Source organism: Poromitra crassiceps (assembly GCF_964638095.1).
Source record: "Poromitra crassiceps genome assembly, contig: HAP1_SCAFFOLD_290, whole genome shotgun sequence".
In the NCBI taxonomy this organism is placed as follows: domain Eukaryota; kingdom Metazoa; phylum Chordata; class Actinopteri; order Beryciformes; family Melamphaidae; genus Poromitra; species Poromitra crassiceps.
In genome coordinates this window covers 191,611-255,556 of record NW_028152110.1, presented here as the reverse complement: position 1 = coordinate 255,556, position 63,946 = coordinate 191,611, and the positions used below count along the sequence as shown (strand labels likewise).

At 42.9% G+C, this 63,946-nt stretch overlaps 1 pseudogene across 1 annotated transcript; it reads left to right on the top strand.

The window, feature by feature from the left end:
* Positions 1–5,798: 5,798 nt before the first annotated feature.
* On the top strand, positions 5,799–53,458 carry LOC310770992 (Golgi phosphoprotein 3 pseudogene; annotated as a pseudogene). Its single transcript has 3 exons — positions 5,799–5,923; positions 43,713–43,827; positions 50,353–53,458. The product of its transcript is annotated as a Golgi phosphoprotein 3 pseudogene (transcript).
* The last annotated feature ends 10,488 nt before the right edge of the window (positions 53,459–63,946 follow it).

The following is a 63,946-nucleotide window of genomic DNA, read 5'->3' as shown; positions in this document are numbered from 1 at the left end:
CGAGCTCCCCCCCCTAGTCAGGACATCCGAATCTCTCCCCATCTTCCGCAATCGGTTAAAAACCCATCTCTTTTCCCTCCATTTCACCTCCCCCTAACCTTCCCTTTCCATCACCCTTAACATGCTGCCCACGTACCTTCAACTGTCTGTTTATTTGTTTGTTGGCTTTTATTGTATTTATCTTTTTCCCTTATCTCTGTTTCCACTATGTATGTTACATGATTTTATGGTTGTTATTTTCTGTATGTACGTCGCTTTGGAGAAAGGCGTCTGCCAAATGAAATAAAGTAAAATAAAGTAAAGTAAATATTGCATTGCACACGTGACATGTTATTTTACTAAAAATAATACATTTTACCATCATTTCAAGTAGAATGATACCACCCAAGTAAGAATATGTCAAGTGTTTCAAGTGCTTTACTGAAATATTTGGACCATATAATGATAATACAATTATCTCAACCTTAAAAGGTTACATATAGGTGCCAAAAAGCCATAAATTCACATCAAACAACAAAGAAAAACAACAATTATAATTCAAGTTTAAACAGTAAGTGTGCAGCTGCAGCATTTATTTAAAAAAAAAATCTTTATCCTGCATCCCTAAACACAAACAGGGAAAAAAGGTGGAAAATCAGATGACGGCTTATATGTGCTCTGTTGATTGTTAAAATGTGTATGGGTATACATGGGTGATCCCATGCACCGGCCGTATGCCAGGTTTCGACCTGGCCTTGTTTTACATTCAACAATACAGTTTACTCAGTGTGAGTGAGTGTGAATGTGTGTCTCTTTACATTACATTAGTGGAATCAACTGTGGAACATCATCTACACAGATACACCCTTGCAGCAGTAGAGTAACAACACACACACACACACACACACACACACACACACACACACACACTAACTAAAGCCCTTTTCCCACATGCGCTTTGTACCGCAAAATGACCGGAACGTGGTCAAATGCCTGCATGTGGGAAAAGCGCCGTGCCGGTATAAGCGCGACCCCGTCGTCGCGGCCATTTCACCAGTTTTGAGCAAGTCAGAAGAGCGGTATGATAGACAGACAGGTGAGAAAGGGGTCCAGTCCTTTTCCGCTATCAGTGGGCTGTGACTTCGGGGACCAGGTTGCACACAGTAGACAGTCCAACACGAAATACACAGCTGATTGTTCGATATTCCCCTGGTGTTGCGTACCACCAAAGGACTATTGCCAGTCGCAAACGCGCTTCCAGTGGTTTTCGCCACCGGGTGATCTTGCGTGCGGGTCGGACCAGACTCAGCACGTAGTCGAAAGTACACCAGGACATGCGAAAATGACGCTTCCATTCCACGTCGTCAAAATTGTTCAGAGCATCTTCCCAAAATAAATTCCCTCCTGGTCTCTCTCGCTTCCAGACGGCTCTAGTCTCACGCAGCAGCGCAAAGGTACATAACACTGTCATGATCTGTCCCCGGTTTAGTCTATCTTCATATTCTGCACGATGTTGAGCGGAGAAGACTGCGTGCGAACATGAATCTGTTTCTGTTCGCACGTATATCCCTTTCCATTTTCGCCTTAATTGGCGCTGTCTACGTTTGAGGAAAAAGCGCGTCAGCAATATTATCAAAAGAGTGGACGCCGGCTCCATGTTTGTTTGTTTTTTTTGACTGGCCTCAGTGGCCTGCAGCACAGACCCCAGGCCACTCTCCTCCGCCCCCCGCCCGCTCCGCCGCACCCCACCCCACCCCCCAACATACCGGCTATTTGACGACTTAGATTCTCACATGCGAACGCTGAGGTGTGAAGGGAAATTCAGGGAAATGTCCGATATTGACTTACAGGTAATTTTCCGGTACGCATGTGGGAAAAGGGCTACAGAGAGAGAGTTCTGTCCACAGCTGCTGCTGGATCGCACCTCCTTCCCAGGGAACACTATTGATCTCCCCACAAATTAGCATAGGAGGAGAACACCAAACTGGTCTGAGATCAGCGTCTAGCCTCCTCTGCCTCTGCATCGTTGGCAATGCATATATATCAACAACAAAATGTGTGGCGAGGCTGCCAAGCTTTACGGGCTTCCCGAACTACAATTTTGCGTGATCTGTGTTTGAAAGAGCCTATAGTCACTTTCAATGTAATCCTGGCGGGTCTTCGCACGGCGCAAATGCGCTCTGAAAAATGGCTCCTGTCTGTTGCTGTGTTTTCCTCGTTCTACTCCTCCTCCTCTCGTTCGGGCTGGGACACAGGAACGGGGTCCGGTTTGGGTTTGGGACCAGGCGCTGGAACCGGATCGATCATGTTGGTCACGGGTTTGACTACCGCGAACAACTTTGAGGCCAGGGACCTGATACCATGTCACAGGCTGGGGAAGTCTTTGAACTACGCTAAGCTCTAATAAAAACAAAAACACGTCAAACACGTATTTGGCTGGGAGGCACATTCCTGATAAGACGTTAAAGACGTATATGGCCAGGAATGAGTTAACAGGTTACCAGCGTGTGATCAATATTCACTGTGAAGAACTATAACAGGTGTGATCAATATCCACTGTGAAGCACTATAACAGGTGTGATCAATATTCACTGTGAAGCACTATAACAGGTGTGATCAATATTCACTGTGTTCCCTGAACTATAACAGGTTACCAGCATGTGATAATCTATACTGCCCCCTAGTGGGTAAAGTTTAAGTCTGATCAATATTCACTCTGTTCCCTGATTGAAAAACAGGTGCAAGGAAGACATTGATTGGAGCCCCGGCACTGGAACACGAACACCTAAATGGGTCCAGTCGCAGGGCTCTAATCAATGTCTTGCTTGCACCTGTTTTACTTCCTGCCTTTAGACACAAAATCATCTCTTGAGACTGTTTTACTTCCTGCCTTTAGACACTAAATCATCTCTCGAGACTGTTTTACTTCCTGCCTTTAGACACGAAATCATCTCTCGAGACTGTTTTACTTCCTGCCTTTAGACACAAAATCATCTCTCGAGACTGTTTTACTTCCTGCCTTTAGACACAAAATCATCTCTCGAGACTGTTTTACTTCCTGCCTTTAGACACAAAATCATCTCTCGAGACTTTTACTTCCTGCCTTTAGACACAAAATCATCTCTCGAGACTGTTTTACTTCCTGCCTTTAGACACTAAATCATCTCTCGAGACTGTTTTACTTCCTGCCTTTAGACACTAAATCATCTCTCGAGACTGTTTTACTTCCTGCCTTTAGACACAAAATCATCTCTCGAGACTGTTTTACTTCCTGCCTTTAGACACTAAATCATCTCTCGAGACTGTTTTACTTCCTGCCTTTAGACACAAAATCATCTCTCGAGACTTTTACTTCCTGCCTTTAGACACAAAATCATCTCTCGAGACTGTTTTACTTCCTGCCTTTAGACACTAAATCATCTCTCGAGACTGTTTTACTTCCTGCCTTTAGACACAAAATCATCTCTCGAGACTGTTTTACTTCCTGCCTTTAGACACTAAATCATCTCTCAAGACTGTTTTACTTCCTGCCTTTAGACACAAAATCATCTCTCGAGACTGTTTTACTTCCTGCCTTTAGACACTAAATCATCTCTCGAGACTGTTTTACTTCCTGCCTTTAGACACAAAATCATCTCTCGAGACTGTTTTACTTCCTGCCTTTAGACACAAAATCATCTTTCGAGAGAATCGAGACAGACTTTCGACTTGCATCGAAAATCTGTCTGCAAGCTCCATGAAAAGCTGCATAACAGAGCTCAAGTGGGCAGTCTCACATGCTGCACTTTACCCAATCAAAATGGAGTAGAAGTGACCAAGTCAAAGTAAAACTCATCATTTTCAGCATGTAGCAACGAGCTAGTGTTGTTGTTGCACAGCGGCGGAGGCATTATTTGAGATCAAGCGGAAAGAAAATCCATAAATGGTCAGAACCGGTGGGTCGGAGGCAATGACAGAGCTTGCAGGGAGCGGAAAGGGATTTTCTTCTGCTGCCGACTCTGGGGGAGCCCCTTTAGTTCCGGTTATTCAGGCATTCAAATGAGCCTGTCCCCAGGTTACAGAAGATATATATATTTGTAACCATTAACCAGAATGGTTGATTTGGGTGGCATGTGAAATAAGCTAATAGCATTGAAGATGGATGTAAGTTGCCAGTTTGCCCAATAGACCCATACGAGAACCATGAAGACTTACCTCTAATTTAGTGCTACACAAGTGAATATCATGCGGGTTATCAATGTCGAGCCACATTTTTCATTCTGGTTCTACTGTTGTGTTCAGTAGTAATTGTTATACTACATTATACCACAAGGCGGTGCTGTGGGCTAAGGCCCAATAAGGAAGAGTCAGGAAGTAGAGTAGAAGAAGTGTGTTGTTGTTGCCACTACCTGTCAGGCCATGATAGAGCCAATGCCTTGCTTCTCTTATTAAAATCCTTAACCATCCTACCAGATTCTGATTCCTTCTTCTACATTAACCCATTGATACCTGATGCAGCATTTGTGTGTGTATCCCTTTAAGGGATACGCACACAAATGAGGGATATACACGCAAATGCTGCATCAGGTATAAATGGGTTAAAACACTACATCTACAGACTGGAAAACAAGGAAATAACTGGGAAAATTCCAAAGCAGGAAGGAGATTTTGCTGTCCAATGTGTGTCACTCAGTTTAACAAATGATTTAATTATCTCTCTCTTTCTTTGGAAATGGCCTTGAAAAGCAAATGTGATGAAACATGTATTTTCGAAGGTAACGCCACTCCCTTAGGGTTAGGGTTAGGTAACGCCACTCCCTTGGCCCACGCATGTTGCAATGAGTCTGCAGCTATAAAGTACATGTTGTAACCTGTAGTCTATGCTTCAAGAACACAACAACCCCATCCCTCTCTTCCCTGTCTCTCTTCAACACCCCATACCCCCTCCCCCCACTTCTATCTTAAAATTGCCTTTATATTGTGTCCAATGGAACCCAAATGACGGAATATGCCAACAGAAAAAAAGAAACGAAAAAAGGCGTCTCTCGGATGAGACGACTTTCCAGCATTTACTGAACCAATTTACTGAACCAAAGTAGGTTTTCCGCTTTAGGGCATTCAAAATAAAAACCTTAACCTTAATATACATCTTTGAGTAATGATTTACAGCCACAGTTTCACTCCATATGTAATCTTAACATCACAAGTATTTTGCAACACAGTCTCACAGAAAATTGTAAAATAGCAACGGTTTGGACCAACGTTGCTATGTTACAATTTCGGCTCCAAAATTGTAAAATGGTAACGTTTTAGGTTTAGGGTTAGGGTCTGGGGAGAGGTTAGGTTTAGGGTTAGGGTCTGGGGAGAGGTTAGCTTTAGGTTTAGGGTTAGGGTCTGGGAGAGGTTAGAGGGGTCGGAGACCACCAATTTTTGGCCCCGGTGCGGTGATGCACCAGGGGCCCTAATAATGACTCACATTATGCACAACTCTATGCACGACAATGCTCAATGCTCCACACATGGTCACGTCTCAGTGGCGGCCGGCCACTAGAGGGCGCCGTCCCACCTACCCACATGAGGGAGGGGGCTTCCACCAGTGCTGCAGCCAGGATCTGTGCACATGCGCTGTTCACTCTCAAAACAAAGGGATTTGGGAGGGCTGTGGGCGCTCGCTCGTACCTAGTGACCAGGTGGAGGTGGGGTCAGGTAGAGCGACGGCAATGCATTCTTGACAGACTCGATATTTGCATGCACGAACGTGCACGGACATACTAACGTTAGTAAAAGCACAGATGGCAGACCCAATGAAAGACGGACCCGAGGAGGATCATTTTGTATTGCCCCTGGATGCTCAAATGAGCACTATTGTCTAAAAGACAGTGGTAAAGTCATTTGTTGTTCTTCATGAAGAAGGTGCCCCGCAACTGCTCTCGTCTCAGCCCCTCTGCAGTTGATCTGAAAATAGGTGAGTAAACTCTCTGCCACATTTCAAAAACGTTTATCCTCCCCCGTTTATAATTGTCTTGACCATCAAAATTGCACTTGTGAAATTAATGAATATGCTACAACACAGCACAGCGAATCCCACACTAGCTGTTGTAAACAGTAGCATCCATGGTGGTACGCTAGCTACACATAGCAATCCTACGCTAATATAACAAAATTATATGCTCAACACGGAAGGTCAAATCGCGATGCCTTTAAAGGACTATATGTATTTTTTCACCCCGAATCTAATGCTGCCACCCACGAGTCTCTATGGGTTAGGGTTACGGAGATACAAGCCGTTCGTCGGCTAGCAGCTAGCTTTAGCGATTCTGCATTGATTCACAAATGTCAAAAGTCTATTATTACATTATCTACATTTTCTGGGAAACGGATGGTCAAATCGCGATGGCTATAAAGGACTATATGTATTTTTTCGCCCCGAATCTAACGCTGCCACCCCCGAGTCTCTCCGAGTTACGGTTACAGAGATACAAGCCATTCGTCGGCTAGCAGCTAGCTTTAGCACTTCTGCTTAACAAATGTTGAACGCTCCGGTGGAATGGTGTCCAGCCTGTTATTTTGTGTCCTGTCGCATCATCAAGGTTCTGCTTCTGGCACCATGCATGTTTATATGATGGATGCTCAGTCAGGTGATATGTTTTGACTCGTTCTTTATTGCAACTTAACGTCAGTGAAGCTTGTGCTTCTTCTTCTTCTTCTGCACTTTCCACTTTTACTGTGGCTTTCCTGCATTCTTGGAACCCTGACTGCCACCTGTTGGCTAACTCTTGTAACAGAGGGCAGCATTTGTATTAAAAAAATATAATGGAAATAAATGCATTTGTTTATTTTAATTATGGATCATAATACAATGCAATTCCAAATTAACTTTATTTTGAAAGTAGCCACACAGTGAGAAAAAACTAAGTGAATTCCAAATGAACTTTATTTTAAAAGTAGCCACACAGTGAGAAAAAAATAAAGTGAGAAAAAATAAATCATGTATTGGGGAAAAAAGAAGTGATGCATCGATTTAAGATGCATCGAGATGCATCGATAATCGTTTTATAGTCGAATCGTAGCCCTCTGAATCGTAATCGAATTGTGAGGCTAGTGAAGATTCACAGCCCTACAAGGCAGGCATTTTAACAAGCTAAGATAAGCACAATTGTGGTTCAACAATTTGACAACAGTGGTTGAGCATATAGTTTTGTGTGGCAAATATATCGTATATAGTTTTCTATTATTAGCCTAGGATTGCTATGTAGCTAGCGTACCACCATGGATGCTACTGTTTACAACAGCTAGTGTGGGATTCGCTGTGCTGTGTTGTAGGCATATTCATTCATTTCACAAGTGCAATTTTGATGGTCCTCCATCTGTGCTTTTAGTTAACGTTAGTATGTCTGTGCTCCATTTTTACCGGTGAGTAAACAACAAGCAGCGCTGCAGCCTGGCTGCATACACAAGAGCTATAATGCGTGTGACGTCACCATCTAGCTTTCAACAACATGGCGGCGCTCAGTGGCGAAACAGGGCAAAAACAGGGAAATACATTTTAGTTTTGCAGCCAATGAAGCTGTAATTCACATTTGATTGCAGGGTTCTGTCTTACCCAAGGTACAAAGCAAACAAACCACACTTGTATTGTTCAAATCAATGCTTCATCTCCACTTTAAATCCATACATGTAGCTTTTAAACTGGTTAGGAAATCATGTTGCCTCTATGCAAAAGTTAATTTCCAACACGGACAGGCTAAAGCTGGGGATTGGCAAGGACCTCATGGGTATACATGGGTGACGATACCATGCACCGTGTATACCGGGGTTCAACCTGGCCATGTTTTTTTTTACCATTTTATAATTTTGGAGCCGGAATTGTAACAGAGCAACGTTGATCCAAAACATTGTTATTTTTGGGCTGGTATTTTGATACAAGGTTTATGTTTTATTCCTTGGAATATAATTTCTTTCTCTCCAAAGGTGAGAATTTAAATGCCTTTTATTCTGAAAGTAAATTGAGGTATTTCCGTTGCTAGTCTGGCATAACTGTCACTCTTTTAACACAGCCCAAATATTACTGCCGTGTTTCAGAAAGGTAACGTTAGTTTAAATTTCGATGTTACATTGATTATATTGAGGAACTGTTTGTCCGTCCATGAACATTTTGTGGCGCTGCCACAGTTGATGTATTGGAGACAATGTCAGGTCAATCTACTGGTTTAGTGTCTTGCAGGCTGCAGCCACAGTGAGTTCATGCATTGAAACACCCGCTGCGGGGGGGCGGCTGAACATTGGTTGGTGAGGCGATGTGAATGTGTCAATGGCAATTACCCCATGCTGCGGCTTACCTGTTAAAAAAAACATGGCTGTTTGTGTCATTTGATTGTAATCACCTGTTATTTTCCTACCTAGATGCCCATGTGGTGATGTAACAGAATACTATCAATAGAAAGCTGTATCCATAATCATCTGCTGAAAGTGGAAGGTTTCTCCGGGCTCACTGAATAGGCCATTTTCAACCAGCATGATTTGTGACATCACGAATACTGGAGCCAATCCCTGTCCAGTATTCAGCAGTTAAAGCCATTGTTTGTATGCTGTGATTGGCTAGTTATGTTCTAGAATGATAACCCTGATTGGTTGCTTTGGAATTTTTAATGAGGCAGAAGGAGGGGAAGTCATTTTAAGGATTTTAACAAGATAATTTAAACTTTTTGTGTGGGTAAAAAACTATCAGAAACAAATTATTATTCATACTATTAGTATTTTATATACATAATTTGTCTTTAACCAATACATAAATATTGTCTTTAATCAAATTATTGCCAAAATATATGAAACACCAATGTGGACTATATGAACCAAAAGCCACAAGCTTCAGTACACCTCAGCATACTTCAAATGTTTCCTGACGGGATGCGGCCTGAAATTCATTTACATTTTAGATTTGATTTCAAACATGTTAAAAAAAGAAAAGGAAAAAGATAAACAATAAAAGAAATATAAGTAAGAAAAGAAATATAGGCAATAACATGCCAAACAAGGGTAAACAATTGAATTCACAATAAGCATATACAACAAGAATTCATTCATTCAGTCATTTGATGTTTTGACAATGGTGGTGGAAAACAAAGTCTCAAGCACTCATCCAAAATGTCCAACATCAACCTACAATGTGTCAAATCATTTGTGACTAATTCCTTCTTAAATAACATCCTGCTCTCAGACATGCCAAAACAGCAGTCTGCACTGGCACCAGATAGCAGCGTGAACATATGGCAACATCACATTAAGAACTTCATCTGGCCCAGGAATGCTCCCTATCCCTTTGGCCCAGCTCCTTTGAGTTGTTGAGTTGTTGTTTGAGTTGTTGGCCCAGCTCCTTTGAGTTGTTGAGTTGTTGTTTGAGTTGTTGGCCCAGCTCCTTTGAGTTGTTGTGCTCGATGAGGTGGGTCTTCTCCCTGAGGTATTTGGAGATTAAGCAAGAGCTCCACATGTCCCACCCCAGATAACTGTGCTAATGTCTTCCTGCCAGACACACAGGGGAGGAAAGGCTTTGGCTTTTGTTCCAGAGACCAAGGAGCAAAAGACACAATTCAAAGCAACTGCAGAACTTAAGGGCCAAAATTGCCCCCAAGATTTTTCATTCAATTAATTTTCCATCTCTAACACACACTCAGCACCTGCAAGCTGGTTGCCAGAAGAACACACACACACACACACACACACACACACACACACACACACACAAGCTGGTTGCCAGAAGCACACACTCACACAAGCAGCACTGTTGTTCACACTACGCTTTAGCAACCTTATGCACTCATTTATATTTTTTTAAAGTGCCCCCCCCCCCACTTTTTTGTAAATGCCCCCATTTTTAGACAGTGGGGGCAGAAGTTGTTCCCAATACAGAAAAGGAGCAACAGCCTCCAAAAGTAGACATTACAATTTGAGGATAGAACAAAAATGACGAGTATATTTATCAAGGCAACATTTAACTGACCTGTATTGAATAGGAATCAGCTTTACTTACTTTGCGAAGTATATTACATCTCCAAAGGAGGTGTGAGTGCAGTGTCAACAGTGTTACGCCAAAACCAAGGCTGATGAGCTTCTGAACTCCATCCACTGATTCAATTAAGCTCTCTATTCAGGATCATTTCTACCCCCGTTACAATGAAAGCCAGTCCTCAAACTCCAGCTCATTTATCCAACAGCACGCCTCAGACACAGGACCTCTGTTTGACAGTGTAAAAACCTGAGCAGGAGAAAAAGCATGCGTTTTGGGTAGTCGTCATTAAGGGAGGTCCTAAGTCCCTCTGCTGACACCATCTCACATTACAGCTATAAAACAATGTTCTTTTTTTAAAGAGCTTTTAAAGGACAAAGGTTCTTTCAAAGCTAAACATTAAGTCCAGCATGATTTGGTTGTTAGATTTGATTGAGTACTGCACACCACCACATGACTTTTGATGTTGAAAAGAGTGGGGCGAGTCAGAGCAACGATCCCGCTCTCTCTTTCTGTCTCCCTGTTGGAGGGAGGGAGGGCTGCATGTTAAAACAGGTTCAGGTCTCAACCTGTTTCTGAAGGAGCACTCAACACCTCTGACAAAGCCAAATAACAAGAAAACAAGCATGAGGTGCAAGCCTTCTTCAAGGTTAGACTTCACACCATCTGAGATGGACTAAATAAGCTAGACTTCACACCATCTGAGATGGACTAAATAAGATAGACTTCACACCATCTGAGATGGACTAAATAAGATAGACTTCACACCATCTGAGACTTCACACCCTCTGAGATGGACTAAATAAGCTTGGCTGCTTTCACCAAGACATAAGCCACTTTCAGACATGAACTCTGGACTCTGTCCGTTGAATCAGGTCTGGACATTCCCTGTTACCCTTTCAGACAAGAGCCATTGTTGTGTGTTCACACATGAGGACATCCTCCAGTGTAGAGTAGTGATATGATGTAGTGCAGTGATACTTAACTTGCGGCCCATGATAGGGTGCCAAGTGGCTCCCTGGCCATTTTCTAATTCACAATGAAAACTATAAAGTTGGACTGAGCTCCAGCTAAATTCTCAAATATTGCCACCTGCTCACCACCCAGGTACTTATATGTACTAACAAACTTAACTTAACCTATCCTGTGTGCACAAAATTGTTAGACTAAACTCCGGCTGACACCCTAAATACCTACAATCCGCTACAGAAAATTGTATATTATTAATGTTTGTTTATTAACTAGCCCCTGGCCTCCTGTCATTTTGCATAAGTGGCCTCCGGGCAAAGCAAGTTGAGTATCCCTGATGTAGTGTGTTGCAGGAATCGCAGTGTTTATGCGAGACAGAGTTTTCATAGTTTTTTTCAATGTAGACTACATCAGTCCCTAACCCATCACCTACATAACCCTAACCCTACATCAGAGATATATTTCAGAAAGCAATTCTCCACTCCATGAAAAAAACTTTCTATGCATTATTCTGGCGATAGGGTTAGAAAGCGTGGGCTTGCGATGTGCCAAAAAGTGAGCACCTGTTTGCACAACGCCCAAAAGTCGGCTGCCAAATAGTGATCGTGGTCACGTTAAACGCGGGAAAAAGCAATTTTATAAATGGCATTCAAGTCATATCTGACTTGTTTTCAATGTATTTCTCCCCACAAAAGTTATCTCTCAAATATATAGCCTATAAGGCCATGGCCACACTGATCCATCAGAAAATGGACAGAATTATAAAACGGATGGATGATGTTCATTGCATGTACAAGTAAACTACTTGTACAGCAGGTGGCGGTAAGCACCTTGGAGATGTCAGCGACCTGCCTATAAACTAAGAGAAGATGCTGTGCGCTACATTACTTATGTACCACTGAATGACCAGTTTGATGTAACGGTCAGCCAGTTTGAGTCACGCTCTTCCATAAAGCCCACCAGCTTTGATATCTGTTGGCTAGTTGTTGATATTTATAATGGTATTGTGGCTCTAAAATAGCATTTTTAAGCGGTGCCAGCCACTTCTATAAGTGACTCTGTGTGTTTGTAGGCGAGGTTTTGGGAAGACTCACCAGGATTTGGGAGAAACTGTAGGCTCTTTCATACACAGATCGCGGAAAAATAGCCGTTTAGGAGTCCCGTAAAGCCAGCCGCCTCGCCACAGAAATTGCTTTCACACGAGCCAAGCAGCACGGCCACATTACCGTGCTGCTCTGTACTTTCAGGTGAAATCCCCCGCTCCCGCATTGAAAGGCGAGCAGAGGGATTTCCAGCTCCTCCTAGCCCAAATTAATATTTTCATAGGTTAGTGTAGCCTAGGCTACTGTATGATGAACGAATTCAATTCAACAACAGACTTTCCTCCTTCTCCTAGTCCGCTGAGGAGATCTGTATCGGCATTTTCATTGGCTGTTTGCCGATATCATAACTTAATAAAAAAATGCGCTAATTTGCGGCTGCTGCACCTGGAAGAATCCCCTCCTACAGTAGTTCTGTGTCTGGAGCAATGTCCCGCCCACAGCGCTATCTGATTGGTTACACATCAAGCAATAGCCTATCAGAGAGCTCAGAGATGAAATCTTGACACCTCACCTCAGTGCTTTCTGTTCAGCCGCAGCCTGCACTAGACAGGGGGACAGTGCGAGGCTGCCTGAAGCGAGAGCAGCGGACTAGTTGGCTGTTGTAACTGTAACACTCACACTGTGTTAAGGTAAAGCAGCAGATATTGTCATGCCAAAGTTGTAATAAAGTTAATATACATAATAATTACCTACGCTGACATTGCAAAAACACCACGATCTTATGAGCGATTCGTATGAAGCGCTGCCTCGCACAGTGTGGTGTGTGGAGATAGGTCTGTCTATCAGTCTACTTTTTTTACTTTCACTCGTCACTTTCTTGATACATGAGGTGATTTCCCCTGTAATTTTTTTATGAATGAGCTGACCATTCGCACCTTTTCCGGCTCGCTGCGACGACCTTTCAAGTGGAGGCGGGTTGTCCGCCAATACGGCGATGTGACAACCTTTGGTGCCGGGACAAAAGGCGTACAAGAATTACCCACCAACGCGCGTTCATGCCTTTCACATCGGAGCCGCGAATCCTAATTTCCGCGCATTTTTCGGCTTTCATGGCCGGTGTGAAAGACCCTTGTGTGTGTGTGTGTGTGTGTGTGTGTGTGTGTGTGTGAAACTGTGTGTGTGTGTGTGTGTGTGTGTGTGTGTGTGTGTGAGAGTGAGAGAGAGAGAGAGAGAGACAAGACATGATACAATGACATTGGCTGGGTTTCCCAAAAGCTTCTTTGCGCTAAGAAGCTAATTCAACCCTTCTTAAGGCCCCCTTAAGAAGCAAACGCGTTTCCCAATTGCTTCTTTACGAAGGCATGCGTTTCCCAAAAGCTTCTTAGCGCCAAGAAGCTTCTTTGACCCTTCTTAAGGCTCCCGTAAGAAGCCAACGAAGCCAACGCGTTTCCCGATTGCTTCTTAGCCTAAAATTATCTTCCAATTATCCTCCGTTAAGAAGGCTGCGTTTCCCAAAAGCTTCTTAGTGCTAAGATGATCTTTCGTTAAGAAGGTTTTGTAAGAAGGGTCTGGAGCCTTCTTAACACCTTCTTAATGACAAAACACTGGCAGATCCAGCCGCGTCAGGCAAAAGGAGATACTTGTGTCCACTGTTCCTCTTGTGTTTTTCCCTTTTTCCTTTCTTTCATGTACCCTTTAGTGTTTAAAATTAGGGAACACTTGAAAATCTCCTCTGTATGTATGGTTGCTTGTGTTTTAAATGTTTTACCGTAGGCTATATTCCTCTAATCAGAATGGATTCCTTTTATAATGTTGTGGATTTATATAGCACCTTTCACAGAACCCAAGGTCGCTTAAATTCTGTAGTGTTTCTCTGTTTTGTTGTATGCTGTGTATATAAAGCAATTTGAACTGCAGTCCATGTCTGAAATAAATAATGTTTAATAAAGTTTAACATGACCATGATTAGGTGTTAACAGTGTTTCTCAACCATTGAGTCGTGGCCCACTGCTGGGCTCAGAGTGCCATCAAGTGAGCCGCTCCAGTTAAGATGCTTCTTAAGAGCCTTCTATTTTTTTTATTTTTCTCGACTGTTAAGAAGGCGTTTGGGAAACACTTCTTTGGAGCCTTCTTAACTCCTTAAGAAGCTTCTTAACTCCTTAAGAAGCTTCTTAACTCTTAAGAAGCTTCTTTGTTGGGAAACTCAGCCATTATGAGTGCTACTCCTCATCAGTGCAGTTAAGAGACAGGGAGATAAATTAACCATAACAACAATATCACAGAAAATAGGTAAAAATATAAAATAAGTCAATAGAAAATAAGTAAAATAAGTATATACAAATACAATATACAAAATATACAGTATACAATGAATTAACAAATTATGTTATGACTTTTCATTGTATGCCATCTCTTTTTCACTTTGAATTGCATTACATATATGAAAACATGCTATATAAATAAAAACTGCAGTATGCATTAGTCAGCCTACCTGAAGCTGTGATGGTGACAGTGCTGTCATTGTTCTGCCTGGAGCTCAGAGTTAATCTGCTGTAATCCGCTGTTAGAATCCCCTGAGTCCATCCTTCTTTAATCCCTCAGAGCAGCAGCGGAGAGGAGAGCCCGTATGGACTCTGTGGACAGTCTAGGGCTGCAACTAACCTTTATTTCCACTGTCGATTATTTTCTCGACTAATCTATTAGTTGTTTGCTCTATACCAGTGATTCCCAAACTGTGGGCTTTGGCCCACTAGTGGGCCGTGGAGGTACTGCAGGTGGGCAGTGAGCGGTCAATCAAATGGCTGTAGCAGGGCCAGTTTTAAAGCTACAGTGGAGATCCTGTTATCAGAAGAAACTAGAAGACCTAAGGGACCCATTGGCAAGCATAGCATATTATGCTAGCTTGTCGGCAAGGGGACTAAATAACGCTCCAAACCTAGGTTGAATTTGGGCGAGGGAAAACTATTTCAAAGGGGCCCCTTGACCTCTCAGCTCAATTTATTTGAATGAAAAGTGGTTCAATGGGTACCACAAGTCTCCCCTTTACAGATAAGTTAGCATTTTTCACAGCTTAGCATTACGGTAATAGCTTGTGGATTGATTTCTTCTGTTGTTGCTCATCACATTTTGTCTCAACAAATGTGTTATGCATGCAAATACTTCTGATGAGTAAGGGGGGAGAAAATGTTGGCAATCTGCTTTTGAGTAATTTGCTGAAATGTTTTTGTGGATGGATTATCAATTTCCTTTATGTCCAAGTTTAGCAAGTTCACATGTTCACATGCTCTGTTAATGAAATAAAAAATATATCATATAAAAAAATATAGGGTTAGGGTTAAGGCCCCTACACATGATCTGTGCCCGGCTGTGGGGGACAGCGTTTCTGCTCCACTAGGTGGCAGCACTAACCTTGGTGACGCACAGCTCGATTTTGACACTTTTGCCCAGAGTTCAAAATATCTCAACGCTGACCTACGTGTCACTGACCTTTCATGAGCGCAACCAATCAGAGGAGGAAAAGAAGATAGCCGGTGCTCGCGCAGTTGCTGCTTGCACTAAATGCAATATTCAGCTCTACTAGATGCCAGAAAACCACTATTATACATTTAGCGAGTGAGGAGAGTAATATTGTTTTGAGCAGTGAAGGAAGCCGCACCAATCCAATAAATATAATGAATAGGCTAATAGTTTGGTTGATGATTACATTTTATGCAAGAATAGGAGAGTTAAACAGACCAGTTTCCTTAAAGACCCCCTAAAGCCATATTTTAACATATATAAATACTCTACTTTGAATAATAATTTGTCTGATGATTTCCCCCACAAAAAATGGTTAAAATATCTTGTTCGTTCAGCCACGGCTATCGCTAAAATGAAATGAAAGACCACCTGTGAGGCAGTCAAGTTGTTATATCTCAACAAATTGACCATGGGTTGTACTGCACGACCACCTTGTATTTTTGGGCTTATGGTAAATGGTAAATGGCCTGCATTTATATAGCGCTTTTATCCAAAGCGCTTTACAGTCAGTTGGTACATTCACCCATTCACACACCGATGGCGGCAGGTTACCACGCAGGGTGCTGGCACACCATCAGGAGCAATTTGGGGTTCAGTATCTTGCCCAAGGACACTTCGACATGCGGACTGGAGGAGGCGGGAATCGAACCACCGACCTCTTTTATCCAAGGCGATTAGTGGACGACCCGCTCTACCTCCTGAGCTACAGCCGCCCCTGGCTTACTTTAATTTAAATTCATTTTGTTTGTTTGTTTTACAACTGGAAGCACATAGCCCTATTTCTTCACAGCACACCTGTTCAATCAGACTCTGGCCTGACAAAGGTAGCCTGGTAAACCGCCCGTCACGTGAACTCACATTTCATTTGGTTCTCCGTGACGGTCTGGACCCGCACAGGCAGTTAAGATGATTGGTCGAGCCATGCCGGCCCGACGAATCAGCGGCGGCCGTAGGCGGGCTTAGGCTCGTCTGGGCAAGTAGTGGGTACATGGTCTTTGTAGTTCTTTTCACTCGTCAACATGGCTGCCGCCGCGGAAGTGACAGGCAGTCTGAATGAAATTGAATGTAACGTTCCCAATTCTATGTATTAAATTCTAAAAAACGACCCTCAACATTTGGGAAGGCTAAGCCACACAACTAGTTTGTTATAATCTAACTAAATGCTTCGAAGGTGACTTTACGACCGTGAGGACTCAATCAATGAATACCACGGAGATCATCCACAGGCACCTTCGGCGATCTGATTGGTTGAAGTTAACACCCACCAGCGGTGATAGCCAGATGGGTCATCCAATCACCTGCCAAGTAGCTTGGAAAAAGTGCCCGCCTCCGTCAGCGGGTCTGGTGACTTCATTCCCAGATCGACTGGTTTAGTGAAACCTATGTGGAGGTATACCGTCCATCTGGCAGCGTCAGGTTATGACAAAGGCCATTTGGCTGAAATGCAGACTTACAGCAGAAATACAGACTTTTGTCTGTAACGGAGCCCACAGCATAAGAATTTCACACATGCATACTTGTACTACCGAGTGACAATAAAAATCTTGAATCTTGAATCAACAGTTTTCTTTCCTTCCTTCCTTAAACTATCTCCCTTCCTAAACTTGTGTGCATTGGTAAAGAGACCATGCTATTACAAGCCCCTTTTTTGTCAATTGTCCCCCCTCCAAGAGCACCTTGCATACAAAGGTAAATGTACGTACAGTATGTACAGAGCACGCACGCACACACACACACACACACACACACACACACACACACACACACACACACACACACACACACAGTGGTAGGGTTAGGGTACAATATGTACAGAGCACGCCAGCTGAGTGACTCTTTTACCACACAGAAGAAACATGACTTTCATTCAGTTATTCCCTACTTTAGCCAGGCAGCACTTACTTGGCATTCCACACATTCCAAGGCCAGATAGTGGGGGTTGGAGGAGGTAGTGGGGGTTGGAGGAGGTAGTGGGGGTTGGAGGAGGTAGTGGGGGTTAGAGGAGGTAGTGGGGGTTGGAGGAGGTAGTGGGGGTTGGAGGAGGTAGGGGGGTTAGAGGAGGTAGTGGGGGTTGGAGGAGGTAGTTGGGGTTGGAGGAGGTAGTGGGGGTTGGAGGAGGTAGTGGGAGGTTGGAGGAGGTAGTGGGGGTTGGAGGAGGTAGTGGGGGTTAGAGGAGGTAGTGGGGGTTGGAGGAGAACAGGTAGTGGGGGTTGGAGGAGGTAGTGGGGGTTGGAGGAGGTAGTGGGGGTTGGAGGAGAACAGGTAGTGGGGGTTGGAGGAGAACAGGTAGTGGGGGTTGGAGGAGAAGCGTTCATAACTCCCATCCAAAAGAGTCAAGTGGGGGAAATGCCGCACATGAGAGCACATTTTGCACAAAATGAAACCAATGATCATCAGGGAGGTGAGGAATTGAATGTTGTAAATTAATTCAAATACTTAGGTGTTATGTTAGACTCCACACTCTTGTTCAGGAGTCATGTCAAAATGATCTCGAAAACGATTAAATTTAATTCATGTAATTTTAGACAAATAAGGTGTTCCTTATCTAATAGTGCTGCTCTGATGTTCCTGCATTCCATGATACTCTCACATATGAGCTACTGCTTAACCAGTTGGTCTATGACAGGCTCAACAATTCTTAAACCAATCGAATCACTTTACAAAAAAGCATTAAAAATCCTAGATAAAAAACCCTTCACCTATCATCACTGCAATATTCTAACCAAATTCAACATGCTAAGCTTTGACAACTTCAGGAAATTCACCTCTGCCTGCTTGATATACAAAGTCCTGCATGGCCTAGCGTCTCCACCTCTTTTAACCTTGATTAAATATAGATCTACTGCCAATCCGACCCGGCTAACTAGAGCCATCACCAACAGGGATTGTGAAGTTCCGCTCAGAAGAACCCTGTTTGGTCAAAACGTGCTATCCTTTAAAGCAGTGATCCTCACTATTTCTTCGATGAGAGCAGCACTGGCAGGACAAAGTCAATAGGAGAGCCACTTTTACCGCAAAACACCAAAAGCCACCCCAACCAAGCACATCTGCCTACCATTTTTTTGTTTGATTGTTTTCCACACACACACACACACACACACACACACACACACACACACACACACACACACACACACACACACACACACACACACACACAGAAAATCTTTCAGGCCTGGAGGGATTTCGAAACGTACCCCGACCGCAACGGTGGGGGCCATCGCTGGCGACGCTGAAGTTTTATCTAACCTGTTCACATCTATGTTCGCAATGGCATCCCTAGTATCATCATACTATTATGGGATGCGATGTGAACAGTTGTATTATGGGATGTGCGTTTCCCAGGCAACGACACACGTTGACACGTTTTGGAACAGCGCTGCACGCTGGCACAATACTCCTAAAAGCAAAATGCTTATTGTTTTGAATGATTTGGCACCTTCTATTACTGTCAACACCAGTATTGTTGTATTGTAATAATATGCCATAAAGGTTTATTGACATTTTGGGGAGAGCAGGGGGGATGAAATCTTAAAAAAAAAAAAAAAAAATTTAGAGCCGCCAACTAAAGCTTCGAGAGCCACGCAATGAGGAGCTAGGCTTTAAAGGAAGCGCTGTATGGAACAGCCTACCTCCCTCTATAAGGGGTAGCTCCAGCTTGGCCACCTTCAAGGGCCATCTGAAGGCGTGGCTGAGAATTAACCAGTCTTGTGACCATGTGTGATTGTGCAGGATGCTCACACATGTACTAACTTTTACATTAATCATTTATTTTTCCTTTTCTCTCTTTTACTAATTGTACTATTACTGATATGTAATGTATATGCAATGTGTATCATCACACTGTTGAGATGACTGGAGGTTTCCCAGGTCATTTTTCTTATTGCATTTATACTATACAATGGCGTTCGTCCTTTCGCTAAGAAGTAGCAGCATTATGAGCAAAGGCTTGTTGGCATGTTGTCTCCTTACTGTACTGATCAGTGAGACAGCCCCTTACACCAGGCAGCATGTTGGACTGAGAGACAGAGACAGTGGACCATAGTCTTTTAGTGGCATCTGCTGGGCGGAAGTTGAAGAACACATTAGGATCTAATTCAACATCCATTCTCCTGTGTGATATTTTTTAAACCATTGAGAGGTCTGAGATTTGCTGCAGGGTATTGTGCATCATTTCATCAATTCCCATAAATCTAGTGCTTAAAATCCAACCAATGTTTGCACCGCTGTAGAACACCGCCAATGCAGACGACTGGCCAGATGCGCTGCATCAATGGACCGAGTCCGACTTCCGCTGGAGTGTTGCATCGGCCCTCACGGTTTCTCCCGTGTCGGGGGTTGGCTATATTCTTTGGTTGCTAGTAGGGATGGCGAAAATGAAAAAACTAAATTGACCACAACCAACCCGCATTAACCGATCATTAATCGGTTAACCAAGAACATTAAAATGCGCTATTTGACTGTCTGTGACCGTCTGAAATGGGAATCTTTTTTTATGTTAATTTTTGCTTGCACGTTACAAATATACATACTTCAGCATGCGCTGGGAGGCGTCAGCAGTGATGTTAACTGGGGTCGTAAGGTGTTTCGGGTCTGTTCAACATCATACACCCTCGCCCAGTAGACCCAGCCGAGGCCGATTAAGCCCCCGACCCGCATCCCAGAAGCAGCCGCTCACGGATCAGCCTTCCTACTCTGTCTGCAACGTTGCCCGCGGAAGGGTCGATCACGCCCAATCCACTGCAATAGAGTCAGTGCTACACCGCAGCATTGCAAGACCCTTCGGTGCATGGAGGCAAGTATGCTGACACAACCACAGTAAATTCTTCACTTTCCTGAGAGTGATTTACATACTTAAAGTCGAACTGAACCTGTTCGTCACGTGCATAATGCGTCCGTTTCAGACTGAAAACATAGTTTGTCTAAGATGACAGGTTGAGAGGCGGGTCATAGTATCATGTCGATGATTTTATTTGACAATTCTGGGGACTGGATTGGGCTTTGGCCAATCCTGGCGTGTTCCGCCTCCAAATCGAGTGGGATTCAGTGTGTTGTGGCGCTCCCCTCGGGAAGACCCTTTTGACGGGAGGTTAGTGGCTGAGTGGAGCTCAGCGACCCGCAGGCAGCCAGCTGCCTTCGTGTTGCTGAGCGGAGAGTGCAGCACGTCGGCCTAGAATCTCCGAAGTGCGACCCCTAACAACCAAGCTCTCGGATGCGCACGCCATTATCGCTACGATATCCCTGGAATGCGCGTTTTAACGAGCCAGTTACATTTCTTTGCATTCTCAGAGATTATAGTTTTTGTTTTTTGTTCATGTTTCTAACAATTGGCCAAGTTAGTAGTTAGTTTATGGGATAGGAATTCTGCCAGATGACAGGCACTAGGCGCCATTTTCTACTTCATTTGGAAGAGAAAATTATCCAGAAATGAAGATTTGATTGACAGCTGCATGTCGTGATATGATTGGTTGAAATGGGGTAGAAATTTGATAGTACTAGGTGACGTCAGCAAACTGTACATTACTGTTATCAATGAAATCTTGAAAAATGAACTTTTGATGTGAAAAAGTGTGAAAAACTAAAGAAATTACCGGTAGATTGTTGTGATTTTGTTTGCATACATTATTAAATACCGTAGGTGCACTGCATACCCAGGTATTTGAACTAAAATAAAATAAAAGTCATTTTTGGGTTCAGCTCGACTTTAAGAGTAAATCCACTCAGAGTTTGAGCACAGAAGTCTCAAATTTGAGTTTGCTTAAAACCTTAGCTTGAGAGTGTGCTATTATCTTTGTTTGTGTCTAGCATTGAGTTATTACAGTATGTATTCACCTTATGTAGCCGCACCCATTTGACCCAGCTGTAAGGTCTGAACATAAGGTGTATACTGTGTTCATTTGTCAAACTTCTGTAACACTTATTTTCAAAATACTGGGGGGGGGGGGGTGAATATTATGAATAAAGGACTGAGAGGTTGATGTGCTCTACACTTCCTTGTTCTCTCTCCCTTTGCAGCAACAAATAAGACACTCTTACCTGTAGCGATAATATACAGTGAGTGGTGGAATGAGGGTCGGCAGCAGGGCAGACTGGCAAAACTGTCTGTTTATCTAACTGTTTACCAAAAAAAAGGGGGGGTAGGCTATTCGGGAAATATTGCAATATTTTTCAGTTACACCAGAAGTGATCCTACCTGGCTCCGCTGACGTCCACTCCAACCATCAGCTGTCCATTGAGGGACAGGAGTTCGTCTCGGAGTTTGATGGCTCCACAGCAGGCGGCCGGGCTCCTCTTCCTCACCTCCGTCACCCAGAGGCAGCCCACCTCCAGGACGGGCCCCGTAGGTCTCCTCCTCCTCCGGCTGCCCTTTGGCCTTCCCTCTGGGTCCCCAAAGATCGGGATGTTCCCAAAGCTCAGGCCAAACTCAGCCACGTCCCCTCCAGACTTATGAAGGCAAACAGCACAGACTTCCACCTCTACAGCCTCCCCGGATGAGGGGGCTCTGTCAGCCTCCCTGGAGGAGGGGGGTTTGTCAGCCTGGGTGAAGTTGAGCTGGATGTACTCCACCAGCTTGTGGATGGCAGCCAGGCAGAGGACCATGTCCCCCCCAGTAACACTGGTGGAACTGCTGCTGCTGCAGACACTATCAGGCTCCCCATGCTGAGAGGACTCCTGGAGGAGGGAGAAGAAGAGCAGCCACATGCTAGATGAAATGTGATGACATTGTTTCATGCATTAGTAGGACTGGATTCCTGCTAGTTTGCTTAGCACACTGGTGTACTCACCACATTATGAAATAATAAGTAAGGGTTAATGCACGACGAGGTGTCCATTATCACTTTTTAAGGGACGACGCGAGAGGCGTGAACCGGTCCGAGGCGCCAGCCGAGGAGCGGTTTGTATGTAAACATACTTGGCCAATAAAGCTGATTCTGATTCTTCTTGTCTTACTATCGGGAATATGGCAAATAGGTGAATCTCCCAAAATGTTGGCGTGCTCCTTTACATCCCCTCCATGCGTTTCTGAGTCATATTGTAAACGTATTGTAACATATTGTAACGTTATCAATAATCAATAATCAACTCAAGGCGGATTCCATTTCTGCACTTAATTTCCAAGACGTACAGCTGCTGATGGCTTGGCCGCAGTCACGCCAAATCCTACGCCAATCCCGCAAAACCCCGCTAGCTCTCTCTCCTTAGCTTCACACCACCGCCCTCTTCTCCTGCTCCACAACAACTCCCTTCAGTTCCTCTGCCCTCTCCCATTCAATCCCCGGAGGAATACAACACGTGACTAGCACTACGCAGAGAGACGTTCAAGACTATACAGTCTTAAATCTTAATGTCTTAATCAGTCTTAATGTATGGATAAATAAACCCCACACAAACCAGCCCTCTACAATATTATTTGACAAACAACTTAATCTTCTGCTGAAGTTCAAAATGTTAAAGGTGCTGGAAGCGGTATTAAAATAAAATAAAATAAAAATACCGCATCAGATGTACAGATGTTTGGTGTTTCAGGAGTAACCAACATCGCCATTTGCAACATTTTGTGTTGCAAAGAGCTTTCTTCTGTGCTGCACTTTCTTGCTGAAACTTTGTTTGTAAGTTTTATATGTCTTGTTTTTTCTCTCTGTTAGTTTGAAGTGTGTAGATATTCCTAACCAGTGATACTTGACCTGTTTAAAACCTGTTCATTGCTCACAGCCTGGCCTGAGGTGGCCAGCCACTGTGGTTAGACGCTGATTGCTGGAAGGTGTGGCCTGACTCCCTGTTGAACCAGTATTTCTCAGCATAGTCAGTCTAGAGCGGCAGCTCTAGCAGCAGCCTCTGGGCATGAAGACTCTGGGCACAAAGGGAGTCTATCTGTGGGAGTCCATCGAGGGTAGGCCAGAGAATAGAGTTTTTGTTACTTCTCTTTGTCTAACTACTTGCTCATCTACCTAACTATGTGTCTTTTCCTCATCCCTGTAACCTCAGCCCAAATCTGGGCGATTTCAACATCCAGACCAAGGTAACCTTGCAATCTCTGCCTTTCCTTAACTTCTTCTCATCCTTCGACCTCTACCTCTCTCCAACCTCACTGTCTGTGACTCCTCTTCCTCACTGTGACTCATCCGACCACCACTTTATAACATTCTCCCTTCCCACCTCCTCCTCTCTCCTCCAAACCATCTCACCTGACCTATCTCCCTTCCTCACTACTCTCAACTCCTTTCTGTCCTCAGGTCTTGTTTTGGCTACTCTAAAGACTGCTAGAGTCAAGCCTCTGCTTAAGAAACCCTCCCTTGACCCTACTGCTATTCAGAACTACAGACCTGTCTCTCTTCTCTCATTCCTTTCCACACACAAAAAAACTTTACCACTCTATTCCTTCAAAGGGTCAGAGAGTGGAGGTTGTCCAGGAGTTTAAATACCTGGGTATTATTTTAGATAGCAACCTCTCGTTCAAAAAGCAGATAAAGAAAACTGCAGGGACTGTCAAACGTAATCTTCGGCAATTTAGATTAATTCGATGTCAGCTGAACACAGATGTGGCGAAACTGTATCTTCATTCTTTCATTTTATCACATCTGTCTTACTGTGCCACTACTTGGTCCCAGGCCAATAAAACAACAACGCAGCCACTCTTTACTCTATTCAAGCAAGCGCTGAAGGTCCTGGATAAAAAACCTAACAGTTATCATCATTGTGACATTATCAAGAAATATAACTTTCTAACACTTGAGAATTTTCTGTTGATGGCAAATGTCTGTTCCTTGTGTACTGTCCCTGCTTAAATAAACAATAAAGATAAAGGTTGTAGCTGTCATAGATTATGTTGCATAGTTGATTTCTCTATTGTTGACAAAATGTGTTACTGTAAGTTGCTGTGGATAAAAGTGTCTGCCAAATGACGTAATGTAATGTAACGTAATGTACCGTAAATTCCGGACTATAAGCCGCGGCTTTTTTCCCGTTTTTTGGCCTTTTTTGCCCCCTGCGGCTTATATAACGGTGCGTCTTATCTATGGATTTTTTCCAAAAAAAAAAAAAAATCTCTCTTTTTTAGCACTCTTTCTAACTATAAATCCACTTCTGTTTTAATTTCCTCTCTTGCCCTCTTTTAACAACATAACATAACATAACACAACACAGGTAAGCAGAAAGAAAAAGACGAAGCAATCACGCCATGAATGAGGAAATGACTCACCTGCTGGAGGCTGGAGATACACGCTTGGGCTAAACTTTTACTCCGTGAAACACTATCGATTAAGTCCGACATCGCTCAGAGGTTTTGAGCAGCTTGAAAACAAGTTTGAAAACGTGCAGAAGTCCATCCACTCACTCACTAAAGAAACTAAGGCAACCGTGAACAGAGTTTATAATGCGGAAAAGCGCATCCGCGCACTGGAGGACAAAAACAACACAGTGAGTCCGAAAATGGATAAAATGCAAAATCGAAACCCTGCACACGCAGGTTGATGACTTAATCAGCAGGAGTAAAAGAAATAACATTCGCCTGATCAATGTAAAAGAGGAGCTGAGATTGGTGACATGGACGCTTTCGTGGCAAAATCCTGTGTTACATCCTGGACCTGAAGGAAGGCGAGAAACCACCAGAGGTGGACAGGGCACACCGGGCGCCTCGGCCACGTCCAGACCCCGGCCTGCCACCGAGGGCCATCTTCATCTGCCTACTCCGCTGGCCCGACCGTCAACTCATCCTCCAGGCTGCGGGGAAGAAGCCCCTCACCTGGGAGGGTACGCGCTTTTTCGTCCGGCAGGACCTCTCCGCGTTGGTGCAACAGAAACGCGCAACATACAACAGCATCATCGAGTCAATGGATATCGCTTTGGCGTACTGTACCCAGCGAGACTCGTCATAACCAGACCGGACTATCTTTAGCACTCTTTCTAACTATAAATCCACTTCTGTTTTAATTTCCTCTCTTGCCCTCTTTTCACCACACCGCGGACACTGTGTGCCCAGCGGCGGAACAAGAGCTCAAAGTGAAACTGCCGAATATCTTTTGAGTTGGACTGGTCAATAGTACTGTGAGTAACTAAAATAAAAAAATAAAAAACGGAATTCTCTCTTCTTTAGCACTCTTTCTAACTATAAATCCACTTCTGTTTTAATTTCCTCTCTTGCCCTCTTTTCACCACACCGCGGACACTGTGTGCACTGTAAAAAAAACAAAAAATACCACAATGTGTGATTTTGTCTGGGGATTAGTGACCTGACTTTTGTTTTGTTGAAATGTTAATAAATGGGAGCTTCCCCAAACAGCCATCTCTTTCCCGACAATCCCCTCTGTGCACGAAGCCTTACATATGGTAATTAAACATCAAAACACCCGCGGCTTATAGACCGGTGCGGCTTATAGAAGAAAAAAATAGTCACCTTTGAAGGTGCGGCTTATAGACCGGTGCGTCTTATAGTCCGGAATTTACGATAATTTGCCGCGGTGCACCACGACGGTATAAAAAATCTAGGCTGCAGTAATACATGGAGAGGATAGGTGGCAGCAGAGTACTTGAATCCTTTTAGGACGATACACTCTGTGAGCACAATGGCAAAGTGGCGCTGTCCATTTTTCGGTTCATTGACTCCACAGGAAGCAATATTTTTTTTCGGATGATGGCGAAGGCTGGAAGCACCCTCTCTGCCTGTGATTGGCCTAGCGTCAAACGGTCATCCAATCACATTCGCTTGGCTATCCTGCGTCTCTTTCTACTGTCTGTGGTCAGACAGACAGCAGTTTTGCTTGGTAGCATATAGGCATGGGTCGATTTCCGGTTTTACCGGTTCGGTTCGGTATACGAGCCCAAACCGGTTTGATCACGTGCAAACCGGAAAAACCTTAAAGTCCCTGGAAACCAAAATCCACAAAAACGTTCTAACTATGTTATTTAGGGTCTTATGTTAGTAATTTTGTGCCTCCGAAATTATTATACATTACTTTCAACCCAAAGCCTTAAAATCGACACTTTTCTACAAGATTCTACAAAGTACTTCCTCATTGAAGACAGCAGTGCGCGAGGTGCTAAAACGCAGGAGCTTATGACGTCATAAGCTCTATATAACCTTTGTACACGCGCGCAATCCGCACCCACCCTCCTTTTTTTATTTTTTTATTTTTTTTATTAACAATATAGATGTACAAAATATGTCAGACAGACAATCACACATCACCATACTTAACACATTGAGTGCCACAGCGCTTCAGTAAAATTGTCTGGAGCCTGTGCCAGATTCACTTCCATTCAGTTGAAAACAGCTATAGAATTTTTTCTATTAGGGCTATATTGACAGGGCTGGACTCTAATGAAACATTGGACACTCCTGCTTCTTCCAAAGAAGAAATTTTGTTTCTAGACAGTTCCATTATGAAATGACAGCCTCTGAAAGAAGAGCACTTTCAAGGGTTTTCTGCTTTTTTTTTTTACTTTTCAAGATAAAGTCACTTTTATGAATACTTTTTGCACTCTAATTTCAAGCACATTCACTGACTCTGGCTGGTGTTTTCTGATGTGGTGGCGTGGTGTGGTTCTGTGCAGCCTGCGTGCCCCCCCCCCCCCTCTGAGCTGCGGGCTCCTCCCCACACGCACACAGTCTGTTTTCGCTTCCTCCGTTTTTGCCCCGGGTGGATCCCAGCGCAACAAGGAAATGGCAAACGGGAGTTACGGGACTGAAGGAAAAGGTTTGGCCGTTCGGCTTCGGGTGCTGCCTTTCTGGCAGGGAATCGTGTGGAGGAACTATATGCAGACGGATGGACAGAAGCAGAAGAGCTCAGTTGTGGGCGCGGATGCAGCCAACTGTCAGCTGCAGACAGAGCAATCTATATGGCTCTGGCTGCAGCATGCATCGGTTTCCCCTTTGATCACGGCTTTTTTTTCGCTTTCTCCTGCACAAAGTAAAGGATCTGAGGTGGGTGGCGCAGCTCCCGTGTAGATGTTTAAGGTGGCGCCGTGTGATCCCTTGAAGGGATTCATGCTCACTGGCTGGGTACGACCTTAAACAGCAGAATTATGGAATAATATGAATTATGATTTTAGGACGTCCACAGACGTCCTTGGCACTCCTCGTTACTTTTTTTTAGGACGTGCACAGACGTCCTTGGCACTCAATGTGTTAAGAGCTATAAACAAACAAATGAATAAGACATACACCCACCCTCCTTTTGTCCGTTCTTTGCCCCCAGTGACAGCGTTCCCTCGCTGTCCGTCTCCCTCCCACTCTGTGTGCCGTCGTGCCAAGCGCTATGCCTCTCTCTCTCTCTCTCTCTCTCTCTCTCTCTCTCTCTCTCTCTCCTCTCTCTCTCTGGACTAGTGAGAGAGAGAGCACAGAGAGAGACACACAGGCTGGTGACGCGAGGTTACTCTCTCTCACACACACACACAAACAGACACAGTAGCAGCAAGTCTCTCTCTCTCCCTCTCCGAGCAACGAACACACACATACACACACACACACTCGTGCTGTGGACACACAGCACGAGTGCTGTGTTCGACACACAGCACTCGATCTCTTTCTCCGTTTCCCCCCCCCCCTCTGTCTCCACTCAATCTCTTTCTCCGTTTCCCTCCCCCCCTCTGTCTCGCGCTCTCTCTCTCTCGGAAAACCTGCTGCAGACGGGACACGCCCACACAGTCCGCGGGAGAAAATACACTCTAAAAAATAATTGATTCTCATTAGTTTTGCCACGACTGTCAAACCTAAATTTATATACTTTGCAATGTTCATCATCGTTCAAATTTGGCTGGTGGCTTATTAACATATGGTCCTGTGATGTGATGACCTCAAAATGCTAAATAATAAAGAAATATTTCTGGTTTCCAGGGACTTAAAAAAAAAAAAAAAAAAAAAAAAAGATTTTTTTAGTTTTTATTTGCCAGTCCATTCTGATTGCACTATTGTTCGTATTAGCCTCTTCTCAAGTTGCACTAGTAGGCAAAAGTCTTATTTTGTTTATTATGTTGATGTTTGAAGAAAAGTTAAGCTGAATAGTTATGAGAAATAAAAACAGTGTGTTGTTACAGTTAAAATGTTCTGCTTATTTGTATTCAGTGTTCGTGCTGGTTGGCAGCATACCAGCTTAGAGGTGCATTATCGCCACCAACTGCAGTCGCTTTGATACGTTTTTTTGGGGAATATCGAACCGGTTTCAAAATGTTCAAACCGACCCATGCCTAGGCCCTATATTGTGTGAATTTGTGAGTTTTGAAGTTTATAAGGCAGCTCAGCTGTAAGCCAATCCATTCTGATTGCACTGCTTGTGTTTTTATTAGCCTTTTCTCAAGTTGCACTATAGGCAGAAGTCTTATTTCATTTATTATTTTGATGTTTAGAAGAAAAGTTGAGCTGAATAGTTATGAGAAATAAATACAGGGTGTGTTTGTTACACAGGTGTCCTGCTTCTTTTTATTCAGTATCATTGCTGGTTGACAATACCAGCTTAGAGGTGTATTATCGCTATCAGGTGGACTGAAGTTACACTACAGACAGTTATGGGCCACACGGGAGCCCTGCTTAAAAATTTTTTTTTTTTTTTTTTATTACAAAAAAAATCGGTATACCGGTTCGATCCGGTTTAGACGGCAATATCGAACCGGTTTTAAAATTTTCAAACCGACCCAGCCCTAGTAGCATACATGAAAGACGCCACTGTGTGTTTATGTTTTTGATCTCTGGTTTATAATGCTGCCGCTACTCTTGGCAGTGCACGTATGTAGCCTACAGACAAAAAGAAAAGAAAAGATAAAATATTAATGAGAATTGATCAAGGGTTATATAAAAACAGTGTCAATGCCCATTTACTCATTCTAACACAAGAGTGACATGTATTTGAATTGAAATATTAATCAGAGCAACAATGTGATTGAATTTGGAATGACAAGAAACAAATACATGTCTGTGCAATAGGCTAAGTAGGCCTAAATAACTCAGATATAGGGTTTGCAATTGTAACGTTCCATATAATGAAGTATCTCATGCTTGTTCATTTAATGATTGTTTTGCACCTGCTGCTCACGTTATGAACAAATGCTTAGATGACCATAGCCTCAGCAACAACTAACTGCAGTCATGTATGAATGTTAGCTGTCCAGCAAACACTAATATCTATAGGAATCATGCTTGGAAGTAGCCTACTTTTCCCCCTGCTGCATCGTGACATTGAATGAAACTATGTTTAGGCTCGTTTGAGATACTTCTGGCTCGCCTGGAAAGAAGGTGGGAGCAGCCGATTACAGTCAGCCAATCAGAGGCAGAGAGGGGGCGGGTCATGGCTTCGCCTAGCCTTCGCCATCATGGGAAAAAAAATATCGCCCGCAGGAAGTGAAAGAAGAAGTTAGCCAACCCTATTTTTGTTTTTCTTCGGTTGCTAACAGAAAGTTAACAGAAACATTGGAGATGGATGGATGGATGGATGGATGGGGCAAGGGTTCTGAGAGTTGGGGAAAAGTCTGAGCTGGTGTTACTTCAAACCAAACCTGGCAAGGATGCAGTGGATTTGTTTAGCATTCACGTTAGCTGTGGCTAGCGAACGTTAGCTCTGCTGACGTGGCCTACACAGGCAGCAGCAAATGAAACGTCCAGGGATTCTGTCTTTAACTCCAAAAACAACCCTCTAACTGCTAACCGGGAGCTAAGTCCGACTATAAACCATAATATCCGTATCGTTTCACCTTTGATTGATTTTTCTTACACCAGATTAAAGAAAACATGTATGTGATATTGACTGATGCCCTATTCGGTCATGGTTTATAGTGGGACTTAACATGCCTGGCCCATTCACTTCAATAGAACTGGCCCCAATGCTAAATTCAACACTAACATGTCTGTCAACATAAAGGCAAAAAGTGGGACGCCTTTAGACCCAGGGCCAGTCATTGCTACTGGTTAGGGTTAGTCAGTCATTGCTACTGGTTAGGGTTAGGGTTAGTCAATCATTGCTACTGGTTGTTCATGTAAAAGAGTAGCGAGGCAGGGAAACTAATGCTATTTCTTTATCTAACGTAGCACATTTCAAACATAATGGCACTTACTGGGCTTTACAAAAAACATATACAAGCCTATGTGTCATTCATTGTTGGGAGGGTTAGGCTACTTTTCAAATATATATTCCACTACAGAACACTGAATACATGCCCTAAAATGTATTTTGTAATGTATTCCATTAGAATACTCAAGTACCGGTACCTATTAGGAATACTTTGGAATACTTAGATTTAAGGTTTTAAGCTTTAAAACATTACATAATAATAATAATAATCATCATCATCATCATCATAATAATAAAAAATACTAATAATAAAAAAGAAAATGATAATAATAATAATAAAGACATGTATAAAAAAAAAGATACTTTAGTACTTTAGCATAAAGAGATACTCAACAACCCAAATCAGAGGTATCAGCTCAGCCATTGGTCATGTCAGTTTTTCAAAAAGGGGCGGGCAGGTTTGAGACTTTCGAATCCGCCCACTCCACATTTGGATAGGATGAACTTTTGTGGGGTGGGCAAATTTCAGAGCCAATGGCAGACCTCTGTGCAGTTCCTGCTCGCGCATGTGTGGTTTCATTCACAGCCAGCCTCCGTTGTAAACAGACTGCTCCTCCAAAACTGATCACAACAACAGCAGAGCCAGGGCAGGCTAGCCCTAGCCTAGCAACATAGATTGATAGTAAACTACCAGAAACACAGTTATCTTTATGATCTTTTAATAATGTTAGTAGAGGCAAATTTTAAGAAATTCCCTCAAGGCATTCCTGAGAGATCACGTTAACGAGCATGAGTTGTCATGATGGTGGTGGGAGTCTGCTATTTTAGAAAGGGGGGAAGCAGTTACCTTGTAGTGGTTGTTGTCATGACGGTGGTGGGAGTCTTGGTCAGGTCTTGTGGTCTGAGCCCTGAGCCAGTCCTGCAGCAGTGGGAGGAGGTTGTGGGCATTGTCCTGAGTGATGGGCATCCTGCCATCCTGCCAGGACCTGCAAGCACTTCAACAACCCCTGGTGTCTGCGTGTCAGGCCATCTATACACAACACAGATGGGAAAGGTACACTCATTGTAGAAGTACAGTTACACTTACTTGTGTAAAAAAATACTGGTAAAAGTAGAATTACTGATTCAACAGCACTTTGAGATTTATCTTAAATGAAAAGTACATGACAAATAAAATGTATTATTATTATTATGTCTACGCAAACAAAAGTAAAAAAAAAGTACAGGCTCTCAAATGTCTGTCGGCTGTTTCTGTGCAAAGCCAGGGATGTACACAGTCACGCCACCGACTTTGTCCCAGTCAGGTGTAAACGGTGTATAGGGCAGAGCTCATTCCTCTACACAGCAGCTGTGCTGTGGAACAGCCTGCCCACAAACATTAAGACTAGTTTATCTTTTTCCTCTTTTAAATCTTCTGTAAAGAGCTGGATCAGGAGCAGCAGATCCTGTTTTTTAGGTTTTTTTACTGACTGTTTTCATTAGGCCTTTTGTACTGCTTTTATTATTGTGTATCATATTTTTAGTCTCCCTTGTTTCTCCTTCCTCCAGCGTGGTGGACACACACACACACACACACACACACACACACACACACACACACACACACACACACACACACCCCCATAGTCTTTGACACCTGCACTTTAAAACATGCACTTATATTCTTACACACTCACACGCACCCATACATTCATTCACCAGTTCATATTCCACACTGACACCTCAAGGACCGCAAAGGAAATAAGCTTCTAGCTTTATTGTGTTTATCCTTTTGATGATGGTGTTTCTGACTGTATATCTAATGTATACATGTTTTTCATTATCAATAAAGATGTCAAAATCTAAATCAAAGGTTATGGAGTATTTATTTATTTATTTTTTATTTATTAGTTTAGTTGTACAGGGACAGTGCACATCAATCAACATTGCTGCAAATGTGCCAGTTTTAGCTGGATACCTAATTTTCAACTGCAGTCCCCTGGGCAAGGTGTTGATTGCCGGATAAAAACAGTAAAAACAAAGACGAATGTCAGATGTTGCCTAGTCTTCCTTGGCCGGCCCGTGGGTGGGTACGCCAATCACCAAGGTGTGCTCTGATGCAATCATCATCATGGTTGTAAAGGTATTTTTTTAACCCATTGATACCTGATGCATCCCTTTAAGACTGTGAACCACAGGAGGTACGGTGTTGCAGTGGTAAGCACTATCGCCTCACAGCTCGAAGGTCGTGGGTTCGATTCCCACCTGGGCCGATGTGAACACTGAAGGAATGCGTGCCCGTCCGCATGTCGTCGAGTGCCCACCACCCGGGTGGGGTCGGCAAAATGGCCTTTCTGTGTGGAGTTTGCATGTTCTCCCCGTGCCTCCCGGGGGTCTCCTTCATATAGGAACCCCCTTCACAAAAACATGCAACATCCTTGTTGCTTATATGGTTCCTCCTCTGATCGTTAAGGGCGCCTGTTCAGAGGGAACTGGTTGGAATAGCGTGAACCTCCCACGTGCTATGTCCTACCGGTGAAGCTTCCTCGGGCAGGTGAAAAGAAGCGGCTGACTTGACTGCCCATGTCTCGGAGGATGCATGGAATCAGTCTCGGCTCTCCCCAGATCGGCAGAGGATGGAGTAGCAACCAGGATTGAGTAATTCAAATGAGCACTAAAACGGGGGATAAAAATGGGATAAAAAAATCGGGGGGGGGGGGGGGGAAATTAAGAAAATAAGACTGCGAACCACGTCACGCGGTTCGCGGTCTTGAAGGGATACACACACAAATGAGGGATATACATCTCCAGCACACTCACCTGGCAGGACAACACCACAAGCATCATCAAAAAAGCTCACCAGTGGCTGTACTTCTTAAGGAAGCTGAAAAGGGCGGGGCTGAACTCCAACATCCTCAGCTCCTTCTACAGGTGTGTGGTGGAGAGCACACTGACACCATGCATCACCGTGTGGTATAGCAGCTGCACGGTGGCAGAGAAGCAGGCGCTGCAGCGGGTGGTCAACTCCTCTCAGAGGACCATCGGCTGCAGCTTATCACCCCTGTCAGACATCTATAGCAGCAGATGCAGAGACAGAGCCCTCTGCATCATGCAAGACTCCACCCACCCTGCACATTAACTGTTTGTCCCTCTCCCCTCGGCCAGGAGGCTGCGCAGCATCCGGGCAAAAACCACCAGGCTGAGGAACAGCTTTCTCCTGGATGCTGTCAGACTGTTGTTCGACTCTGCCTGTGATTACTGCACTTTAAACAGATTAACTCTAAAATAATGCACTTTTTGAGAGATTTATCATGCTGCTACCCCATTGCTGCTGTCTTTTACTTCCCTTTAGTCTTTTAGTTGTTGTTGTTTTTAGTCTTTTTTAGTATGTTTTTATTGCTGTCCATTATTGCTGTCCATTGTTGTTTTAGCTGGTTGTAGTTTAGATTTTATTTATTTTAATGTAACTTAATAGAGCTGTTTTGGTTTTAGGTATTTATTCTTAATCCCTAATAGTTATATTTTTTATGCTATAGTTTTTAGGTTACTTAGTACTGAGACCTGAGTACTACATTTCGCTCATTATGTTTGGCATGATGAATGACAATAAAGTATCCTTGATCCTTACCACGGCCCCTCCATGTATTTCTCCTCACAAAAAGTGCTCCAGGGCAGCAGCGTTTTTTCTATGCAAAAATGCTAACGTTGTGAACATCCCCATACACAGCAGATAGGATACCCTAACCCTACCACTGCTCTCATACTAGATATTCTTACAGGCTAATGTGAAATTAACTGCTTAACACATTCACTGCCAGCCGTTTTTTTTTTACTGTAGGTAGGTTCTGCCAGAGGGTTTTTTTGAGGATTCTGGCTCATCTTTCAAGACCCGAGGATTCTTTTCTGCTAAGATTTTGTGAACACACAATATCTCAAAAGAACTAATAGAATGTGTGCTTTCTCTGTCTAAAAGAGTTAGTTTGTAGAGTTAGTAGTTATGTAAGCATTAGCAGTTGAATACAGCATGGTTTCAGCGTCAGAAAAATTATTCTGAGATAAACGGCTTTTTGTGAAATTCGATAGAACAGTCACTTTAACCATTCATTTTTGGCATCAGTAAGACGTCAGACATCTAAACAATAGTTTTGAACAGTAATTTCCTCCATAACAGCAGGAAACCCCCCTCTGCTTCCAACTCCTCCCTCCTTGTGTGTTCTTCTTGGCTGCAGCGGCCGTGTCACAAGCTCGTTTCTGTTTTGCTGCTGCTGTGCCTGTCTGCGCGGCCGCTCTTTGAGGAAGTCTGGATGGACTCGCTCGTTTCTTGGAGTTTTGGTTGAGAGCTTTGATGAAGCTTTTGCGATTCTGGTCATATTTATGCTGCGTGTTTCAAAGTGTGTTCCACCCGTAATCTATTATGCAAATTTGCAATCCCGCACCGCCAGCAATCAGCGCGAAAGTGAAAGCGTTTTCGCCATCCATTTTACTGTATGAGAACGGCTTCCTCGCGCTTTTCCCTCCAGTTTTGGCTCGCCTCTTTCTACTGTGGAGAGACATGTCGCCACTCAGTGGGTCGGTAAAATACATTATACACATTCAATACCTCCAATTCTGGTATAGGAGACGTCCCACCGTCAAAAAAAAAAAAATGATTTTTTTTTAACGTAAAAACACGTCATTGGCAGTGAACCGTTGGATTTTGTTTGACGTAAAAACACGTCATTGGCAGTGAACGTGTTAACATAGGAAAACTTTGGTTCCGTTTATGTTTCCACACAGACCCGAGCGAGTACCCGATTACTCATTCATAAGGAGAGTACTCGAGTATTTAAATAGCTTAAAATGCCCATCCCTACTGCTGAAGCTAAGCTTGCTGAGTTAGCTTGTCAAGACAAGGTTTCAGATTATGGCTAATCAGTGGGAAATGGAGGAAAAGGTTTATGGGCCCCATTGACAAATAAAGGCTCCTATCTGAAGGAAGGAATCTGGTTGAGCCTTTATTTTTGTGCTGAACTATGGAGCGCTCACTGTGGCAGATATAGACACAGAACCAGGCTACCATGGGACCACAGTTAAATTACTATCCAGAGCTCTCAGCTCGGGCTTCAAATAAACTGTTTGGCTTTGTGGTGCCATCTGGCTCTGCTATTTCTATGGGCTTTAACTCAAAGCAAATGCTGCCAGGGAAGCTTTGTGGAAGACTGAGGCAAACATACAGAAAACATCCCAATCCTCCTCAGTCACAGGTGCTGCTCAAAGACAAATAAATGCCTTCTATTTCCATTTTTCATTTGTGGATTTTGATGGATTGTTTTCACTTCTGTTTCATTAAATTTAACAGAACTGACAGATCGCCTAGGGCCAAAACCCTAGGCTCGCCCGCTGTGCGGGCTCGCGTGCACGCAGCTCAGCCGCTGCGCAGCCCCGCCCGCAGCTTGGCTGCTGCCTGGCCTCACCTGCTCTATTGACATGTGCAACACACATTTGCTCAACTTCACATCACTGATGACATCGCTGTCACTGATGATGTCACAATCCCTATTACATCACTGTTGATTTCACCATGCCTATGACATCATCAGTGCGTATGACATCATCAGTGATGTCAACTTGATGGTCAACAATGATGTCACTGATGACATCACCGATGATGTCATAGACATTGTGACATCATCAGCGGGACAAAAACACAGTCCACTTGCTCCCTTTTATATAACTAGCCATCTCACGCGCCACAAGTGCTCGATTCCTAGTCGCTATCAGCCTCGCCCACCCTGCAGCTCGTCGAGCTAGCCATGCAGCTGACATACGCAGCTCGGCCACATGGGCTCACATGCTCTTATGACATCCCTGATGATCACATGCTCTTATGACATCACTGATGAATGACATCACTGATGATGTCACAACTTCCATCTTATGACATCACTGATGACATCATCAGTGATTTATGACATCAATGATGACATCATCAATGATGTCACTATGACATCATCAGTGGGACAAAAATGTAAACAGAGAACAGAGCCTACACTGCAAAATTTAGGCCATGTTTAGACGACAACAGTCTGCATAAAACAGCAAACTCGCGTTGCGTTCTCACCTTTTATTTCATGTTTATACACAGCGTTTGTGATAACGATTTGCGTGCAGACTGAAGCCGCAGAAATCTCAGAGCAGCATCAAGTGAGTCAGAATAACATTGAAGCTTCTGGTTAAAACAAAATAATGGTCATTAAATAAACTAATAGCCTTATTGATGCATGTTGCAACGTTTTGTGTGTGTGATCCGAAATATACAGAAGACAACACAGGCAACTAATAGGGCTGGGTCGGTTTGAAAATTTTAAAACCGGTTCGATATTGCTGTCTAAACCGGATCGAACCGGTATACCGATTTTTTTTGTAATTAAAAAAAAAAAAAAAAAAAATTCAAGCAGGGCTCCCGAGTGTGGCCCATAACTGTCTGTAGTGCAACTTCAGTCCACCTGATAGCGATAATACACCTCTAAGCTGGTATTGTCAACCAGCAATGATACTGAATAAAAAGAAGCAGGACACCTGTGTAACAAACACACCCTGTATTTATTTCTCATAACTATTCAGCTCAACTTTTCTTCTAAACATCAAAATAATAAATGAAATAAGACTTCTGCCTATAGTGCAACTTGAGAAAAAGGCTAATAAAAACACAAGCAGTGCAATCAGAATGGATTGGCTTACAGCTGAGCTGCCTTATAAACTTCAAAACTCACAAATTCACACAATATAGGGCCTAGGCATGGGTCGGTTTGAACATTTTGAAACCGGTTCGATATTCCCCCAAAAAACGTATCAAAGCGGCTGCAGTTGGTGGCGATAATGCACCTCTAAGCTGGTATGCTGCCAACCAGCACGAACACTGAATACAAATAAGCAGAACCTTTTAACTGTAACAACACACTGTTTTTATTTCTCATAACTATTCAGCTTAACTTTTCTTCAAACATCAACATAATAAACAAAATAAGACTTTTGCCTACTAGTGCAACTTGAGAAGAGGCTAATACGAACAATAGTGCAATCAGAATGGACTGGCAAAAAAACTAAAAAAAAAAACTAAAATTTTTTTTTTTTTTTTTTTAGGTTTTTTCGGTTTGCACGTGATCAAACCGGTTTGGGCTCGTATACCGAACCGAACCGGTAAAACCGGAAATCGACCCATGCCTAGCAACTAAAAGTCAATTTTAAGACGTAGCCCTGATTTTTATTGACCCAGTTATAATTATGGTTATATAATTTTAATTTGAAGATAAAAATGCTTAGCTTCTTCTATTCTGTCTATTTCTAACGGGCTTGATTTAACTTTGTAGGATTAAACTTTTAATTAATTTAATGATAGAGTGACACAGAAGTCACCAATGGTAATAAACTGCTCCAGATTGGATTACAGAATAAAACCCCAGTGAAGCAACATAAAAAAGACCAGTTTTCATTGGGGCACAATTGAGTTTCAATTATTCAATGCGGGAGACAGTGATTAATAGGCTATGTGCAACGTTAGTAGCGGGCACTTAACTCAGATTACCGTATGTGTTTTTAGCAAATCGTTATCACGTTTGTTGAATGTCAATGCGACTCATTGTGCCTGTGCCATAAGCCTGTATAGTATTGGGCTAGTTCAATGCTCATATTGCCTACCATTGTCTTCCATGTTGAAGGGCGGCTGTGTCATCACTTGAATTGCATTTCTCCACTTTACACAGCAACAGAGGGGCAGCGTTATCAAGAATTCCACTCTGGGACCTGTTTTCATTTTTTTGCGTTTTCATGCCCCAAGAACGCCATCACCGTGTAAAAGGAATGCACTAAAAAAGTTTGCAATTTTATGCAGGGAGCGTTGCCGTGTAAACAGGGCCTTAGATAGATAGATAGATAGATAGATAGATAGATAGATAGATACATACATACATACATACTGTACATACATACATACATACATACATACATACATACATTAGGGATGGGCGCGAGTACTCGGGTACTCGAGCACTCGTTCATAACGTCAGTACTCGAGTAACGTTTCTGCTCTTCGGGTACTCGCCCCACTCCCCACCCCTTTAAAAATGGTCTAGAAGATCTACGCACGCATCATCATGTGGATCTGGAAGCATGAACTGCACGGGCGTCAAGTCAGCCAGAATGTACAAGTACGTCATCCGCTTTGTTGCTTTCAAAATAAAACGCTTATTGTAACGTAACCTTATTTATTTTGAGTAATGCGTTACAGCCACAGCAGTAATGCGCCTATTCCAAGCGTGACACGTGCTGAAGCTCGAGTAACGTTTCTGCTGTTCGGGTACTCGCCCCCGGGCTGGGTATCGTTCAAAATTTTTCGATATCGATACCATTTCGATACTTGGATTTCGATACCGGTTCCTGAACGATACTTTTTTCGATACCAATTTTTAGAAAAATCAATTTTAACAAAAATAAAACTGCATTACACATTGAAATTATTTTACAAATCTTTAGTTTTCCCCCCATCTTAAGTTTTACAGCAGAAAAAAATAAAACCTACTGTATTTAACATAACTTTAAGTTCTCTAAACGTATTGCCGTCCCTACAAAAAATATTGGAAGTACTACAAAGGAAAGAAATGTAAAACAAATAAATCAGTGGAATAGTTTTCAGTGCAAAACAGAGAGTTGCAAATCAGGGTTTAATGCTCACTGATGCAACAGAACTCTATTCTTGTCCAAACTGATGAGATGGCTCCACTTCATGCATGGAAGACTAGTTGAGCATTGACTAGCCTATCAATATAGCCAATGGCACAAAGTGAATCCCATTTATATTCAACAAACTATCATGACATCAGCGTTTGTTAACGAGTTGCTAAAAATACATAATGGGCGATAACGTTTGCACATAACGTTAACGCTAATTAATTAAACATTAACGCTAGTGTTGCAGATCAGTGTTTAATGCTCACTGCTGCAACAGAACGTCATTCTTGTCAAATCTGACGAGACAGCTCCACTTCATGCATTCACTGACTAGCCAATCAATATAAATGAATCGCATTTACATTCAACAAACTATCATGACATCAGCGTTTGTTAACGAGTTGCTAAAAATACACAATGCCCGCTTGCGCATAACGTTACGGCGGCAATTAATTAAACGATCTGCTAGCTACAACTCACAGCCAGATGCATGGTTTGTCAGACTGAGGGATCTGATAACCGCTAACTTGCGGTAAGCTGACCCACCTCTCAATTATTTCTCTTATCTGTGGAAACCAGTCCGTGTTGTTTCTGTTTCTTTTCCTGCTTTTCATCATCTTCGCCATATGGTACTCCAGGATAGGAGTAGCTTCTTCTTCTTCTTCTAGTGTTTTATGGCGGTTGGCAAACAACTTATGGTGCATTACCGCCACCTTCTGAAATGGAGTGTGGATCAGAATGGTTTCCTAAAACACTACACTATCCTGACTATATTCTTTTACTTAGTCCAGTTTCTTCTAGAAATGAAAATATATCCCTATATCCCACATTCCCTGAATTCAACTGCAATATTGCTTTTAAATCCAGCTTGATACTATTGCTCTCCAATCTGTTGTTGAGGATCTGTCTTTCCTGTTGATAGTATGGACAATAGGAGTAGCTTGAGTGGCTAACTTCTTGTATAATATATCCGCACCGCACGCCTGGCACAACAAACACACCGGCTAAAGTGGGCGTAACGTTTCCTGCATGCCTCTACATGACAGCCAATCACCAGCCGTATTAGAGCGCGCGTGCAAGCATGTCGCATGCTTATAGGCTCAATGACGCTGTTTTGTTTTGGTATCGAAAATTGGTATCGATTGACAAGGGAGGCTTCGATACCCCTTAGTATCGATGTTTCCATTTCGGTGCCAAGTAAGTATCGAAACTCGATACCCAGCCCTACTCCCCACCCCTTTAAAAATTGTCTAGAAGATCTACGCACGCATCGTCATGTGGATCTGGCAGCAACCAGCAGCAACTGCACGGCCGGGCGTCAAGTCAGCCAGAATGTACAAGTACATCATCCGCTTTGTTGCTTTCAAAATAAAATGCTTATTGTAACCTTATTTATTTTGAGTAATGCGTTACAGCCACAGTTTCACACCATATAACATCACAACGAGTATTTTGATACAAGGATGCTGCTTCATTCGTTGAAATACCTTTTCTCTTCCAACGTGCATCAATAAGCTATTTACTTTTGTTTAAGTAACATTATTTTGAAAGTTTTAACCGGAAGTTTTCCAGCTCTTCCCGAAAATGGTGGCTGGAGATATTCTCCCGAATGAGAAGCACGCTTCTTCATAGCGCACGCCCGATAAAACTCATTCAAAACGTTGCACTAGTTTACTGACTACACTGTCGTTTCCCATAACGTTAGTCACAAGAAATGTGGAGAAAGAATCACTTTTTGGGAGACAATCGCTTCATGGTGATCACTATTCAGCTGCAGCTAGGGTTGCCAACCGTCCCTTAAAATACGGAATTGTCCCGTATTTGTAAACAAAAAACGTGTTCCGTATTGAACTGATACGGGACGCGCTTTGTCCCGTATTGGAGAAACAATGCAGTGCAAAGAGTGACGGGCTATTTGTATTGAGTGAGAAACTCTGTAGCTGCTGGAGCTGCTCTGCCCCTCAGCCTGTGTGGTGTCATGTTACGTCCAACTACCCTAGAATGCGCTTCTCATTGATTGTTGTGAGTCACGACTAATGAGAAGCGATGTCAGCATTACTAGATTCAACTAAACTCTGACGACAGCACATTGAGTAAGCTATTTACATTGTATCTAATCTATAGTAGTAACATGCCATTTTGTTGTGTTCAGAAGATTTAATCTGAAATCTAAAATGTTTTTTCACTAATGATTTAAACTGCCAGGTTTGTTCTATTCAAAAGAATATGTAACGTTGCTGTTTGCACTGTTAAAAGAAAATGTAATGAGTAGATGCGAAGTTGCATTACCGGTAGGCCATATCAAAATACCGTTTGCACTACTGTTTATTGTTCTTTCTTAAAATACAGCTGTTTTAGCCTATTAAGAATGAGAAACCTCTGTTTTGCAATGCCCAAATAAAATTCTTGAATGATAATCTAGGAATAGGCTATACGTGCAAAAATAAAAAAAACTGATCAAATTCAGGTTTGCTTGTCTTAAAGGAGAATTTCATTTTTTTTTAACCTGGAGCCCTCTCCTCACATTAATTATTATCTGACGACTCACCCAGTGTTCTTCTCCGCAGCGTTTTTTTCCGTCTTAGGCGTTGTTTTGAGATCAATAGTGTGCAAGCCAGTCCTAGAATGGAGCTCCGTGGGGGCCACGTGGCAGCATGCTTTTCATCCATGTAAATAGACAGTTTTATTCCCGTTTTCGACCCATATCGTCATAGTCTGATCCCTAAAGAATTGTTTTGGTGTTATAAAAAAGTGAATCAGGCTCTTCCAGCCAAAGTCTCTCCAGGTCAGTGAGTTCGTGACAGAGCAATGAGCCTCCCAAGCCTGAAGCCACACCTCCTCCGGTACTTCCACACTCAAATCCTTTTCCCAGCGCTGTCTCACATAATCTGTTGAGTTTTTATTCATTGATGTAATGGCGCTATACAGTTTACCGATAATTCTTCTTGTATCTTCCCCGTTATAAGCTTCTATAAAAGTGTGGATCAATCTTGAGAGAATTACAGGTTCGGGCCCTCTAACCTCCTTCAGAAAATAATGACGAGGGAGGTACGGTAGTGCAGTGGTAAGCACTATCGCCTCACAGCTCGAAGGTCGTGGGTTCGATTCCCTCCTGGGACGATGTGAACGCTTAAGGAATGCGTGCCCGTCCGCATGTCCTCGAGTGCCCACCGCCCGGGTGGGGTCGTCAAAAGGGCCTTTCTGTGTGTAGTTACAGAAGAAGAAGCACATCTGGCAGGTTATAGTTGACTTGCGGCCAGTTTGTTATGTTCTTAGTTAGCCTAGCCTAGCAGATATTTATCTGATTTCAAGATTATGGATGATTTATTTGAATTCGATGGCTGCACGTATTTATTTGAGTCGGTCCGGAATAGCGTCATGGATTACAATCTGAGGGGGGGCTCAGATTGTAATCCATGACGCTATTCCGGACCGACCCAAATCAGGAGCTGCTATGGACAGCAGAGCCAGGATGAACACACTGTGCCAAGGTAATACATAATTAATTTTCTTGTTGTCGGGATGATATAATAAGGATATGATCCGCTGTGTCGGAAAATAAGCTATTTATAGTACGTAAATATAAGCATTTCACATGCCCCGTATTTCTCGTTTGTAGCTGGCAATCAAAACTGATTATCGTTTCTGCTGATGCTAATAAAACCGAACTTCTCAGGGTGACTTAAAAATAATATTTAAAGCTGGAAATAAGGTCCAGGTTGTAAAAAAAAATGTAATTCTAAAAAAACGAAATTCTAAACGTAACGGCCCGGTACACACATCTTGCGTCTGCTGTGCGTCTGCGTGGCGTTACCTGTTGATTTTCATTTCGGCGCCCATGTTAACAGGTTACAGCAGCCACACCACCGGCATGAGACGCGCATCTCAGGCGCATGTCTTGCGAGGCGTGAGACGCGCGTCATCTAGAGAATAGAAGCGACGCCTATTTTTTCTGCTTACCGCGCGCGTGTCTCTAGCGTGTCTCTACACAAATAGACATTAAAATTATATTTTACAGGGGCAGCCACAGCCAAACAAGGCTCGTTTTGATTTGAGACAGGAGGAGGAGGTCACAGCTGCAGTTCTCCTGCCCTCTGAAAACCACATACAGTACATAGGCTACAACGTGGCTTCGTTCCTCCCCTCCCCTCCCCACACACACACACACACACACAAATCAATACTGCCTCGATTATGAAGTGAGCCCAAGCGATCTTCAGTTAAAATCATCATTGTATTGTTTAGCCTATAGCAAATTTAATAAAAGGTAAACTCTATAGGAAGAGAGTTGGCAGACAGACAGCAACGCAGCAGCTGCAACGCAGCAGCCACGCTGCCTGTATGGATGCCGCGGGCGTGCCAGCAGCAGCCCCCACGCCACGCACACGCACTAGGTAGGTAGACGCAAGATGTGTGTCCCGGCCGTAACCCTCACTGCATCTGTATTGTTATCCGATTTCAACATCTGTCATTGTCATATGAGGGACTAGATCTCGACTGCTGTAGTTGTAATTGCCTGTGGTCATATTTCATATCCAGGTGATCTGTAAGTCTGATGCACCGACAGGCGATGTGCTCCTGGACGAAGCCCTGAAACACATCAAAGACACCCAACCACCAGAGACTGTGCAGAGCTGGATCGAACTGCTCAGTGGTGAGTCAAGCTCCTTCAGTGGCCTTCTGCAGTAGTATCACATTAAACAATTATTTGGACAGTTTTGCATCAATGCACATCTTACAAAAACTAATTAATGGGCCAATTCACAATTCATATATATATATGTATGTATGTATATATATATATATATATATATATATATATATATATATATATATATATATATATATATATATATATATACCGGTATATACTGTGTGTATATATATATTTACACACACTATATATATGTGTATATATATATATATACACACACACACACACACACACACACACACACACACACACACACACACACACACACACACACTATATACAGTATATATGTATATGTATATATATATACTGTGTGTATGTATGTATGTGTATATATATATATATACAGTATATATACTGTATGTGTATATATATTAGGGCTGTCAAACGATTCATTTTCTTAACACATTCACTGCCAGCCGTTTTTTTTTTTACTGTAGGTAGCTTCTGCCAGAGGGTTTTTTTGAGGATTCTGGCTCATCTTTCAAGACCCGAGGATTCTTTTCTGCTAAGATTTTGTGAACACAAAATATCTCAAAAGAACTACTAATAGAATGTGTGCTTTCTCTGTCTAAAAGAGTTAGTTTGTAGAGTTAGTAGTTATGTAGGCATTAGCACTTGAATACAGCATGGTTTCAGCGTCTGAAAATTTAAGCTGAGATAAATAGCTTTTTGTGAAATTCGATAGAACAGTCACTTTAACCATTCATTTTTGGCATCAGTAAGACGTCAGACATCTAAACAATAGTTTTGAACAGTAATTTCCTCCATAACAGCAGGAAACACCCCTCTCCTTCAAACTCCTCCCTCCGTGTGTGTTCTTCTTGGCTGCAGCGGGCGTGTCACAAGCTCGTTTCTGCTGCTGCTGTAACCTCGCGTCACCAGGCTCACTGCTTTGCTGCTGCTCCTGTCTGCTGGCGGCCGCTGGGCAAGTCTGGATGGGCTCGCTCGTTTCTTGGGGTTTCTGTTGAGAGCTTTGATGAAGCTTTTGCGATTCTGGTCTTATTTATGCTGCGTGTTTCAAAGTGTGTTCCACCCGTAATCTATTATGCAAATTTGCAAAACCCCACCGCCAGCTCCCAAGCGCGAAAACGAAAGCGTTTTCGCCAATCCATTTTCATGAGAATGGCTTCCTCACACTGCTTTTTGCTTGCCTTCCTCTAGTCTGGAGAGCACTGTCGCCACTTAGTGGGTCGGTGGAATGGGTTGTACACGTTCGGTGGCTCCAATATTTTTATAGGAGAATATAGGTCAATTTTTTTTTTTTTTTTTTTTTTGATGACTCAACTCGTCATTGGCAGTCAACCGTTGGATTTTTTTGGACCACTCAACTCGTCATTGGCAGTGAACGTGTTAATCGTGATTAATCGTGATTAATCGCGATTAATCGTGCGATTAACTATAATTAATCGCGATTAATCGCATCTTTGTATCGCATGTTTAAAATGCTATTATTTTGCATTGCAAAGCATTTTTAATTAGATATTACTAATTATTACCAGTGTGTCGTGATTGGGAATCAAATGAATGCAAATAAATGTACTTTGTGATCTTGAATTTTAGATTTATTTTCAATTCAATAGAAATGCAATGTAGTCAGGAGGTCACAAAATGTCTACAAAATGCATCTTGAATAGAAAATAAATGCACAATAATTGTAAACACGCTCCAGAACCGATACTTCCGGCGGTGTCGCTGTGGAGCAGTCGAAACCCAAAATGACACAGCCGAAGAAGGCTGTATCTGAGCTAGAAACTTTGGCACTTCCATGTGAATAATGGCTCAGTATTGGAAACTGTATATTGATAACGTGTATATCGCGTGATGCCATTGGAGCCGACCTCCCAGTGGTTAGAGGACCCGCGCATCCGAGACTCCGAGTCTCGCACTAGCTAGCTGGCCGCTGGCTACTTTTAGGTGATCGCTCGCTTCAAACTCGATGGACTTCGGTGATATTTTAATTCCGTTTTACACAAGGTGCAAACTACGGCTCTTGACTTATCCACTGTGCCATTTGGGAAGTAAAACGAGCCATTTAAAAGCGTATTGCTGTCGTTCTCTTCCATGCCTGCCTGCACAAGCAGGAGACAGGAAACCGAACGGCTTGACTACAAGTACGGTGCGAGGAAGGGACAAAATAGCGGCATGCGATTAACGCGATAAAAAAAAAAACGCGTTATGATCGGCGCGCATTAACGCGTTAACGCTGACAGCCCTAATATATATATATATACTGTATATTTATATATGACATTCACATTGGATGCACATTGCACATGCAACATTGCGTATCTGATTAATATGACATATTTGGGTGATGTACCCCATCAAATTGCTGTAGTGGGCTGTTTTAAAGCTAGATCAAAGTTTCTGGTGTCATCTGAATGGAAGAATTACTAAATTTGAATATGAAAAATATAAATGTTGCTATAATAAACTTTGATTACCAGTTCTTTTCATCAAATTATTAGCTATAATTGGGAGTGATGGTGTTACAGTAGGCTACTGGTGGAAGTGCACGGTCACAATCTGGCCCTCTGGTAGCGAGGATTGTTTTTGTGGCCCTCTCTATCATCAAAGTTGCCCATCCCTGGCATAAAAAGTCATGCATGCATGACATTTTGCAGTAAGTATGCTGGAACATAGGGGGAAGTATCGAGGGAAGTGACAAAATAAGATTTGGGGGCTTGCTGCAATTCTATTTTAAGATTTCGCCCACAAAAATACAAAAAAAATGCTGTCCGTTTCACAAATTCTCCTAAAAAATGATTATTTTCCAGCACTTTATGGTGAATATCACTTCCTCACTTGTATTTAGAAAACTGCCAAAGTTCATAAGCTTCAATTTGAGCCCAAGATGAAGTTCCTACCTCAGAAATTACACTTCCTTTGGCTGAAATTCTGCACTATACCTCAAATCAGAGAAAACTGAATTTTCAGTCACTGGCCGTCCAGGTGATGTGAAAATGATGTTCACTTTTTCATCAAAGCATGAAACTTGGTGAACTTGTACAATTTAGGGCTCTGAACATTTTCAGAAAGGGAGCCATGTGGCCCGCCTACGCAGCAGTCAAGCGCCGGGATTGGCCAGGAGCGAGTCTTTTATTCCCTTTTGACAGCTCGGATCTCCCACATCACAAACACTGCGCCCAGCCCGGCGATTTCATTAACGGCCCCGAACAAAATTATTTTCGCTTGTGAAACAAGCGAAAATAAATTTTTAGGTGATATTATGATGCATGGTGATATTAGGTGACGCTAAGCTAACATCTAAAGCCTACCTTTAGACAGTATCTCCGATGGTTGGATTAGCGCTTTGGAGCAGACAAGTTGTGAAACAAGCGAAGGCATGAAACTAAAGTTTCATGCTTTTATGAAAAAGTGAACATCCTTTTCACATCACCTGGACGGCCAGTGACTGAAAATTCAGTTTTCTCTGATTCTCTATAAATATGTAATTGTATGCATAAAATAAGCATATAATTACATATTTTAGAAACATAGGAACACAATACAGATATCAATACATTTAGAGGAAGCAGGAGAGGCTGAGCTCATCATTAAGTCCATTAGGCTCCACCGTATTCAGTGTGTGAATCCAGAAGGCTTCACGCCTCAACAGTTTTGTGACAAATATTAAGGCCGGGGAGATGAAGCAGCGCTTCTCGGACAGAGGGTATGCCAAGACTGACATCGCGGCAGCCTATGAAAGAGCTGTGCGCACCCCGAGAACCCGCCTCCTCAACAAAACTGTCTGTATTACACCCGTACAGCCACGCCTCTGCTTTGCCACCGAGTTCTCTCCCATCAGCGGAGCCATCAAACAGATCATGATGAAACACTGGCACATTCTTCAGTCGGACCAAATCATGAAGTCCCTCTGTACTGATCCCCCCCGAATCGCCTTCAGGCGAGCCCGATCACTGAGAGACAGGTTAGTACACAGCACCATGACTCCACCCCCCTCTACTCTCACCTGGCTACAACCCCCTCCCTCGGTTTTCTACAGATGTGGCCACTGTACTCATTGCTCAAACTGATCGGACACAAAACATTTCCTTCACCCCCGGACTGGTAAAAAATATCCAGGTTTCGATATTGTCACAAAACTGTTGAGGCGTGAAGCCTTCTGGATTCACACACTGAATACGGTGGAGCCTAATGGACTTAATGATGAGCTCAGCCTCTCCTGCTTCCTCTAAATGTATTGATATCTGTATTGTGTTCCTATGTTTCTAAAATATGTAATTATATGCTTATTTTATGCATTGATCCTCTACCCCCCCCCCCCTCCCCTTTCCCCCTCCCTCCCTCCCACCCCACCCCAACCCCCCTGACCAAGTGCTGTCACAGGATTGGCTTATTAATTGACCACCCCCCATCCCGTCTAACCAATTGCAAACTGCCTTGTGTATTGGGGAGGTATATTTAAACTGCTGTCATTCTGTCATTCCTGTTTGACCCTGATGAAGACGCGTTGCGTCGAAACGTTGGTGCACTTAACCTATTAAAAGAAACCTTCTCACCAGTGACCCGTGTGCTCCAGATTCTTCCTTTGCTGTGACAGTCCCATGAGACTCAGGTCCCACACACAGTCCCATGAGACTCAGGTCAGGCAGATGGAGGTCAATAGAGGCGCTTCCATTTCTCTCTGTATGATATAATAATATTAGCCTGATGCTCCGTCTGCATCTGTTCCAGCCTGTTGTGCAGCTGGATCTCGCTCAATACTGCATCAATTTAAAAAATGTCTGCTCTGGTTTAGGGCTGGGCGATATGACGATAGATATCGTTTTCATGATAGAAAATGTATTTCGTTTCATATGATGCTCTATCATCGTGTATATCGTTGTGTTGCAAATCACACTTTATCGCAATATTGTCCGTCATTTGGACGACGCTGTGCTTTCGTCATTCTGTTTTCACACACGCACCAGACTCTTGTCAACAATGATTATGAGTGACACAAATCAGCCGGTGAGTAGAAAGAGCAGGGAAAAGTTAGCTCCACTCTAGTCTCACGTAGTCAGACCCACCGTCGACTCATCAAGCTTCCACGTCTGGCACTGCCGTCCGCCTAGTCTACCCAGGCATTTGCGCTGTGTTAAGTCCATGTTTCATCCATATTTTTTGGCAAAACATCTCTCGTCCTCCCAAGGAAATCCATTGAGGAGCCGAAAACCAAACGTCTAGCTTGCTAAAGCTAGCTAGTTAGCTTTAGCTTCCTTGGGTGAGAGTTGTGTTGGATAACCGGGAAATCACGAAGTGGAGCATTTTTGTTCCTTTAAACTGGTTTTATGCTCACACGAAATCGCCGGCGCTGACTGCGCTGATGGTGTCGCCGCAGCTCGGCGGAGGGTGCGTACAGCTGCTCGAAAATGTGACTCCGCGGCGTCAATGCGGACGTGACGTGACCAGCACGAGAGCTGTGATTGGACATACTTGTTGTGAGGAATGAGGAAATGCAATTTCCTCATTTAACAGTGCTTGTCCCTCATCTAGCAAAGCCTTCTGCAGGCTCACCGGAATTAGTTTTGAAATGGAGGGACAATAAAATGTCCCTCCACCGACATGATTGCAAGTTCTTGGTAAACAACACGATAGCATCATATGTAATGGACATGAGTGAACCACAAGCCACCTAGTGTTTTAGAGGTGTACCACAGCCAACGTGCTGAGTTACGTTCGACTGCAAGGCTCCAAGTCGAGGCTGCGCAGAACCCTGTCAGCACCTTTATAAACAAGCTGAGAGAACTGGACTAAACTATAAATAACTTATTCTGCTGAGGAAGGCTTACGCCGAAACGTCCATTGTCACTGCTGCTGCTTGAAGGTATTAAAAAAAACCCAAAAGGATTTATTTTGAGTGCTGGCTTTTTGTCCTTCTGTTTATTGTTTGCGCCTTGCACCGTAATTTTTTGAAACTTTTGAGAGTGCTCACCAGTCGTGACTTTCAGTCACTGACTCTTTGGACAGCTCTAATGTAATCTTTGAAAATTGAGCTGGTGGTGTGGTTCAGTTTGTGTTTCATTCTACTGCCCTGCAACTCATTATACATTTGTTTGGGTTGTAAAGAATAGCCAATATTAGCCATGCATATCTGTATTCTGAATGCATGTATCATTTGTGGGATTTGACTGACAAAATTTTAACTGGTTTAACTGCTACATAAATAAATGGCCATGTGGTAATTTTTTATAAACTATCAATTGAATTTACAAAAAATATGCTATATCGTGATATATATCGTTATCGGGATATGAAATGACCTATATCGGGATATGAGATTTTGGTCATATCGCCCACCCCTACTCTGATTAGTTAGTTAAACATAACACATAATAATAATAATTATATGGTCCAGGTTGAAAAATACTGAAATTCTCCTTTAAAAGTTTGATGGGGGAAAACTGCTATCCCAGCACTAGTGTTAACAGTCTTGCTGTGTTTGTGGTCCATCTCTAGGAGAGACATGGAACCCGCTGAAGCTCCACTACCAGCTGAGGAACGTGCGTGAGCGTCTGGCCAAGAACCTGGTGGAGAAAGGAGTCCTGACCACAGAGAAGCAGAACTTCCTGCTGTTTGACATGACCACCCACCCTCTGACCAACAGCTCCATCAAGCAGAGGCTTGTCAAGAAGGTCCAAGAGGCCGTACTGGAGCGCTGGGTGAATGACCCTGCCCGCATGGACCAGCGTCTGCTCGCTCTACTCTTCCTCGCTCACTCCTCTGATGTCCTGGAGAACGCCTTCTGCCCCCTGCTGGACGAGCAGTATGAGCTGGCCATGAAGAGAGTGCGCACGCTGCTGGAGCTTGAGCCAGAGGCAGAGAGCCTCAAGCCCAACACCAACCAGCTGCTGTGGGCTGTGGTGGCTGCCTTCACCAAGTGAGACAGACCAAAACAGCTCTTCCTGGTGGTGTTCAAGTCTCAGTGCACGTTGAGGTAGGACTAGAGAGCCAAAGTCGACACCCCCTTCCGGGTTAGGCATATGAACCAAGAGATTCATCCACCATTTTATGTCCCAAAGACGTTTTGTAAAATGCTTATGGAAATAGTTTTACTTTTTTGTTTGTTTTGGTCCGAGTGAAATGTTCTATGGCAGGGATACTCAACTTGCTTTGCCCGGTGGGCGCTTTTGCAAAGTGACAGGAGGGCAGGGGCCGGTTAATAAACAATAGGAAGAAAAAGCCAGCACTCAAAAAGTCCTTTTAAATATTTAATTTACCTCAGTAAGGAGCAGTACAACACATACATGTTTCCTCAGTGTGGTCGGTTAATAAACAAACATTATTAATAATTTTTCTTTTTTTCTGTAGCGGATTCTAGGTTTCTTGGGTGCCAGCTGGAGTTTTGTCTGACAATCAAAGCAATAATCAGAGTGATAATGCAAACACCGTTCAATATAAATCCAATGTGAAAACCATTCACACAAAAGAAAAATATAATTTACAGGCAAGGCCAAATAATCAAACAAACTACCGGTAGATGTTTTTCACCAAAAATAGTGTTTTGTTTTTAAATAAATAATACCGATAAACAAAAGTTAGAAATTCAATTTGTTCACTTCATTTCAGTTCTCAAATCTGTTCAGAGTAAACCCTTGCCCCAAACAAATCAATAAAGGATCTCTCCAAAAAGAAAATTAACCAAACATCTCCGACTTTGTGCACACAGGACAGTTATACTTAAGTTAAATGCCGGGCGGCAAGCAGGCGGCAATATTTGACAATTTAGCTGGAGCTCAGTCAAACTTTATTTAACATTAATTTTCATTGTGAATTAGAAAATGGTTGGGGGGCCACTCTACACCCTATCGCGGGCCACAAGTTGAGTATCACTGTTCTATGGTCTCTCTCTCCTGATTCTGAACATAGCTGAATTGCTTGGTTTGATGGAGTAAAACTATTTTTATGAGCATTTTACAAAATATCTATGGGAAAATAAATGGCGGATGAAATCTCTTGGTTCGTATGCCTAACCCGGAAGTGGACGTGACTTTGGCTATGAGACTACTGGCCTCAACACAGTGACCTGACTGACTGACTGACTGAGTGGAGCCCTGCCTTAGGATTGGCAGTGGGCAGCTCAACATACAGTTTGTCCCTCTCTGTTGACTCTCTCTTTTCTTTGTAGATATCTCTTCTTGTTTCTCCCTCTCGCTCCTCTTTGTACCAGATCGTCGATGCCTTTCTGGCTAAAAGAAAAACAGGAACTCTTGGAGCTTTGATCACAATGTTTTTGATGATGGAGAAGGGAGAGGCCAAGATGTTGATTTTTGATGTTGATTTTTGTTCTTTCTTTCCTATTGGTCACATTTCCCCCCCAATGATTCTTCAAAGTATGTACAGTATGCTAAAGTGTACCAGCTAACTAGCTAACTCACCTCAAAATATAACATGGTGTACATGTACAACACCATGTACAGACCATAGATATCTAGGAATGACATTAATGCATTTTCCTGACAGTTCTTCAAACAATTTCTTCTTCCAAACGCGATTGAAGATTTCCTTTATTTTTTCTCTTCTGTTTATGAAAGCTGCTCTTAAGACAGTTTATGGGCTTTTTTAATCTGCTCTCCAGGCATTTTCTGTGACTGTGACGTTTCTTGGAGACGGTGTTTCGTCTTGGAGACAACGTAAAAACTGACATGGCATGTCAATCTGAAAAGATGAATATATAAAATAACAAGATAAAATGTGTGAAAGTCTAGATTTCCCTGGTTGTATTAGGGATTCTAATCTAGAAATAGTGATGTCTGAGGGGAACAGTTGAAAGCTAACATAATTTTAACCTGGATCCAGAGGTTAAAATTCCCTCTCAATCTGTAATCCATGGATCACAAAGTGCTTTACATACAGGAAATAAGTGGTGCTTTACATACAGGAAATAAGTGGTGCTTTACATACAGGAAATAAAAACAATAGGGGGCGCTAAACAATTCAGTTGAAGCAGTGGGATATGGATGTATGTTTCTAAATGCATGGTTCTCTGACTGACAAGCAGGGGTATGTGTTGCATTACCTGTTTAACCATGCTGGTCATTATAATTCTGTTGGATTGTTGGTTGAATATTGATTTTTGATAGCCTTTTAGGCCAATGGCCATGCTAAGCTACAGTATGCCTGAATCCAGCACTATCAATGATGTTCATCTCCCACTGTCTAAAATAAGGGTTTACATAACTGAAATAAGGTTTACACAGCCTGAACTGTTTCATTGTTAAATTTAGATTAGTAAAGAACTGTTACTGATATGTAGTGTATGCCAATTCATGTTTTAGTGGGTATTATGAATGCAATGATTTGATTGTAACAAGTTGTGGCAACAATGTGGATGCTTTGAATATTTGAACTGTACCTTTATTTTTGGTTTAATTAATATTAATTTAAGATTAGCCAATTATGGAATTATGGTCTGAACTTTACAAAGACTAAAACATGTTCTTGTCCACCATGTCTTTTACAGTTTGATGGACTTAATAAGTCCAAGGATCATCCAACTTTCTCAACACTTAAATAAACAATTAAGCAGGTAAACCCTAAATGTAAGTTGTGTCAGTCTACTAGTTTTGTGACATCTGGATCAGAATGTTAGGAACTTCAGGTATCTAAAAGAACGTAGGTATCTATGCTATACATTACATACATATGGTATAGGTATTTATTTATGTAAATCAATGAGCTGGCTGTTTCATCACTTCCAGATGAGAGCGGGACATTTGGGGGGGGGGGGAACATAATTCTAAGATGACTGAAATATTAATGTCCAAGAGCCATCAGATGGTATTTGAGATACAGCGTACTCACAAACACAACACACATTGGAATATTGTGCCAACTGAGCGCTGATTGCATGAGCAGGACTATACAGTAATAGCATTTCACTTGGGTTTGTGTCTATAAATGTGCAGGATGGGGTGGGGGGGAATCTGAACACTTAAAAATTATGTAGACTTTCAATTTGAGTTAAAATATGAAAATCACCAAAAACAGAGTTGCTAGGTTTTCACATGACAATAGCGATATGTACTATAGAGACAGTCCGCATGTCTGGGGAATGCCCATACAGGCTCTAGGAATGCCCACAATAGACGCTGGTTAGCCGGCTCAGCCTGGCTGGGGGCGTGGTCAGGGTGGGGTAAAAACCCCCGTTCTATCCATTCAGCAAAGTTAGAATTTAGCCGATAGCCCAGCCCAGGCAGACACGATTGGGGATTTAATCACCGCAGTAAACGCACATCTGAGCAGACATCTTGTGTTCTGCTCTAGAACCCCCGAACCTGTAGTTTAGAGCCGCAGCAGCGTCTTTTGGTGAGTCAGCCCATGAGCTATATCGGTGGTTTTACTCCACTCGCGGCCAGCCGTTTAACATCTTGTGGGCGTTCCCAGACATGCGGACTGTCTCTATGTCGATACGTCAATGTGTTTACTCAGTGCACCAGGTGTCCGGACAGCACCTCCTTGCAGATGGGCTTGTTGAATCTGTCTGTGCCAGCAGACTGAGCTGGCCAGGGAGAAGAAATCACACCTGTGTGTCATGACCCAAATTATGACCATATATGGGATCTAATTGATGCAAGCAGGGGGGTGCACTCCAGGTATATACCTGGGCACCAGACAAAGCGCGCACCATGTGAGATCCATCCATTGTTCCACATCCCCTTTCCCCAAGTCTTAGGTTGTAACTTATAGGCAATAAAAGAAAATAATTGTGAAAATGCCAAGAACTGTCTGAGATCATCTTTCCTGCACTTACAGGGCTGCTCCGCCAGGGTAAGCGAGAACTCACAGGCCTCCAGAGCTACGTTCTCATGGGTGTTTCATCACTTCCAGATGAGAGCGGGAAAGTTTGAGGAGGAAAACTTAAAGGAACACTCCGCCCATTTTCAAACAGCTTTGTATCATTAGAACATCAGTAGTATATCAGAAAACTGTAAACTGTTTTGACAGTTATTGAGTGTTAAAGTGTGGACCAGTGACATCACTGGTCCACACTAACTCAAATTAATAACTAATTAACTCAAATCAACTCTCAATAACTGTCAAACTAGATGAATGATCAATAGTTTGACAGTTATTGAGAGTTGATTTTAGTTAATGAGTTATTCATTTGAGTTAGTGTGGACCAGTGATGTCACTGGTCCACACTTTAACACTCAATAACTGTCAAATTAAATGACAGACTTCAAAACCGTTTACAGTTTTCTGATATACTACTGATGTTCTAATGATACAAAGCTGGTTGAAAATGGGCGGAGTGTTCCTTTAAGCCGACTCAAATATGAATGTGGTGCAATTTGTTTTCACTTACAACTCAACACAGAGAGGTCTGATGATAACATGTCCCAGACACATCAGTTGAGTGGGGATTTGTGTCCACGCTTACCTGGATGATGCTGTGCATGTGGGCGGACCTCCAGCAGCATGACCAGAGCCCAGCACACATTCTTCCTCACCTCAGAGTCCTCATCTGCTGCCAGCGCAAACAGACTCTGGGAGGGGAGATCAGCGTGAGACACAAGACAGAGGAAGGAAGGAGGAGACAGGAGATCAGCGTGAGACACAAGACAGAGGAAGGAAGGAGGAGACAGGAGATCAGCGTGAGACACAAGACAGAGGAAGGAAGGAGGAGACAGGAGATCAGCGTGAGACACAAGACAGAGGAAGGAAGGAGGAGACATGAGAATCAGGCAGTGTCAAAGTGAGGGAATAAGACAGACATGCTCTGTTACGCCTAACCACACAAAATATTAACGTGGTTATGTCTCCCCTCTGAACTTGAGCGCACAGCTGATAGGTATGTGGTTTGTTTACATGGCGTAACACTGTGCGCCTTTACGCACAGCAGGTCTGATCCACGTTCACTCATACAGTGGACTAAATTATCACCTGCCAAACAGAGTATGGTAGCGCTTCACAGATGACACACATGTGCAGTTGGCGACTGCACATGTGTCGGAGGATGCATGTGCTCATCTACAACTCTCCCAAGATGGGCAGAGAAGGTGAAGCAACAACGGGGACAGCAGAGGGAAAGAAATCTGAAAAAATAAAATAGGCTGATTGGTCCAGTATGATGCGAGATCGACTGAAAATAAGCAGTACAGCTGATGACAGTCTGCTTTGCTTTTCTCATTGTTGAACACTACTCTTGTCACTCAGTCTACTTTGTGAAATCAGAAATCTGGATCAGAAATGTTAGGAACTTCAGGTATCATTGTAAATCAATGAGCTGGGTGTTTCATCACTTCCAGATGAGAGCGAGAAAGTTTACAGAAGGAAAACTTAAATCTGACATGAGTGAAATATGAAAACTCACCTCTATGAAGGTGTCAATGTTGTCCATCAGGGCCTGGGCTCTGCTAATGATGAAGTGGTTCACACAGGCTATGCGTGGGACCTGCAGGGAGAGAGGAGATCGACCCAAACAGTAACCACAAGTCAACTGGTGAGAAGGATTACAGTGGTAGACGGATCAATAAGCGTGCCTTACCGCAAGCTGTGTATTGACGCGCGGCGGCATTAAAACTAATTGAGGTGTAGTTGCACCGTTGACCACCAGGTGTCATCTGTGAGCATCCTTGAGATCAAGTGTTGAATGTGACACAATAGGGCGCGCCGGGAAGAAAACAAAAGGTAATTACGGCAGCTAAATAGGCCCCAATATAGCGTTAAAATAAAATAAAAATGTAGGCTATCATGCAAAAAGTAGCCTGTAATGTTAATTTAATTTCGGACCGTCTGAATATGTTTTATTTATAGAGAGCGAGGCGAACCAACAGCAAGCAGAGAAAGAGAAATGGAGATCTGAGAGTTTCTTCATTGCCCAACCGTGACAGCAGCGAGAAAAAGGGAGCTGGATATATCATTTTTCAAAATGATTTACATGGACTGCGGGCGCTATTAGAAAAGGGTGATGGATTTGTCTTGTCAGCTGACATTTGGACAAATAGGAGAGGGCACAGCTTCCTGGGCATCGTGGCCAGTTTCATTGACGGGACGTTCAAGGGGCACACCGTTCTGTTAGGCTGTGATCACATACAGGGTCCCCATACCGCTGATCGCATTTACCAAAAGTATGAAAGAATTGGAACGTGCAACGACGTGTTTATTCGTGTCATATGCGGGGCAGGTGTTGAAACTGAAAGTAAGACTAGCGCCATATCAGAGAGAGGGAAGGAGGGGATGGTGTATGTCTGGACATGTCTGGATGCATGCAGGGGCAGGTGTTGAAGCGAGTCATCCTGGAGCAGATGCCCCAGAAATATGACAATGATTCAACCCAGAGGATTATGCGGAAAGCAACTCTTCTGGACCCAAGATACCGGGCGGAAAACATGGATCCCACCGAAGTGATACCCAAGCTGAGCTGGTAGCAGAGATTGTGGCAGCAGTCGGCCCCGCTGCACGCGTGAGAGTGGAGGGTGAAGAAGACGAGTCAGGTGCTGGTGGAAAGATAACCAGGCACGGCTTCCACTCATGGCCGGCTTGGCAGGGAAATATTTGTGTATTTGTGCCACCAGTGTACCATCCGAGCGTGTGTTCAGCACAGCAGGGATTGTTGCAATGCCACTCCGAAGCAAATTATTGCCCGAAAAGGTAAAGCTGTTGGTATTCTTGGCCAGAAACCTGTAATGGTAAAACGAAGCAAAAAGGCTAATGGCTAAAGGCCTATAGCCTTTAACCAAGCCCAAAATGTTTAATTTCGAATTCCTTTAAGTTTATAAGATCGTGTGGTGGGCTTGTGTTGTTTAAATCCCTGAAGTTCGTTAATACAAGCTTAATTCATTTAAGATAATTGCATAATTCGTTTTGTATTTATTTTACACAGCAATATCTACTGGTTAATTTTACCAGGCTAATTTATTTTAATTTTTGTGTGTGAAATGATGAAGGTTTTCCCAATGTCCCACTGTGTTTTTGCAAATAAAGTGTTGTACGGAAACAAGCTTGTTTCTTTTATTTCTGTTTATTATAGTAACATTTTTATTTGTCTTATATGGCTATTATTAGGAGGGGGGGGGGGGTTGATTAAATTTTATGAAGTCGTTGCGGTGCTGTTTGGCTGCCCGGCCTGGCACTGCTGCGAATGCGCATTCACAAACATGTCATGTCACGGAGTCAGGCGCGACATAAACTGCAGGCTAGTAGGCTGCTCAGTTAAAAACAACAATAAATATGCTGGTCGGTTACTTATTTTATTTAGCCTTCTATATTTTAGAAGCATATTTTTATGTTTACATTTTCTCAGTTTCTGGGATAGTCGGACAAGTGAACATGAAGGAAGAGTAGAGACTTATGGAACCCTGACTGAAGACGTTTGTTTATTCATGTAGCCTAATTAAAAACATTTTCAATGATAGCCTGAGGTGTCTGACTGCTGAATGTAGCCTATTAAAGGCCTTTGGCCTAACTGCAAAGTGCAAACTCAGCAAGCAACAATAAATTAAACAAATAGCCTATAGCAGCATTATTGGGCACCTAAGTAAATACATGCACTGTCTGGCATGCCTAGAATGTCTCTAGAACGTGAAATTAAATAACTTGAAAACTAATAAATGAAGAATCACTTGTAAAAAAATTTTTTAATAAAGTGGCTGGCTGCTCGGTTCTGCCCGTTTTCGTTTAGCATTTATTTGCGTCGGGACTTCACTGCATTGAACTGCTCCGCTGCATGTGCAAAGTTGAAGGCCTCCAAACCCTTTCCACAACTTGCGATCTGCATCAGCCTTGTGACTTCTGCAGGGACACTGACTGGAATTGGGGGAGGGGGATGGAGGGTGGAATGTTTCACCCCTATTAGACCCTACCTGTCTATTGTCTCATGTGGCCAACCTATTGAAATGTAAATAAAGGAACGGGGGCAGTCCCGATGAGAATAGGCCTACAGTAGCCTATATTACAATAGGCTATATATAAAATCTGTGGCTTTCAAGGCTGGTGTGAAAGAGCCTACATAACCAGAGTAGGCCTATATTGTTTGATAAAAATATGTTTTCAGACAATGGGCACGGCGCGCGCGCGCGCACACATACACACACACACACACACACACACACACACACACACACTGCTCCCCTAGGAGAACCGCAGGCTCTGCGCACGCTGTGCCTGCTGAGCGACATGACGGGCGGCCAGCGTGGCCGAGAACCAGATGACAAATAAATAAAGTAGCTACTCTCACCTCTTGATTAAGGTGTAGGCTATGGGAGTTATTTATTTTATTTATAATAATACAGATATTTATAATAAAACATATATTATAGTTTTTATGGTAGCCTAGCCTATAGCCTATTATTATTATTATTATTATTATGGATGGCCCTCTGCAGCTGTACTAAATACGAATAAAGCAAGGCCATAAAAATTAGTTCGTATAGTCTAGAGGGAACAAATAAAAGGAGCTGAATTGCCGTGGAGTGCGCAGTAGTTTTAATGCGGTTGATCAGACTTCTCTCTATTATAGGCTATTGCTTTAAGGGATGCAGCCGCGCGCCGGTCAAGCCACTGCTGTTATTTCCAAATACACACACAAAGGATACTGTTGGCAGAGTACATGAAACATTCCACCCCCCATCGCAAGTGATTTTATTCTGCATGTAGAATATTCAGCAGGAATGCACAAATGTCACACAAAGGAATAATAATAATAATAATTATGACGTGATAAGATCATTCATTTTAGCACCGCGTGCTCCGCTCTCTTCAATGAGGAAATGGAAATCCAGACCTTGTAGAAAAGTGTCGATTTTCGGGGTTAGGGTTTGAAAGTAATTCTCTCTCTTTTCAGAGGCACACAATTACTCACATAAGACCCTACATTTAATAGTTAATTTAATAGTTAGTTTGTGGATTTGGTTTCCAGGGACTTTAATCATCAAGGGGAGACAAAACACGATTGATTTCGTAGGCTGAGAGCGAGAGCCTCCCTGCTTGCTGCATATACTGTACTGTAGGTAGTTGTGCACTGCCGCCCCCTAGTGTCCCACTTTGATACCACATACTAACGGCAAACAGAATTAACGCCGCGTTGCGGTAAAAGACGCTTATTGATCCGTCTACCACTGTAGAAATCAAATCAGAGGGTGTGGGTTTTAAAAAGGGAATATCGCCCAGTTTAAGATTTCATATACAACAATGCTGCCAAGTTGGCACAGCCCTCAACCTCATTGTGATGTGCTAAAAAATATTTCAAAATCAAAGCATTTGGGATTTTTGTGCAAAATCTGGATACCACTGTAGCACTCTACTGAGGTCACAACATTCACATATTTGTGACTGTATAAAATCTCAATGGGTTTTAAGGTGTGGGTTGAATTCCAATTCAGTAAACAGTAGCTTAGAACATGCAGTTCATAAAAAGAATGCATTGGAGTCCATGTCTAGGAGAAGATTTAAATAAAATAAAAAATATGAGTATGTGTGTAATTACATAGGTTAGCCTCCACAGATATTTTTACCTATTTTTCCAACAAGTCAATGTCAATAGGACCGAAAACACATCCCATGTAGTTTCTTTCATGTTGTAGTGTGAGGGTGGAAATGTCTCATTGAAACCTGGAGGAGTGGATTCCACTGGCAGAGTTGGTGGAGCTCACAAAATATTGATCATAGGAGTCAGCAATGAATACTTAAACTGAGCGGTATGTAAGTGTGAGGGGTAAAGTGAGAGACGGAGTATCTGGATCAGACAGTATGAATACAAACACCTTCACTGACAGTCACATGATGTTGTGTGCATCACGCCCAGATGCTAAGTAAAGAGGACTGAAGGGAACGAGCACGAGGGGAGAAGATACCCGTTCATATCTGATTACAGTTCCCTGCTGTACCTGATGTTTGGGCTGCAGTGCTTGAAGAACTGGAGGAACTTGGGGATCATGATGTTGAGGGGTCTGTTCAGAGCGTCGCTGTCCAGCAGCTCCGACCAGTCCTCGCAGATCTTCTGCAGTGCTCCAAACGAACCCTGAGACACGGACACACACAGATAGGCTGTCAAATCAAACACAAAACATAGAGGGAGACAAAGGAGAGAGCGAGAGTGGATCAGAAAGTCATCATGGGAACAAATGCCTCCTTGTGTGTGTGTGTGTGTGTGTGTGTGTGTGTGTGTGTGTGTGTGTGTGTGTGTGTGTGTGTGTGTGTGCGCGCACGCATGTGTGCGTGGTGTGTGCCCTTATGACATCACTTTTGACATCATCACTGATTACATCACATCATTAGCTAATTAGCCTAATTTAAAAAAATGAGGCTCCATCAGGTCACCCGCACGGGTGCCCTTTACACACCCTGAAGGTTTCAGCCCGATCGCACGTAAAACGACATAGCTGTGGCCAAACACAGAACTTGAAACAAACAAAGTCAGATTTCTTTGCTTGGCTGAATATGATTTGATAAAACTATGGGGGTAAAATGGTGTCAGATCAGCTGTAAATGGACAAATTATGATTCACAAATAGATAGTACAATCTGTAAACACATAACACGATCCACAAATGTGAAACCCAACTCACAAATATATTTAAAATCCACAAACACACACACCATGATCCACAAATGTGAAACACAACTCACAAATATATTTAAAATTCACAAACACACACATCATGATCCACAAATAGAATTCAGTGACTTGTATTTCAAAACCAGAATTTCTGTTTGTAGATTGTTTCGCATTTGTTTTCAGAGTTTTGACACTATTGTACCGCTGTTTTATGGTGTAATTTTCTACAAATGCACTCTTCACAATTTGCAAACAAACACAGTCTAACTTGTATTTTCAAACCACTGTTTCCAGACACACATACAAATCATGTGCAATGCACAGTGTTCAAGTCTCAAATCTGTTTGCACATCAGTGTGTGCGTGTGTGGATCGCTATGCTAGGTCTTCAATTGTTGAATTGGTGTTTGCACATCACAGCCTGTGTGTGGAATGCATTGCATTTGTGTACAAATCGTTTTGACACTCTTGTTGCACAGATAAAATCCACAAATGTAATCAGCCAATGAGGGGGATCGCTTGCAATGGGATGTCCCGCCTCCTCCATAACCCCTCCAAAATAAGAGCACCGGGCTTTTGCCTGTCTGTCTGGCCGGCCGCTACCTCAGGCAGGAGATATGAAGTGAAGAGAAAGATGATGGTGCCTGCAGACTGCAGAGACTGGGTGTTATGTTAGTGCTTGGAATGACCACTAACACATGCATTCAACAGGGAACGTCCAGTGTATTTAGTGCTTGTTTACACTCTTCTTCGTTTCTGATCTCCCACTCTACACTCTACTCCTTTACTAGCAGCGCCCTCTAGCGTCAGCAGGCTGTAACCAACATATATCCGATTCTGAACACAGCACTGGGACGAATGGAGGTCATGGTGAAGGATATAATGGGATGTGTGGGAGACTGTGAGCAGTGGAGGGAAAGAAACTGATGGTCCGCTTTTTTTTAGAGAGACTGGGCTAATTACAAGACTTTGGATGGATTAATCCAGAAGGAGGCGCTAATGCAACATTTTGGGTGCCAACCCTCCATTAAAATAAACAGAAGAAGAGTATCCGGTCTGTTAAACTTTACAGTCTGTCAGGCGTGGAGTTCATGTTCCCTTTCAAAGCTGCCAGTAATACGTTTAGATGTTACTGTCAATGGTTAGATGATGTAAGACGACTTGCAGACACATTTTTGCTCACAACAATAGACTGTCGATACGTTCGAAATGCGATAAAGCCTGCATTATCCTACTTGCAGAGGCATCTGTTGACTCCAGGAGACTTGAACAGCTCAACAACTAATGCTAGCTCAAAGTAGCATTAATTTCTAAAGGTAAGAAGACTAATGTTTATGTAATTTATATTATTTTCTTCTTCTTGGTAACGTTCACTTTACCAATCATTTCCAATTCACTGTCCATTCTGTAACTGCCTTAACGTTAGCTAGGTTGAGAAAGTAGGCTAGCTAGCAGCAACGTTAGCAACAACTCACGTCAGCTTGCCTACCTGTGCTATGTTAAGTTTACTGCTTGTGTTTGCTTTTTATATTAGCTAATGCATATCGAACACTTGTTTACAATAACCATTAGTAGCAGTTACAACTAATGGGGATCCAAATAAACAATAGATTGATACTGACTCTTAATCAAAGCTATAGTTAAGCTATAGGATTGATTAAGAGTAGTGTCAAGGGTGTGTGGTAAATACAGAGATGGTAAACTATCCAAGGTGAGCAGTCAGTTGATCTTAAAATAGGTGAGTAAACTGCCTCATTTCAAAGAGGTGTGTAAACTGAGTTTACTTGCGTTTAGCCTCCACTATGCCCCTGGCTAGCGTTAAATGGTAATCCATTTCCATGCTGATCTGATTAATCATTTTTGCTCTTTTCTTTCTCCCTGTGTCCATCTCTCTCAGCAGCCCATCCATCCAACACGCATGGCACAGTCATCAAGATGATGCTACTGCAGCGCTCCATGTTCGAATAAACAACATTTTCCCTATTTGAGATTAAACAAGTTGCAGTGCCAACTAGATTCGACTGGAATGGTAGGTAAAGGACGACGGTGTTAAACGTTTAACAATAAAGGTCATAATAATTTGTTATATTAAGTTCAGTGCCTTACAATTAATTATAATATTTGTTTGAAATACATAAAGAAACAATTCTGTGAAGGTTGAGTATTGAGTTTGTTTTGCATTTGCTTTTTAATACAGCTTGTATTAATCCATACCAAAAATTAAAGCACAATAAATTGATCCATGCAGGGTGAAGGAGTACCATATTTGGGATGGGCTTATTCCTCTTTATATGGTAGGTTCAGTCAATCAGCTGTGGGTCATCTGTTGCCTAATGTCAAACTATCAGGGCCCTCTTTATATCAAAGGGGATAAACCAGTCTGAAGCCTCCCCTCACTGTGACCTTCAAGTCACATAATTTCTTGGATGAAGAAGCACCTAATTACTTGCTTTCAAATGTTTGTTTGCTCAGTATATTCAAGAGTTGAAACAAAATGATCACAAGGAGAGGATGACTTTAAGTGCATTTATTGCTGAATAAATAATCAGTTTAA